The 52,693-nt window shown below is 35.7% G+C and overlaps 7 protein-coding genes and 1 non-coding gene across 17 annotated transcripts; 2 read left to right on the top strand and 6 right to left on the bottom strand.

The window, feature by feature from the left end:
* Window positions 1-6,215: 6,215 nt before the first annotated feature.
* Window positions 6,216-10,402, bottom strand: LOC133689770 (pentatricopeptide repeat-containing protein At1g62930, chloroplastic-like). Its single transcript, XM_062109799.1, has 2 exons — window positions 8,378-10,402; window positions 6,216-7,052 (listed from the first exon to the last, which is right to left on the bottom strand). The coding sequence occupies exon 1, from the start codon at window positions 10,243-10,245 to the stop codon at window positions 8,455-8,457; it is 1,791 nt and encodes a 596-aa protein (XP_061965783.1). The 5' UTR covers window positions 10,246-10,402; the 3' UTR covers window positions 6,216-7,052; window positions 8,378-8,454.
* A 631-nt stretch (window positions 10,403-11,033) lies between these two features.
* On the bottom strand, window positions 11,034-18,748 carry LOC133689769 (pentatricopeptide repeat-containing protein At1g62930, chloroplastic-like). 9 transcript variants are annotated; one of them, XM_062109798.1, is made up of 4 exons: window positions 17,551-18,748; window positions 16,677-17,151; window positions 13,383-13,463; window positions 11,034-13,177 (listed from the first exon to the last, which is right to left on the bottom strand). In XM_062109798.1, the coding sequence occupies exons 1-2, from the start codon at window positions 18,548-18,550 to the stop codon at window positions 16,754-16,756; spliced, it is 1,398 nt and encodes a 465-aa protein (XP_061965782.1). In that variant the 5' UTR covers window positions 18,551-18,748; the 3' UTR covers window positions 11,034-13,177; window positions 13,383-13,463; window positions 16,677-16,753. The 9 variants fall into 9 exon arrangements, with proteins under 9 accessions (XP_061965782.1, XP_061965778.1, XP_061965774.1 ...); XM_062109794.1 differs by having other exon boundaries at window positions 16,677-17,692; window positions 17,777-18,739; XM_062109790.1 differs by adding an exon at window positions 14,427-15,333 and having other exon boundaries at window positions 16,677-18,735.
* Window positions 18,749-22,986: 4,238 nt separating this feature from the next.
* LOC133690118 (proline-rich receptor-like protein kinase PERK1) lies at window positions 22,987-27,327 on the bottom strand. Of its 2 annotated transcripts, none has more exons than XM_062110311.1 (8): window positions 26,274-27,327; window positions 25,593-26,096; window positions 25,410-25,496; window positions 25,040-25,110; window positions 24,624-24,709; window positions 24,135-24,255; window positions 23,827-23,988; window positions 22,987-23,598 (listed from the first exon to the last, which is right to left on the bottom strand). In XM_062110311.1, exons 1-8 carry the CDS (start codon window positions 27,175-27,177, stop codon window positions 23,350-23,352), a joined length of 2,184 nt encoding a protein of 727 aa, XP_061966295.1. In that variant the 5' UTR covers window positions 27,178-27,327; the 3' UTR covers window positions 22,987-23,349. The 2 variants fall into 2 exon arrangements, with proteins under 2 accessions (XP_061966295.1, XP_061966294.1); XM_062110310.1 differs by having other exon boundaries at window positions 24,108-24,255; window positions 26,274-27,324.
* A 345-nt stretch (window positions 27,328-27,672) lies between these two features.
* Window positions 27,673-30,037, bottom strand: LOC133690119 (pentatricopeptide repeat-containing protein At2g30780-like). Its single transcript, XM_062110313.1, has 2 exons — window positions 29,737-30,037; window positions 27,673-29,233 (listed from the first exon to the last, which is right to left on the bottom strand). Exons 1-2 carry the CDS (start codon window positions 30,013-30,015, stop codon window positions 28,238-28,240), a joined length of 1,275 nt encoding a protein of 424 aa, XP_061966297.1. The 5' UTR covers window positions 30,016-30,037; the 3' UTR covers window positions 27,673-28,237.
* A 1,889-nt stretch (window positions 30,038-31,926) lies between these two features.
* On the bottom strand, window positions 31,927-37,333 carry LOC133689335 (beta-adaptin-like protein A). Its single transcript, XM_062109158.1, has 11 exons — window positions 37,141-37,333; window positions 36,549-37,065; window positions 36,327-36,451; window positions 36,013-36,211; window positions 34,978-35,206; window positions 34,697-34,863; window positions 34,317-34,526; window positions 33,934-34,044; window positions 33,628-33,804; window positions 32,679-33,128; window positions 31,927-32,467 (listed from the first exon to the last, which is right to left on the bottom strand). The coding sequence occupies exons 1-11, from the start codon at window positions 37,191-37,193 to the stop codon at window positions 32,177-32,179; spliced, it is 2,529 nt and encodes an 842-aa protein (XP_061965142.1). The 5' UTR covers window positions 37,194-37,333; the 3' UTR covers window positions 31,927-32,176.
* Window positions 37,334-40,930: 3,597 nt separating this feature from the next.
* Window positions 40,931-44,137, top strand: LOC133689778 (GTP-binding protein At2g22870-like). Its single transcript, XM_062109816.1, has 5 exons — window positions 40,931-41,517; window positions 41,737-41,806; window positions 42,714-42,876; window positions 43,282-43,541; window positions 43,793-44,137. The coding sequence occupies exons 1-4, from the start codon at window positions 41,034-41,036 to the stop codon at window positions 43,498-43,500; spliced, it is 936 nt and encodes a 311-aa protein (XP_061965800.1). The 5' UTR covers window positions 40,931-41,033; the 3' UTR covers window positions 43,501-43,541; window positions 43,793-44,137.
* A 796-nt stretch (window positions 44,138-44,933) lies between these two features.
* LOC133689779 (large ribosomal subunit protein eL37z) lies at window positions 44,934-46,110 on the bottom strand. The gene is made up of 4 exons (XM_062109817.1): window positions 45,959-46,110; window positions 45,737-45,872; window positions 45,243-45,344; window positions 44,934-45,161 (listed from the first exon to the last, which is right to left on the bottom strand). The coding sequence occupies exons 1-4, from the start codon at window positions 45,959-45,961 to the stop codon at window positions 45,118-45,120; spliced, it is 285 nt and encodes a 94-aa protein (XP_061965801.1). The 5' UTR covers window positions 45,962-46,110; the 3' UTR covers window positions 44,934-45,117.
* Window positions 46,111-47,684: 1,574 nt separating this feature from the next.
* TRNAF-GAA (transfer RNA phenylalanine (anticodon GAA)) lies at window positions 47,685-47,757 on the top strand. The gene has a single exon. It is a non-coding gene; the product is annotated as a tRNA-Phe (tRNA).
* The last annotated feature ends 4,936 nt before the right edge of the window (window positions 47,758-52,693 follow it).

The following is a 52,693-nucleotide window of genomic DNA, read 5'->3' as shown; positions in this document are numbered from 1 at the left end:
TGATCTGTGTTAAATTCGTGGTGTTTTTTCCAGGCAACCCAAGGGATATTATCCCGCGTCTTCTGTCAGAGTGGGAAACGAGGGCAGATCACGAGGTTTTCATGGTCCCCATGTTCATGTCGCCAAGCTTGTATTGCCACTCTACAGTTTGCACTCGACAGGTATGGCCACCATGATGGGAGGCCAGGACATTCATAATCAATGCCAGCACGTATAAACACGCATGATTTTCTCTTTGTGGCCAAGCTTGTATTGCCACTTCAAAATCATTGCATCGTATGGAAGCATTACATAATTAGGAGTTAATTACTGAGAATCATGCTAATTTTACCAAAAGGGTTTTCTTATAAATTTTAATTATTGAATTACCGATCGAGTCCATTCTTTCTTAGAAGTCATTTGGAGAGAATAATATCCAGGTAGTGAAGAGAAATTCTAAGAATCACTTCATGCCATGAGGCAATGAAAGACTTTTTTTTAATAATTATCTATTAATTATTCATTAAAATAGAATTAATATTGTATTAATTAGTATAGGCCTAGTGCTACGGTCCGGGTTGGTGGAGTAATGTACAGTCCACTCCAACATGAGTTCTCGATATTTTACTCTTTTGGCTGAGATAATTATGCTCCTCCTCCTCCTTCTTCCCTTTTTTTCTTCTTGTTCTTGAGCAGTTAACCATTTTTTGAACTATTTTCTTTGCCCTCGTTCCTCTGGCAATCGAGGAAATATTACTTTATTTTGCTAGCTTTAATCACCTGCAAGCACATGGTGCTCATAGCTCTAAATTTACCAAAATATTTAACACTGGCCACCCCCACTTGATTATTTTACTTATTTCTTCAGAATCCCACATGCAATTCTTGAATTCCCAGCAACAATAATGTATACAATTTAACAAAAAAATCTCGTGATCAACCAAGGAAATAACAAGGGAAGTGCAAAATCAACCCTGTATGCCCTGTGAGAAGATATTGGACTCCGATGCTAGTTCGACACGATGGTTAATTAATCAAAACAACTCCTAAGATCGTTCTCTTAGGAAAAAGCATCTCACAATTTTTTAATTATTACACTCCTTGAGAAGAGTATATTATGCAGATAAAAAGCATTAATTGACTGCTTGCTTGCTGGTATTTTTATTTAGCTGAGAACGTGCGAGAAGATGCATGAAGGAAACTATTATACAAACTCTCAGCAGAAATTTGTCCAGATAAATCTATACAAAAAGGAATGTGATAATTCTTGTTCACGAACGTGCTCGTACGTTTATCGTAGATGATGGCATGGGTGAATGAAATTCATGTGAGGGTGCGAAGGACGGACTTTAAAATGTAAAAGGACAGAGAAATATTTCAGAAATTCTGTCTCACATGCATAGCGCACTATCAAAAGTCGGCTTGACATAACCTTTGTCAAGATTTTATGTGCCCTTCAAGCATCGGCAAAAGACACCCTTGTTAGATATGGGTTCGTTCAAATAGTTCTTCATCATCAATGGTGCTGAAATTTATAACATAACCATAGGTATTAAATATGATCTGACCTGATTGGTTGTTTTTAGACCCGATTAATTTAATGGCTGGACCGATCCGAGTAAAATAAAAGATCAATATGAGCAAAAACTTGATAAAATCTGGTTTACTCGTCGGGTTGACTTGTGACCCAGCAAAACCCCGATGAGACTTGTGTTTTTTTTTGTTCAAATGTGTTTTTTCTTCTAGTTAGAGACTTTTTTTATATATAATTTTTAGTTGGTTATTAATCCTTTTTAAAGTTTAGTGTATAAATACTAGAAGAATGTTCTATTTTTTCAATGTGAGATTTGAAACCTTTTAGTATTTTTTTAATGTGAGATAAAAAACCTTTTGAAATAAATTTTTAAATTTCATTATTTATAATATATGTAGCCTATATTCATATGGATTGTTTCTTAATTTTTCCATATGAAATATTAAAACTTCAAATATATATATATTTTTTAATTTTTCCGAGTTGACTCGTGTATCTCGAGATCCGATTCCTTAACCAGATCAACTCCCGAGTCAGGTCTAATAACTATGAACATAACATTGCCATTATGGCTATTGATGTATCAATCATTAATGTTTGTGTCAAGAAAGCTCTTATGTTATCAATTATTTCACAAGTAAAAGCTCCTCTGTTGCCAATAATCATTTTATGTTACCTGATGATCCAAAATTAAATCGAGAAAAAGAAACTCTTTAAATAAAACCCAAAAAATTCTTGTAAAAATATACAAAAGCACGAGCATACACCTGTGCATTGGGCATACACACAACATCTTGGACGTGTTGTCGGGGCAAACCCCCAACTGGTAGGTGCATGCGCAACACGTGGTTGGGAGGGCTGCCTAGCAGGGATGCTGAACATGCATCTCAGAATTTTTTGGGCTTAGGTGTGCCCTAAGCCCAATACATCATCTGGTGTTTATTCCAAACCTAATATGTTTGGATCCGTACAATATATTTGGATTTTTTTTATCTTTAATGAACTCGAGCACCATACTCGAATCTAACGCTTGTTTAGAAATGTTTTCGAGACTCTATGCGGTTTTCTTAATATTTTTTACTAATTTTATACGTATTGTTTTGAGTATAATACAACTCAAAATATCATAAGTATAAAGTTATACTTTAGCCTCTAATTTTTTTTTTAAAAAAACTCATGAGCTATAAACGTCCTATGAATCTTTCAAAGTTAATAATCTCTTTATTCTTAATATTTTTTTATATATATTTTTTAAGTCTATATCTCTAAAATATTATTGTTTTTTTATTTATAAAATTACTGATTTTATCATTGAAGAGTTTTTATATCTATCAAATAAAAGTTTTTATAGGTTTTAACCATGCTTATTAAATATTACTTATTACTATCAATCATTGAGTTTTTTATATGGAGTGATCAACCACCTAGTTAATTAGATAGAACAAATTATATTGCTTAAAGTATGAGATTATCTAATTATTCAATGCATCACCCACCATTTATGTATCAACTTGATCGATGTGTCAGACCATGAACAGGTAGATAAATTTGGCAAATCTTGAGTCGGTGAACAATTTGGCTGGTCAAATATTTATTTTGGTAGGTTTGCAACTTGGGTATTTCCTTCCTTCTGCAGAAATTACTTTCATTCAACATTCCAGCTGCAGCTAAATGTATATGGCGTGGTGTGTTACAACCACCTATTTAAAAATGTTGATTAATCAACACGTTACCGTATAGATTTTATAGGGAGATTAAAAAGAATTATAATTTATAAATTTATATCTTGTAATTGGAAAAGCTAGCTGAAACTCGTACTTCTACTTTCTATATTTGTATTTATCCCTGGGAGACCAGGCAGATAGCTCAGCATAACGTGTTTGCCATTTAAGAACATGCATGCATGCCTGACATTTGCAGAGCGCAGAGGGGGGAAATTAATCTTGAGAAGCAAAAACTGGAAACCAGGCTTTTATGAAGACAGAGTGGGGAAATCTACATGAACACAAGTGGCAATTCTCAGGCCACTAGGCCCGCTACTGATTGATTTTCTATCCATCCATTTGGAGGACACAAACATGGATAAATCTTCCTTTTTCTTCGACGATCTCCCCCCCCCCCCCCCCCCCCCCCCCCAGTTTTTGCTCTAGTGGGGTTATCTTGGAACCATGTTTCCCCTTGAAGACTGCAGGCATTAATGGAATACCTTGAATCTGGGCTCCTTGGTCAACAGCAATCAGCAAGTCATAGCAACCAGCCCACTTAACCTAGCCATTCCTTCATTATTGCTAGCAAAATTTCTTTAAACCGTGGTTCAATTAAATACCTTTCAAGTACTATGCCTGATGCACAAATACAAGATGACCTCCTTAAAGTAACCATGATAATCTGCATAAAAAAAAGAACTTTTGCTAATAAAAATATATTATAAAGTTGAATTTTTAAATAATTTAATATTAAAAGATAAAAAACAACTCGAGTTAGTACGTCAAACACCCGACTTAAATTATTAGGTCAAGATAATCTCTTTGAAAAAAAAAACAAAAAAAACTTTATAATAGCCAATCCCCAACAACTCATAAATAAAAGAATATTGAAACTAAAAACAAAATCAATTTTAAAAAAAAAACCACCAACAAACCTGAGCAATATGAGCCAGATTATGCGAATGAGATAATCTAGCAGAAAACAAAAAAAGATAAATTATGAAGTCTAATGTTGAAGGCCAAAACAAATAAATATTCAATCTTACAAAAACCGACCAATTAATAAATTCAAGTTAACCTATCAAATCTATGATTTAAGTTATAAGATTGTAATAATTTCATAGAATAGAAAGCAAAGAAAATCATGGAATTTAATTTTCAACAAATCCAATTTTGAATAATAAAATTAAAAAAATATTGTAAAGAAGATCTAAAAAATTAATATTAATCCGTTCTAATCTTTCAAACTTGTAACCTGGATCATGTAAACAAGATCATCCAATTAAAAAAATTACAAAATCTAATTTCTAATCAGCCCATAATTTTGGCTAGGATAATACAAATTTCAAGGAAAAAAAAGGATCCCCGCTCCTCCACCGATAAACATCCCCTATCTTTTTTTAGTTTAACTTGGGTGTCCGAGTCAGCTTGCGTGCATCTCGACAAATCCCACGAGCCCTGAAGTTAACGATCATGTAAACTTTCAGTAGCTATCATATGAGCAACTATAAGATTCAAACCTAAAACCACAAAGAAAACAAATCTTTTAATCCTAAATTTTTATCACTAGACTACCACCTGGATGATCGATAAACGTCTCCTATCTTGAAAGCTCTCATCTCTCCTCTTCCAATACCCACTAAGGAAGCCACACGCACGGCTTCTAATGCCACCAAGACACCTTTCAATTTAGATTAGGTGAACATAATCCCGAGGACAGGAGAAGAGAAAACACATAGAGATTGTAGGATAATAAATATTGTAAATAATTGAAAGGATGCATTTGATGCTTTTCCTCCGCGAATGATTTTTTCTTTTTGTTTTTCAGCGAAAATGAAAACCAAAAGACATGTCGTCTGAAGGATTCTTCCTTGCAAAATAAAACGATATGTCGTTCACTCACCCCATCAACTACTATATAAAGAACAAGAAATGGAAATTCCCTCCAAAACACCAAGCAACAGGGCAGTTTCAGTTCCATTTCCAGCAAAAACTCTCAACTCTGAAACCTTGTTACCCATTCACATTAATGATCAACCGCCATCACTTCACATTACACTTTCTCAAGGTCCCTCCCTCGTCTTTTTTTTTCCGTCCAAAACTCACCGAGCCCGGGGATTCTCCCCTTTCCCTCCCTGCCACACCGTCTTTTTTTTTAACTAAAGGTTCGCAGCATTAAATCTCTTTACTTGTACCGTAATCCGCTCGCTTGGTACCAGTTTGTGACAGCAACATTCTGCCATGCTAGCTGGTGAGATCTTCATGTTGTTTAAGCTAGCATTGAATGTTGTTTAAACTTCAAGTACTTGATAGTGTTTATCTGAAGCACACAATATCATTGTGGAAAAACCCTGTATTTGATCGTGAGGGGAGTCGTCGTATTGCACATTTCTCTGGTGTGGCATTGGTATGGCTTGTCTGCAGAATTCCTTCTCCTCCAGATCATGAGGGATCAACTTTGCAAGGAAAATCAGGCAAAATTCGATAGACGAATTCATGCTTTGTATATCCAACGAGTGTATATACATGAAAGGAATCCATGATGTAATCTGTATCTCAATCCTTACGCTAATTTTACATGTTGGAGATTTGTGAATTGTTTAGCACAGTATAAAACTTACACTGATCAAATAACGTAGCAAAATTTTCTCTTCTTGTTTAATAATTGTTATTTAATGGTTTAATGAAAATCATCATGAAGAAAAGATGGCCATGATAAACAAAAAGATGTTCTGGGTTCGACAACGGACTCCTCTTGGACTGAGCTTGAACGGCTGCTATTTTCTAATGTCTTGTCTGATACATCCCCAGGATCGTTCTGCATATCGTGAAGCCTTGCTCCTAGTTGGGTAAAAGTCTAGCCATGTCCTACGATAGTCTGGTTTTGCTATCATTTGAACAATCTTAGTTTTTTTTTCTTCTCTCATTTACAAGTCATTGATAATGGCCAACGAACTTAAATTTAACGGCGATAGGGAAAGGTAAACATCATGAGGTGTTAAAAAGCAATGAAGAGCTCGCCTTTCCTTCTGCTTCATGGTTATCAACGAATTATAAGTAGATACAAGGCAGCAAGCCCCAAAGCAAAATATATTCCTATAACTATATACAACAGTATGATGGCAAATTCTTTTAGGAGATATGGACATAAATACACCAAAAGAAAACAGTATTTGGCTTTCCTTCAGTTCAAGAACACCGCTGTACATGACTGTGCAAGCTGGCCAGACAGACCAGGCTGTGCTTGAGAATGCTTGCGCCAAATAATTGGTAACCTCACCCAAAATCTACAACTATGAGGAAGCGACATGTTTCTTGTGGCAAGCCAAGAGCACTCCACTGAAAAATCATCATCTCTCAACACCATCCTGCCTTTTTCTATGAGTTGCAGGAGACCCTTTATGGTCACTTGTAACTGTACTTGGGTTCTGCAAGATATTGGAATACGGGACACCTGCTGTTTGCTTTTGATGCAGTTTCTCTAGGTTTCCTACTGGTATTTGATTTTCCATTCTCTTTTTGGCTGGTCATTTCTTTTTTGTTTATTGTACCAAGCATTCTACTTGCCTCTTCTGTCATTCCAGCAGCACGCCATGCTTCAGTAACAAGCAACATGGTCTTTTTCTCAGGCTGAACCTCAAATTCTGTCGTAACCTGGAGAATTTCTTCTGCCTTTCATGGCTGCTTGGCTTCAGCAAATCCCAAATCAGGGTCTCCGAAGTCTTCAAATTAGGAGTGATTCCATGTTCACATATCTTGTCAAAAATTCTAATTGCATATTCTGCCAGCATTGCACCTGCCGCTGATAACAGTCTGCATGAGTCGAAGCACTTCTGCATGGTCAACGCAGCCAGGAGAGTTCTGTATGATATTAGTCGAGGCACTATTCTTTACAATAAAAAAAAATCATTCTAATTTTTGTTCAAATAGACTTCTATAAAGCCATTTCAAGTTTCTTATTGAATTCATCCTTGCAAAAAGCCCAGATAAAAAGGTCTATGTAATTGAAATCAGAGAGAGTTTTCACTCACTATCGAACTCACCTTCTGTTATTTTTTCCTCTTCTATGAATGAGACATGAAAGATACACCCCCCCAGCCATCTCAATCAATAAGTTTCTACAGCCCTATAAAATGTCTGATTTCTCGTGAACCTCTTTTCTCATTCTTTGCACACCCTTTTTCTTTTATTTGAGGTTTTGCTGAGTAAACTACCCTAACTTTTTTAGATTCTTTTTGGATTTTTGGGTGTTAACTTAAAAATATTTCATTTTTGGTTATAAATTATAATAATCTTCCTATATATTATGAAATTAGAGAAACCATCCAAAAAATTAAACATTTACCATCCTCACTCAAAAAATCAGACTTTTCTTACAAACTACAGCACAACAACATAGACCTCTCAATTCCCAGCTCAAAATCTTTCTTGTAATGTAGATATGAGCATAACAGTTCCCTGAACTGCATGCTGTCCTTAAGTACTTTCCACACAAGTTTGTACATCCAACTCTATGATTAAAAAAAATCAGCTACTTAGATCTACTGGAATTTCCTTTCCTAAGCATGTGAAAATTCCCATAATTGATCATTCACACACACAGAGAGACTCAAGAAAAAAAAAATGCCCAAGAGGACAATATAGATCTTCAGAGACTCAAACAATCAGTGAAGCTCAGCAGCACAAAAGATTGAAAGGCAATGATCTTTTTAGTAAACATAGTGTTGGAACAACAGCAACATTTTGCTGGCTACTGAAAACATAATATAGAAATCTGACCACAACCACTCATCAAGACGGGGGTGCTTGAGAGTGTGATAGTAGTTGTTTTTCAAAATACTTTTCGTTCAAAAATACATCAAAATAATATATTTTTTTATTTTTTAAAATTTAATTTTGACATTAGCATATCAAACAATTCGAAAACATAAAAAAATAATTTTAAACAAAAAAAAAATGAATTTTAACCAACCTCTGTTTGGGCCGCAATCCCAAAGAGGCACGACACAAACTATTAGTTTAGCAATTGCAATGATTTGGTGGCAAGTAACTAGTTTCATTGTTAAGATATTGACAAGGTTGAACTAAAAATTAACTTACATGTTGACGAAAAATTACTTAATATTTGTCAGCATGGAGAAATAAAAATTTACATCACCTTTTCACCATGACGAACTTCACATAATCCTGGATACTCCTTCAGAACAAGATTGTCTTCATTAGAAAACAGATCTTCTACCAAGTTGTGGTCCCCGCTTCTGCAACAAAACCTCTGTCTCTCATTTCTCCAATAAGTTGTGCTGCCCTTGATTCATCCTTGTGCTGGAGAAATCCTCGAATAATAACATTATAAGAAAATTCATCCGGAGGGCAGCCATCCCCTTCCATATTTCGGAAAGCTTCCAATGCTTCATCTAACAACCCTTCTTTACAAAGATTATTTATTATTGTAGTGTATATCTGAACATTAGGCAGCAATCCTTGGACAAAGAGTTCTGAAAACAGTTTCCTTGCATCTTTAAGATTCCCAAATTTGCACATGGCATCAATCAGGATGTTATACATTGCTATATCAGGCTTCAAGTAAGTAGTTTGCATTACTCGAAACAGTCTGAATGCCTTACCAAGATACCCTTCTTTGCAAAACCCATCAAGCAACATCGAGTAAGTAAATAAATCTGGGAGATTGCCATTAGAGTGCATATTCTTGAAAAGATCTTGTGCTTCCCGAAGTCTGCCTAACTGGCACAAGCCATGAATAAGAGTGTTGTAGTTAACATTGTCCGGAGTTAAACCTTGATGAATCATTTCATTAAAAAGCTGCTTGGCCTCATCTATCCTTTTGGCCTTACAGTATCCTTTAATTAGGATGTTATAACTAAAAACATCAGGTTTACAACCCTTGGTTATCATGGCTTCAAACAGCTTTCTAGCTTCAACAATTTCCATCCGCAAGGAATATCCATACATCAAAGAACTATAAGTAACAACGTCAGGCTCCACACCCATTTCAGTCATTGTTTTAAACACTCCTTGAGCCTCTGAAACCTTGCCTTCTTTACAAATTGCATCAACTAGCACGTTGAAGGTGAAAATATTTGGCATGATATTCAAACTCGTCATTTCATTTAGCAATGCCGAAGCCTCCTTCCATCGCCTGAAATTGCATAAGCCCTGGATTAAAGAGTTGTAAGTGAAAATATCAGGGGAAATGCGTTTAGCCTTCATATAAGAGAAAATATCTAAAGCCTCATTCACCAGCTTATCTTTGCAAAGACTGTCAATGAGTATATTGTATGTCACCACATTCGGCTGGCAGCCTGCCTCTTCCATTTTCTTAAACAATCCAGCAGCCGCAGTAGTTTCCCCGATCTTACATAGGCCATTGATAATCGTAGTATAAGTGTAGACAGTAGGTTGACACCCGCTTGCCTCAAAATCATCAAAGAATTCCACGGCTTGGGCAAATTTACCAACTTTACAGAGCCCATTGATTAAGGTGTTAAATGTGACAGCATCGGGTTGAAGACCGAGTTTAATCATTTTGGAGAAGACAGAGAAGGCAAGATCGACACGTTGCAAGTGGGAGAAGCAATCAATCAAGATAGAAAGAGTATAAATATCAGGAGAAAGCCCAGCTAATTCCATTTGTTTGGAAAGAGAAATCACAGCACCGTAATACTGTCCCATTTTGACAATTGCAGACAATAATTTAGTGAATTGGATGATACAGGGCAGGGGTTCCCTATGAAGCATGTGATTGAAAGAAGCAAGGGCATCATCAATGTTTCTAAAAGAAGAAGCATCATCATGTTTGTGTTTATCTCTACTGCTACTGCTAGTGCTAGTGCTAGAAGAAGAAATGGAGCTGGAGTGGTTGCTAGACAGCAGTGATGAAGTGGTTGGAGATAGAAGAAGAAGCATACCCATCATTTTCATTTGACATCGCTGAGTTTGGGGGCCAATAAAAAAGGTTTCTGAACCTCCTAGCCTCACTGCCGCAGCCGCCGCCGCCGCCGCCATCATCGACCTTCCTCCGTGTTTTTTCTTCTCCTCGTGGTCTGTTTTTTTTGGTGAAAACTTTATCAAAACGACAGAGGTTGAAGAAAGGGATTTGGGAAAGCAGGAGAATGAAGAAATTTCGGGAAGAAAATTGGGTGGGAATGAACGGTTGGAATGGGCACCTCTAAAACGCTGGCGTTTTGAAGAAGAGGAAACTCAAAATTTACATCTAATACAATCCAGTCCACATTTGCTTTCAAATTTTAAATTGCGTCCATTTTCAATATTGGCTTTTTTTTTCTTCAGGGAACATCTTCCGAGGAATCTTTTTTTCGTGTACATTTTCGGCGAGGTTTTCCTCACTCTACTCGCTTTGAGTGTGTCAGTTAACCAAGGATTCTGCCTGAACATTTTTCTATGAACAGGGAAGCTTGTTGATGATGAGGAAGGACAATTTTCACGGTTAGCTTTTCCCAGAAATGCAGTTTCTGTTGAGCTTCTGGTACCGCTTATGGACTATTTGCCATTAGTGTCCTTGTAAAGGTATCAAGCATCTTGCACGTCTCTCTGGAAGCAGCTCGAGCTTCCGCAGCTATGACAGGCCCCTTAAGTGGAGGCAGAGTGTCAATCATATTGCACATCTCTCTGGTGCCCTTATTGGTGTGGTTTTGGTATGGTTTGTCAGCAGAATTCCTTCTCCTCGAGATCTCAAGGGATCAACTTTGCAGGGAAAATCAGGCAAAACTCGATTGAAGAATTCATGCTTTGTATATCCAACAAGTGTGTGTACATGCAAGGAATCCATGGCGTGATTTGTATCTCAATTCTTATGCTAATTTTATTAAACTGATCAAATTGCATAGCAGATTTTCCTTTCCTTGTTTAATAATTGTTATTTAATGATTGAGTGAAAATCATCATGAAGAAAAGATGGCCACAATAAACAAAAAAATGTTCTGGGTTCGAGAACGGGTCTCCTCTTTGACTGAGCTCAAACTGCTGTTATTTTCCAATGTCTTGTCTGATACATCCTCAGGATCGTTATCGTGAAAAGCTTCATGAAGAAAACAGTACTTGGCTTTCTTTCAGTTCAAGAACAACGCTGTACACGGCTGTGCAAGCTGACCATAGATACCAAGGCTGTGACTGAGACTGCCTGCGGCATATAATTGGTAACCTTACCCCAAATTTACAGCTACGAGAAAGAGACATGCTTCTTGTGGCTTGCCATGAGCTATCCATTGGAAAATCATCATCTCTCAACACCATCCTGCCTTTTCTAAGAGTTGCAGGAGATCCTTTATGGTCACCTGTAACTGTTCTTGGTATCTGCAAGATATTGGAATACAAGACATGAAAGAATCATCCAGAACCAAATACAAAGCTTGCATCACATTATACATTACAACAACATGAACTCTCAAAGGAATCGTTACTCATAATTTTCATCACGGCATGGCTAGTAACAGTAGATCATTATCATCTTTTAGGTAAGCCAATTTTCAATATCAATGGTTTCACCTTTTCTATTAGAATTACACTATAGGCTATAATATATATTTAGTTAGCTTTTTTTTTTCTTTTTTGATAAATGGGATCATTAAGGATAAAATAAGTTAATTGCAACAAGCCAAAAAGAGAATGGCTAAGCAAAAGGACCACGTGGTATCTAATACCCACTGCACTAGAAACACAAATTTCTTTCATATTTCATCTTGTCACAGCAAGTGGACAACCCAAAAAATATTTCCATGATAGCATAGTATATACTAGTCTAATGCCTGCACTCCACTACGGGCTAAGGAAAAATAGTCAATGATTGATAGGGAAAAAAAAGACATGCAGAAGAAAAAGGGAAAACAATCCACACGAGAGAGGGAAAAAAGGAATGGAAAAAGAGAAGCTATTTAGGCATTTTAAGCAAACCAGCTGGCCAACACTGCCACCTCCTTTGTCTGGAATGAGGCATCATCTCCCGATGAGCTATCAGCATTGAACGTTGCATTGTCTTCTTCCCTATCTTACCTGTATTGAAGCTCCATTTAGAAGAGAGAGAAAAATGTAAGGAATATATTCCATGGCATCAAATTCTTCAACAAATCATTAAGAAAAGAAGGATCAGCAATCAATAGAACATTTATTAGAGGAACTATCGCATAGGAATTAAGGTCAAATAGCTGAGATTTTCTAACAAAACTTAAAAAGCCTGCATAACATAAAAAACCCGGAGGGATTAAGAAAGTATGCAGATAAAGAAGATGGTTAATTTAGCACATCCAATGTAGCAAGCTGAAATTTTCATATCCATGCTGTGCATGCTTCTTCTAGGAATTCGATATGACTCTGTCATCCTCATAAATTTATGGACAGATCACAGAAATAGTGTTGTTCCAATTTACTTGAACATGCTAACAATCTTTTTTGGAAAGAAAACAAAAAGAATGGTGCAAGTAAAAAAGATGACTTGACCATTCTTAAAATATAAAGCAATCTTATTTTCACATCAATGTTTAGCATTCGTGGACTGTCTTGCCATTTTGGTGGAAATCGTAAAAGAATTACAAAAATGATTGGTTGCTTGCATTTTATTCCCTATGAGTAGCATGATGACCCAACCAAGCAACCCTAGTGTACTTTTACTTAACTCATTTAGATAAGTATCGCAAGTAGAACAAAAACTATCCAAATTTTGGTACATGGCCATGAATTCAGAAATCTTTCCCTTCATTTCACTAACAAAAAAATCATAAATCACAACTATTGAATGGACAGGTCATAAAACGATTTGATAAACCAACTCAAGCTGCATTTTAAGCAGAAAAGTGTGGGATTTGGAAGCTTGTAATAAATGCCTAGAAAGCTGTGTGTTTAACAAATTACCTCGTTCCGAATCTAAAAACACACCAGGCCCGAACAAAAGAACTTCAAAAACATGAAGGAGATTACAAATATTAACCTGTATAGAGAAAAGTTAAAGAAAAGCAGCGAACAATGTTGGAGGGAAAGTAAGGAACATGTATAAGCAGCAAAGAGAAAGCAAGAGCAAAGAGAAATTGAGGGGGGGGAAAGGAAAACACAAAGGACAAATATACAAGGGGAAAAAAAAACAAAATAGAACCGACTCAATATGACAGAGAAACTGCTAGAGGTAAACAAATCACCTTGTTCATCAACAGAAAAAGAACCAGGCCCCCACAAAAGGGTATCTAAAACCCCAAGGAGAATACACAACAAATGACAACCTGCAAAGACACCAGATAATTTATGGTTGTGTGGGTAAGCATAAGGACACATAACTTAGTACCAATCAAAGTTGACTCCCATATATTTTCATGGGATTTATATTTTTTATCAACAAAAAATGCAGACGAAAGGTTTGTTGATGATGTCAACCTAACCAATTTTTCAATTAAAATTTTATAAACTGAAGAAGAGTTTGAATATAAATATGAACAGAAATTGACATGCAAGGATATGGGGTAGCAATACTTGCATGAATGCAACATTACTCAACTGAATTAGAACCCGATAGAAAAATCCATAGGTATTTGAAAGTAGGAATAGAGAAGGAGCTTGTTTAGATGGATAGTGGTGTCATTTGTTTGATACTGTTACGCTGCAGAGATAATAGGTGGGAGAAATTAACTAAATGCCAATAGTTTGAAACTATATTCTAAAAGTTGTAACAGATTTACTTCCTGTTTTTTTCTTCACTAAAGTCCAGTTTGTCATGTTCTCTTGCTGCAAATGCTAGTTTTCTGTCTTTTTTATTTGCCACATTGCCACTATTGATTTAATCTGTCGCCACTCAACTTTAATAACTCTCATCCTACGTTTCTACTGATATTTTATTCTACATACCTTATAATTTTGTTTAGATTTTACTTCAATGAGATACACAAAGCACCGGAACCAGATAGTATCAAATTTAAAATTCACTATTGTTGGATGAGTTATAACCAATGTATGACACCCCTCCTAATCCATAGCTTGTCACACTAACTATCCAACTTTCTTTTCATGATCCACTAAGAAACTTTTTTCCTGAAGAGTACATGCATGAAGGATTCCTTTCCATAACTTTCACCATGATAATTGTTTTCAAAATTTTTCATATTTGTTAGCTAATTCGATCGCACTAAAATTGCAGATTTTGCTAGGGGTGGTTCTAGCTAATAAAAAAGAAACCAAAGAAAACAGAGCACCTGTATAAACACTGAAAAGAAACGGCACGGAGGTGTGTTCCAAAAGTCAGGGGATGAAATCCACAGTCAAGAACTTCTCTGTCTCCAAATCATTAATGGCCTGATCAAGAAAATCTGTGATGGCTACCACTGCTTGCTGTGTTGTTCCAAATCAGGGAAACCCCAATTCCCAATTTTAAAACAAATCACAAACCCTAAACCATTGGCCCCTTCTGATTAACGGCTCTCCCTGGTTGTTGAGGCATTCCTGAATCCAACCACCCTCTCTACTCTTCTCTTAACCAAACTATATACATAGACTCCTTGTTGCTGTGGATTCACACAATATAATGAGTTTTTTCCCCTCGATTCACTTCTCTTCTTTGGGTGACTTGGGAGCATGCTTGCAATGTTTTTTTTCCTCCCTTTTCTTCATTGTCCCAATGGCAAGACCCTACTGTGCTGAAAAAAAGGACAAAACACAGAACAACCTAACTATCACAGGGCAGTGTAGAACCCCCAGTCCCACGTCAAATCAAAGAAAACTAAGCAGCCGCAGGAATCAAGGAGCTGCACACAATCCCAAAAAACCCAATTAAATAAGCAGCCCTAGGAATCGAGGAGCTGCACACAATCCCCAAAAAACCCAGTCCTCGAAAAGCACAAGTTGCAAGCAGGCTCCGCTTCAAGAAGAAGACACCCATGAAAGAGAAGAAAAATTGAGGAAGCCAGCCACTATTTGAATCCACAGTGATTCTGTCTCTGGGTGTATAGTGAAACCATGAGCCCATTTAGTTTTTTGTGTAATGTAGATAAATTAGCCCAGGCAGTATCCAATAAGCACTATACTTGCTTTCCAAATTGTTGAGAAAAATTGAGCCTCCACAGGTTGTCCAGTACCCACCAATATATTCGCAAATTTCAAATACTGTAAAGAACATTTCTTCAAGAAGTTTCAAAAACAGTAAGTATGACACATGGAACTTAAGCTACAACATAAGGGACTACTTGTTTTAAATAAGTTTCTTTTCACAATCTAGATACAATGCAAGTATCAGCAGCAAATTCCAGTTCTATAAATAAAGCATTCAACCGATCCAACAATTAGCCTTTCACTGAACTGCCACTTTCAAAGCATGGTTCTTTTCACTGACTATGGGGTCACACTTGTTTCATAAGTTGGGCTGTTCAATAGGTTGGGCCGTTACCTTCCACATTCAAGGACTATGATTTTCATTGAAACCAGCTTGGAATATTTGGAACCATGACAATATAACAGCAACAAGCACATCAACCAAACCATTTAGTGTCACAGGACAAATACAAAAAGGATAGGCAAGTGTTTGGTTGGAAGGACAGAGATATAAAATAAATCCATCTTTGGGATAGTTTTGGAGTAATTTCCTGTCCTTCCAAATCAAGAGGTACATGGGACATGTCCCCTCTATCTCCACTATCTTTGTCTCTTCACCAAACGCTACTTACAAGAACCTCCAAAAGCACCAATAATTGACATACAAGACCATACTTAAAAATTCAAATTCCAATATGTCAATGATTTCTGATCAATTCCATCAAACCTCGCTGTATAAATCAGCATAGAAGAAGATGAAATATGCAGTACAATTTTTTCAGACTTTTCTTACAAACTATAGCATAACAACATAGACCTCTCATATCCCAGCTCAAAAGCTTTCTTGTAAAGTAGATATGAGCATAACAGTTCCCTGAACTGCATGCTATCATAAAATACTTTCCGCAGCACAAGTTTGTACATCTAGCTCTATGAATGATTCATAAAAATTTCCTTTAAGAAAAAAATCAGCTACCTAGATCTGCTAGAATCTCCTTTCCTAAGTATCTGAAAATTCCCATAATTGATCATTCACACACAAACAGACTCAAGAAAAAAAAGAAGCTCAAGAGGACAATATAGATCTTCACAGACTCAAAATATCAGTGAAGCTCAGCAACACAAAAGATCAAAAGGCAATGATCTTTTTAGTAAACATCTTGTAGGCGGATTGCATAACAACAACATTTTGCTGGCTACTGAAAATATTATATAGAAATCTGATTCAATGTATGACCACAACCATTCATCAAGATGAACATTTAGTTTAGCAATTCCAATTATGTGGTAGCAAGTAACTAATGTCATTGTTCAAATGTTGACATGATTGAACTAAAAACTAACTTACACGTTGAGGAAAAATTACTTCCTATTTTCCACATGAATTTGCAGCATAGAGAAATAAAAATTTACATCACCTTTTAACCTTGACGAACTTCATGTTAGCCTCGATACTTCTTCAGAACAAGATTGTCTTCATTAGAAGACAGATCTTCTACCAAGCTGTGGTCCCCACATCTGCAATGAAACCTTTGTCTCTCATTTCTCCAATAAGTTGCACTGCCCTTGATTCATCCTTGTGATGGAGAAAACCTCGAATAATAACGTTATAAGAAATTTCATCTGGAGGGCAGCCATCCTCTTCCATATTTCGGAAAGCTTCCAATGCTTCATCTAACAATCCTTCTTTACAAAGTCCATTTATTATTGTAGTGTATATCTGAGCATTAGGCTGCAACCCTTTGACAAAGAGTTCTGAAAACAGTTTCCTTGCATCTCTAAGGTTCCCGGATTTGCACATGGCATCAATCAGGATGTTATACATCACCAGATTAGGCTTCGAGTAAGTACTTTGCATTGCTTGAAACAGTCTGAATGCCTTAGCAAAATACCCTTGTTTGCAAAAACCATCAAGCAATATTGAGTAAGTAAATAGATTTGGGAGGTTGCCACTAGTGTGCATATTCTTGAAAAGATTGTGTGCTTCCCTAAGACTGCCTAACTGGCACAAGCCATGAATAAGAGTGTTGTAACTAACATTGTTTGGAGTTAAGCCTTGATGAATCATTTCGTTAAAAAGCTGTTTGGCCTCATCTATCCTTTTCACCTTACAATATCCATTAATTAAGATGTTATAACTAAACACATCAGGTTTACAACCCTTGGTTATCATGGCATCAAACAACTTTCTAGCTTCAACAACTTCCGACCGCAAGGAATATCCATACATCAATGAACTGTACGTAACAACATCAGGCTCCACACCCATTTCAGTCATTGTTTTTAACACACCTTGAGCCTCTGAAACCTTGCCTTCTTTGCAAATTGTATCAACTAGCACGTTGAAGGTGACAATATCTGGCATGATATTCAAACTCCTCATTTCATTTAGCAATGCCGAAGCCTCCTTCCATTGGCTGAAATTGCATAAGCCCTGGATCAAAGAGTTGTAAGTGAAAATATCAGGGGAAATGCCTTTAACCTTCATATAAGAGAAGATATCTAAAGCCTCATTCACCCGCCTATCTTTGCGATGACTGTCAATGATTGTACTGTATGTCACCACATTCGGCTGGCAGCTTGCCTCTTCCATTTTCTTAAGCAATCCAGCAGCCGCAGCAGTTTCCCCGATCTTACATAAGCCATTGATAATCGTAGTATAAGTGTAGACATCAGGTCGACACCCTCTTGCCACCATGTCATCAAATAATTCCATGGCCTGGGCAAATTTACCCACTTTACAGAGCCAATTGATTAAGGTGGTAAATGTGACGATAGTGGGTTGAAGACCAAGTTTAATGATTTTGGCTAAGACAGAGAAGGCAAGATCAACACGTTGCAAGTGGGAGAAGCAATTGATCAAGATAGAAAGAGTATAAATATTAGGAGAGAGCCCAGCTAATTCCATTTGTTTGGTAAGAGAAATCACAGTATCGTAATACTGTCCCATTTTGACAATTGCAGACAATAATTTAGTGAATTGGATAATACAAGGCAGGGGTTTCCTATGAAGCATGTGATTGAAAGAAGCAAGGGCATCATCAATGTTTCTAAAAGAGCAAGCATCACCGTGTTTGCGTTTATCTCTACGGTTACGACTGCTGCTGCTGCTGCTGCTGCTACAGGTAGAAGAAGAAATGGAGTTGGAGTGGTTGCTAGACAACAGTGATGGAGTGGTTGGAGATAGAAGAAGAATCATACCCATTATTTTCATTTGGCATTGCTGAATCTGGGACCCAATAAAAAAGGCTTCTGAACCTCGTCTCACTGCCGCCGCCATCATCATCACCATCGACCTTCCTCTGTTTTTTTCCTTCTCCTTGCGGTCCTTTTTTTGGTGAAAAATTGCCCAAAACGACGGAGATTGAAGAAAGGGATTCGTGGAAGCAGGAGCGTCTCTCTCTCAAGGAGTGAAAAGAAAAATAGATGGGAATGAACGGTTGGGATGGGCACTTCTAAAACGCTGGCGTTTTGAAAAATAAGAAACAGAAAATTTACTGCTAATACAATCCAGTCCACATTTGCATTTTAAATCACATCCATTTTCTAATATGAATCATCTTTTTTTCTCTTAGGAATAAAGGCATGTTGAGAGTCATGAAACTATTAATTTAGCAACTGAATGCCCTGAGATACCTCCAATCTTTTCAGAAATTGTTTCTTTTTTCAATGAAGTCCCTGTTAGTTTTTCATTCAATAAAAAAAATATATATTTTTGTTATCCGCAGCATTACAGGTTGTAATAATAATTATTTTTTAAAGTATTTTGTATAAAAATAAAATATTAAAAAAATTATTTTTCATATGATTTAAAAATATATAAAATAATAATTTTAAATAAAAATAATAATTATTTTTTTTTCTGACAAAACCAAAGCTAAACTCCCTCAAAATCTCTTAACTTGTGTAGTAACTACCAAAAGGGATGCTATTGCTAGCTAGTAGCTTAACTTGTCTAAAAGTTTGACAGTAAACGAAATCTTCTGGGTTGTGGTTGGGTTTGGCCTGGATTCATTGACTGGTTGAGGCTTGATGGCTGTAATTGTGATGATAGAAAATAGTCTAAATGTTTGCATACACAGCCTCACAATTTTCTATGAACAGGGAAGCTTGTTGAAGAAGAGGAAGGAAACTTTGCATTGTGTATCTCTTGTATTGTTACAGGTGTTGGAGGAAATCTTGTTTCATGGTTAGTTTTGCCCAGAAATGCAGTTTATGTTGGAGCATCTGGAGCTGTTTTTGGACTATTTGCCTTGTAAAGGTATCTGCAAGTAGTTTTTCAATTACTATCTTCAGAAACTTTTGACCTTCTTTTTGTTAAATTGTAGATAACCTGGGATTGGAGGAAGATTCTTGAATCCATGATGTAATTTGTAAATGAATTCTTTATATGTTGGAGATTTGTGAATTGTATAGAATTTAAACTGATCAAATAACATAGCAGCTTTCCCTTTTCCTGTTTAATAATTGTTATTTGATGATTTAATGAAAATCATCATGAAGAAAGGACGGCCATGATAAACAAAAACAGTATCTGGCTTTCCTCCAGTTCAAGAACACCGCTGTACATGACTGCAAGCTGCCACACAGACCAGGCTGTGCTTGAGGCAAATAACTGGTAACCTTGACCCAAATTTACAACTATGAGAAAGAGACATGTTTCTTGTGGCAAGACATGAGCACTCCACTGGAAAATCATCATCTCTCAACACCATCCTGCCTTTTCTAAGAGTTGCAGGAGACCTTTTATGGGCACTTGTAACTGTACTTGGTATCTGCAAGATATTGGAATACAGGACACCTGCTGTTTGATTTCGGTGCGGTTTCTCTAGGTTTCCTACTGGTATTTGTTTTTCCACTGTCTCTTTTTGACTGGTCATTTCCTTTCTGTTTATCGTAACAAGAATTCTACTTGCCTCTTGTGCCATTCCAGTAGCATGCCATGCTTCAGCAACAAGCAAGATGGTCGATTTCTCAGGCTGAACTTCAAATAGCATGATCGGTTCTTGATAGTGGCTGTTCCTGTTTGATTTTTGTTGGAGGTTCTAGCACAAATTCTCTTTATCAAATTCTCCCGTGCAGGCAACACCTACTTGCACTGGAAACCGAACCCATTTGCCTATCACTGGAAACTGTAGACTCGAAGCTACTTTGGCTTTTTGATTTTCCAAACCAATGTCACCCTCATCCCTCTGTTGAAAACAAATACAAGCAACCCTCTCTCCTCCAGTGTCCATCTCGATCGGCTAGAAACAGGCTGCCCAGGCAGCAGACCCATTACCAAAAAATAGCATACCAACTCCCACTCATATCTCTCATCTCCCTCTCGGTGCAAAGCACAACCTCCCAAACCAGCCTCCTTCATTTCAACTGTCACCACCACCGATAGCCTCCCATCAAAACCCACGGTAGCAGCTCCTCACAGCAATATCCATGTGTTTATTCTCGGCTCATAAGATGTCGAAAGAGAAGAAACTAGAAAATGTACCCGGTTTGGGTTTTTGGGCATTGCTTTATCCTGGGAGGGAGATTTTGTTGGGTATACAACCAAAGTCCCACATTGGCTAGAAATGGGGAGGATCATGGGTATATAAGGATGGACAAATATCTCCATTGGTATGAGGCCTTTTGGGTATAGCTCAAGAGCAAATTCATGAGGGTTTAGGCCCAAAGTGGACAATATCATACCAATGTGGAGATAAATGGTGTCCATAGTCCGTACAGATTTCACCAAGTCCCAGTGGATGAGCAGCCCCACCAGTGGATCCGCCAAGTTTCCTTCTCAGGAGAAGCTGGATCGCCTTTTGCCGGGAACTCCTGGTGGATGAGCAGCCCCACCAGTGGACCCCAAGGTTGTTAAGTGATTTACTTGCCAAATTGATTAGGATTGCTTTCGAGAAGAACTGGAAACGGGGGTATTTCAAGGAGTTTGGACGTGCGCTTGAAACAGAAAATTTTGGCAAGTGGAAAAAAAGACTAAGAAGAACAATACTAAGAAATAAGAATACGAGAGCAAAGAAAGGAAAATAAAAGAAAATTTTATTTAACTTTCTTGACAGCATTAACATTCCCTAACACCTAAGCAAAGGCAGTCAACTAGAACAATAGCACAATCACATAATGCAAGAACGACGTCATTATCTTCCTTCCCCGGAATATAGCCAACCTCATCTCATTTCCCCGGAAACCATGGGAAAGAAAAATAAGAGAATGAGAAAAGCTTCCAACTTTATAACTAAAAATTAGATTCAAAAGAAACCCTTTTGAATATTCACTAATCCATGTAGAAAGAATCTGTCTTTTTCTTTAGAATCTCTCTCTTTCTCTCTTAAAGAAAATATATAGGGAGAAATGTTGGAGTTGTCGAAATGGTATCAAAAAATTTTAGCTGTGCATCCCGTTAAGAAACAAGTGATTAGCTCAGGATTTATTTGGGGATTTGGTGATATAGCTGCAAAATCCATCACTCACTATACAGCCAAGAAATATCATCAAATAAAGGTATTTATTAGCATAATAACCTGTCATTCAAGAAAGTTCTTTTTTTTTATTTGATGGTGTTTTTTTTCACATCTGTTTTTGGATATTTTGCCTTGTCTTGGAAATGGGCATGTCTCAAGTTTTTGTCCTGTTGGCCACTTCTAGTAAGTGTTCTGTCATTTTCATGTATACAAGTCATTTCAAAATTGAATGGAAGTTATTTTCAGAAAATTTTATCTTGAAAATCGTGGATCCTGGAGTTAGCACTTCACTGCTACTGTCAAAAGATTTTTAATTGATGGGACTGCATATAGTACTCTTCCGCAGAGGTGTGTAAGTCACATGCCATGTGCTTCTTGTTAAACCGTTGCAGGTATGAAGGGTTACCGATTTATTAGATCACGACATCTAATGCGTCCAAATTCCTTGCGGTTTGTTGGTGCTAAAGTAGCAATTGATGGGTTCCTCTTTGGACCACTGGATCTGCTTGTATTTTTCAGTTACATAGGTTTTGCCACTGGAAAGAGCGTTCCCCAAATCAGGAAAGATTTGAAGAGGGACTTCATACCAGCTTTTGTTTTGGAAGGAGGTATATGGCCAATTGTTCAAGTTGCGATTTCCGATTTGTACCTGTGAGGTATCAACTCTTGTATGCCAACTTCTTCTGCTTGTTGGATAGTTGTTTTCTGTCGTGGCTTGAGCAGCAAGAGGATGCTCCCTGGAAGCAATGGTTGATATCTCTTCTCCCTTCCAAGGAGCAAAAAGATCTAAGTGGATGATTTCTTGTCTTCAAGCTCTTAATATTTAATTCCGAGGCATAGTAATCATAGTGGGTGTACAGGTAAGAGAAAAGGGTTTCAAAAAAAGTAAACAAGGCTGAATCGGCAACTTAAAATTTTCATGTGAGCAATTCAGACAAGTCATAGGATTACTCTTTCGCTGTGCAGTTTTTGCTTCGAATACAAGGACGCTTATATTGATTGTTTTCCCAACCCTGTCTTTTCTATTTTTTAAAAATCAAAGACATCATTGACACTGTTTTTGTTAGTGGTTTGGAGATTTTACTAGGTATGAAATCTTTAGAAACAGATGCTGATGGGATTCTATTAGCATTGCTGGAGTCTTCCCTACTTCTGGGGTCTTCTGTAAATTAACATTTGTAACTTGTGAAAAACACGACCAACCGATTCGAGTGTTTGATGGAATGGATTCTCATTTCTAACCCCAACATGTTTCTGGAGACCGAACTTTTGTAGAAAAGTCACAAGTACCTCATGAAGCATTGCATGAAAGTGTATTTGATACACTTAATTATATCTTGCTTTCCAGGTTCCGTCTTACCTGTAACAATACTTGGTGGCGTTCGAGAGTGACCGAACCGTACATGACTTGAACGACAACCTCATTCTTCTAATTGTTCATGCCCAGACTCGTAAAGAACATGTGTATCAGTAATCTGTATGTACATTCCACTAGTAAGCTGTGTGTTTAGCAATGAAGCTAACACGATTTTCCTCTAAAAGCATGACTGGCAGAGAATCAAGAAAGAAAAAGGGCATTACATTAGTCATCAAAACTCTCTCTAATAATTTGGCTATACGCATATCTTGGTTATCTGCTGCTAGCCTCGCTACTTGAATTAGATGGGTTAAGACCATACTCGCTGGTGGTTCCAGTGTTCCCACTGATGCCATCCTGCGTACTGCCCTTTGCCATGTTGAAACTCTTCATGTTCTCCTTGTATTGGTAGGTAATGGAACTTGAACTTATTGAAGAACCATACAGAGTGTTATTTCTTGGCCTGAATATCCCTGCATTGAGATCCTGTGCAGACATTCCGCCTTCCAAAGCATGAACAATCTGTTTGATATGAAACAACATTTTTTACCTTTGGAAAAGGCATCACAGCTCAATAAAGTTTGGCATAGCAAGTATCGAACAATCGTTAAATGATAAGTCATCTGTGACTAAAAATTTTTTGTTCGATTTCATGTGGGTTATGGACTCACAGGGAAGGCATTTTATGCACAAACTTACATTTATGACTGGCCAGAGGTAATTCTTAACATGATAAGGCAAAGAAGTTACCTGGCTCATTCGTGGTCGGATCCAGGATGAAGGGTGCACACAAGCAGCAGCACAAGCAACCATGCTAGCCATCTCACTGTTATTACACCGAGTCCCTAGCCGTGGATCGAGAAGAGCTTCAAAATTGCCATCTTCCAGAGCTTGAGTGAGTAAAGGCCTAGCCTGGAACACCAGTATAGAGGGAGGGAGTTTCCACAATGTCAGAGTCAAGCTTACATAGACTAACGGGCATGTCCAGAAATTGAAAAGAAGATTCAAAAGCCATGTAGAAGGGAACTCACCCAGGCAACCAAGCTTTCATTCCTTACCGATTCTGCGGGACTGATAGGTGGATGCCCAGTTATTAGCTCCAAAAGCACAACTCCATAGGAATAGACGTCTGATTTATCTGTTAGCTTGCCACTTAATGCATACTCTGGGGCCATGTAGCTGAAACCATAGCAGGCATTAGTGTTGAGGTTGAGGAAGAAAATGCAAGGTTTAGTAATGCACACTAAAAAATTTCAAAGAGAGCAGAGACAATTTAGTATGACCTGCAAACCAGCAGTGCTTTCAAAGCAAAATTATTATTTTTTTAAAGAGAATGGTTTGCCTACTAGCAAATGGAGTTCTAGGCTTTGGACAAACTAGTGTAGAACCGAACCAATATAGTTGAACACTCAGACAAAAGCAAGCGGAAGCCAGCTTAACTGATAACAATAGAAATTAAATACAAAAATCACATAGAAAATGCAAAGAAAATGGCCAAAACTCATCCCAAACAAACAAAAATATCTGAAGAGAAGACATGGCCATACCCAAAAGTCCCCACCACTCTGGTGGAAATGTGAGTGCTGCTAGCACTGGCATCAGAAAAACTTTTGGCAAGTCCAAAGTCAGAAACCTGAACAAAATATGAAAACATTAATCTATTAGTATGTGCAAGAAGACTCTTATTCTTTACCTCAAATATCATTAGACAAGATGATGAAAGGATCTCATTTCTTACCCTATGAAACCATGACTATAATAGGACCAGGTCTAAACTATTTATCTAGAAATATGAAACAGGTGGGATCACTTAATCAAAGGTGGCCTAGAACTCAAGTGCCCATGAGATGTTCAATGAAGTACTTAGAATAATATAGTAGTAACCTAGAATAGTTCATAGGTGAGCTTGAAAGCTACGTATCATGAACCGAAAGAATGATGAAATAAGAATTAGAAGTCCTACCTTTGCCTCAAAATTATGATCAAGGAGAATATTGGATGCCTTGATATCGCGATGAATGATTTTCGGATGACCTGCATGAAGGAATATTTCATTGGAAAATGTACTATATTCACAAGCATAAGGATGTTCAAATTATTGATTTTTTTATAAAAAAAGGCAGCATTTCACAGACATAAAAATTCCTTGTGAACTCAAAATATTTTTACTCTAAGATAACTCCCCCCTGTTAATTCGGAAGAATGGGCAGCATTCATAAACACCTACAAAATCTGATAAAGGTATTCAATATAGAAAAAAAAAATTGCTGAGGCGAAGTGAGGGTGGCTGGGTTGGGGAAGATCAGGAGAAGAGAGCATCCAAGAAAACTCACAATCTTCATGCAGATATGCTAGTCCTTTTGCAGACCCTATAGCAATTTTCAATCTGGTTTCCCACTCCAGAACAGGCTGCCCAGTTCCTGCAATGTGCAATTCTCAATGAACATCTAACAATGAAATAACTCTCATATCAGATCCATTTTTGTAATAAAGTGTTGATTAGATCGAAATCTTACCGTGCAAGTGAAACTCCAAAGTGTTGTTTGGAACAAACTCGTAAACAAGCAGTCTAGCAGAACCATTAATGCAATATCCTACCAATGAAACAAGATGTTTATGATGCACCCGACTAATGATCTCAACTTCTGCCTGAAACTCGCGCTCGCCCTGATTACTTCCCTCCTTCAGCTGCTTAACTGCAATTTCCTTCCCACAAGGAAAGAACCCCTTGTGAACATAGCCAAAACCACCTTGTCCAAGAAGGTTGGCATCTGAGAATCCATTAGTAGCAACCACTAGTTCATCATATGTGCAAGTTCCATTCGAAAAACTAAAGGCAACATCAGGAGGACCTTGATGTGGCAATGCATTCGCAGTCCATGGTGAATTTATGGAACGAGAACGTGTGTTGCTGGTTGAAGGAGGTGGCAGAAAGGTCTTTGTTTGCACAGTGATAACACAATCCCCTGACTGAAAACACTTCATTTCAGAATGGTGGACGTGAGCATTTTTATTGTTATCTAGGAATGCAAACAAAAGGACTGATTAGTAAACCAGATCATATACCCTTTAAAGGACTCATGCAATAAATTGGGAATATCGTGAATTCTTAGCATTTCTATTGATTCTAAAAATTAATTTCAAGGAAGAGAAAGGGCTAATTGCGAAGTATTGGTGAGCCAGTTTTAAATCTTTACCTGTTGGGACCAAGATTTTTGATGTATTGGAATGCTCTTGGGTGCTGTGGTTTCTCCTTCTCTTATCTTTGCAACAGAAAAATAAAAGGCCAAGCACAAGTAGCAAAAACACCCCACCAAAGGCACATGCAACAAAGAGCCCTGTTGATATATGAAACTGTTTTGAGCTCATGGGCAGACTTCCTTTTGCTAATGGGAGTGATGGTGGTGAAGATACCATAGATTTGGGTGGTGGTGGAGGTGGAGGTGGCGTCAATGCGAGTGATGGAGGTGAAGATACCATAGATGTGGGTAGTGGTGGAGGTGGCGTCAATGCGAGTGATGGTGGTGCTGGTGGGTAACTAGGCCTTGTCAAAGGAGGCATAATGGGTGTCGGTGTTGCTGGAGCTGGAGGAGCAGGTTTTGGTGGAGATGGAGGTGGCCAAGAAGTTGATGGTTGCTGAGATGGTGGACTTGTTGGCAGAGGAGGAGAAGGTAGTGGTGGTTGGGGTAGTGATGGTCTCGTTGGCAATGGTGGTGGAGAAGTAACTGATGGTATTTGAGGCTCAGGAAGCAATGTTGGAGGAGGTACTGGAATTATAGGATTGGTAGAAGCCTCAGGTGGTGGAGCTAGCTCCACAGGTGGTGGTGTTGAGGCAACTGGGGGTGATAAAACTGGAATTGTCATTGGTGGTGGCGATAGGACTGGAGTCACCGGAGGAGGTGTTGGATTGGAAACAGGAGGGATTGCAGGTGGCAACACCACCACCGCAGGAGATGGTGGGGAAGCAAATGGTGCTATTTGCGGGATTGTTGGTGGACTAGTATTATCCATCCCTGCTGGTGGTTGTGATGGTGGCAGAGGCTGTGAAGTGGCCACCGGAGAATCCACCGGTGCCGGTGACTCTAATGGTGTTGATGACATTATAAAATTTTATCCCTTGGAATATTAGTGGACGTCTCTTTTAGTACATAGCATGCAATATAGTAGATCAATCAATCCACAATTTAGTTAGTGGGATTCATAGCTGTATTCCTTTATGTGGTGAATTTCTCTAATCAAATGGTTAAGCGCAAGTGTTGTTCAGTTTTATTATTATACTGACAGTTGCAGTTAGAATCCTGCTCGTGAACAACTAATTTATGAGGAGCAATCAGGGCAGCAGTTAGTTTTAGTCACAAACTCCAACACCTATCAAACAAAACAAGAGTTAACACTCGAGAAGGTCTGATCTGTATAATGGTCCTAGCCACCGTGGGGCTAGTAGTTTTTGTGTAAAATACAAAAACTTTTGTGCTTTCGTAGACTATTAGCTCTAGGCAGCTAGCCACCATATGACTCGATGTCTTTTGCGTTTGGTCGTGGTCATGCCCCATTAGAACACTTGTTCACATGAATAAGATGCTAGACAATGGGAACTGGGAATTACAATCCTATTGTAATTTGATTGGTATAATATCAAACTGTGAACATAAACAAAGTCGAGCAACCATGCTTAAATTCCTCTCAGATAACAACATATGGCAGAGATTTGCCGATTAAAATGGCAGCGCAAGCAGGGGACACATCCATTAATCTGTAAAGAAAAACCTCGTCTTCCAAGAAAAAGGTTTTAGAGAGTGTTATCTGATTATATATCTCACTCCATGGCTTGAGTTAAAAAAAAAAATAGTGCAGGCATGGTCCACTGAATGCAAGAGCATAAATGGAATCCACCGAACTACTCGGGTTTCTCCAGGAGGCTACTCGGCATCAATCTTCAGAAAATGGAGGAACTAATTAATGTCAACCTATTAGAGGATCTCATATGCCAACAGCATATCCTTAAATCACATCTTGCGAACCTGTTTTGGCAAATTCAACCCTTGAAACTTCAGTGCTAAATAGACTTCATCATTCAATTGAGCCAGTAATATCCTACCAAGTTAACAACTTAACAGAGCCCATCTGAATTTGTTAGAGCTTAGCATCAAAAGCCAGGACACTATACTCCTGCCAATTTCATATCCTCCATCACTAAATTCAATTTCTCCATCAATCCAACTCTTCTGTAACCAGCAACTAACAAATCATAAGTTGATCTAGTGAGCTTATAGTAGCTCTTAATATGTTCCAGAAACAAGTCTAGCCTCTCATAAGCCTCTTGCCTAAAGTAGGAAGAGATAACCTTCTCAACATCACTTGGACCTTTAAATGACATCCCCTGACTCATCATCCTCCCAACAGAGAATTCAACATCATCCAACTTATCCAGCATGGCGTAGAATCTTATAATCCCACAGTGCAGCTGCAATAATGCCTCACCAATCTGATTGAACTCCATTAACATTTCGAGTAGCATCTCCATTTCATCCACTTTCCCAAGCTCAGAATACAGCCTGACAACATTTTCAATCATATTCCCATTGATCTCAAACTTACATTCCAGCAAAAAATTTAAAAACTCTTTAACTTTATCACAGCTTCCCCGTTTGCAATGCCCTTCCAGCACCCATTCCATTATGTGTAAACTAGGCATAATTCCCAAGGACATCATCTCTTCATATAGTCTATCAGCAGTATCAAAATCTCTAGCCTTAACACAACCAGAAATAAGACACTCATAGTTTTGTAAATTAGCAGAGAAACCAGCAGCCCTTTTCCCCACAAACCATGCTTGCATTTTATTAACATCTCTTAAATTCGAAAACCCTGCTACAAACTTGTCATAAGTTTCAGAATTAGGTTTATAGCTCTCGGAATTCTCCATTATCTCGAACAAGCTAAGAGCTGTTATCACATTGCTTGATAACAAGCAAGCATATAAAAGAGAATTGAAAACTGAAGTTGTGGGTTTAATTCCACGAGCCTCCATCGAAGCAAACACGTGCATTGCAAGCGACACATTTTGAATCTTTCCACAAAGAGATATTAAACTGGAGTATTCATCATGATCTATCTCATTATCATCAAGCATTCTCCCCAATCTCCATTCTAAAACCTGATTAATCAAACAAAAAAGAAAAAAATAAGCAACCTCTCCTTTATCTACTAAAGAAATTGAGCAAAAATCATAACTTTATAACTCTTAACAACTCAATTCAACCAAACTTTCAGTTCTGTAATAAGCAGAACTTTACGAAAAATAATTCTAAAAGAAATTCCAAACTCTTCCAAAAATGAATTTCTTTAAAACCACCAGTCAAAATTTCAACGACAAATTGAATATTATGATACTTAACCATTTAATCAAGCTCAAATTCTTTGACTTTATATAAAAGAAATAACCAAACTTTTTTGTATTTCTCTACTCTTTAGTCTTTAATTCTTCTTGAGCTTGCTATACGACCCAAGAACAGAACCAATCACTCATTTTTCTCTCCGAAAAAAACAACAACAAAAACCCATATTCCCATTTCCACTGTTTTTCTTTCTCACCTGTCATTTCTTACATTTTACAAGAAGACAAGAAAAATAATGAAAAGAGAAAGTGAGAGTAATCACCAAGTGTGCTTTCTCAGGAGAGGAAGATCTGAGATTGGTAATGAGAGGATCCCATGAAAGTTGAGAACTTTTGAGATTAAACCTGTGCTCAGAATCAAGTGTACTTATGATTTTGGAGGTTGGTGTTTGAAGCAACTTTGAAAGAAGAGGATCAGAAGAAGAAGCGGTGGAAAAGGAGTGCTGGGCTTGGAATGGAATTGGAAATAATAATTGAATAATTTGAGGGATTCTTGAACCACGTTTAGCGAATGATGGAACTCCCCTGAGTACCAATGCCATGGTTTCTACATTATTTCTCAGGTTCAAGTTTCCAATGTACTTGTATTTTGCAGTCCCAGTAGTTAACAGTAGACGACATGTCGTTGATGCGTGACGTGTGGCTTATTTACACCTACGGGTATTCAAGTACTCCCAAATTTTTTATACTGTTACGCTAAATTGTAAAATATCCCTGAAATAAATATTTTGTTTAACAAAATTAAATTCTGATTTTGCACGCTAAACTTTAAGATTTCTTGAATTTATTCCTGTATAATAGAAATTGACAGGAAATCTTAAAAATCTTCTTGATTTCTCTTTCTTTCGATTTAGGTGGTTGATGTAATTTAATTTTTTTTAATTAATATAAATATTTAGATTAGCTTGTGCGTATCTTAATTAATTCTACCAATTCTAAAATTAACGATTATAAAATTTGTAAGATTCAAATAGATAATTTTTAAAAAATAAATCTAGAAACTGATTGATGAACTATACCACGCGTGAGTTTGAATACTTTAATATATTTTATTAGCATAGAAAAAGAAACCAGTCAGAAGAATGTTATGGGTTTTTTCATTATTTTATTAATAGAATCCTAATAAAAATGGAAAATTAAAAAAAATTAAAACTTTAGGATGTAAAATCAAGGATTTTTTTTTTTAGAGATATTATTTTATTTAAGTTCAGGAAAATATATTACAATTAAACGTACTGCCGTAGTACTCACTAGATAATCTTGTGTGTATGTATTAACAAATTTATTCAATAAGGAATTAATAAAAATAACTTTTATATTAATTTTTTATAAGGTTTGATTTTTTATTCGTTTTTTTTTCTGTACTTATTAAGTACCAAGTACTTAATTTATCTCACAGGCTGGCCTGAGTGGAAGAGCCTCTAATCAATTTATAAATGCAGCAAAAAAAAATTGGAAGAGGTAGTTAGCGTTTGAAATTGTACTTCTACCCTTGTTTTTTAAAAAATTAATTTTTTATTATATACTGATTTTAATAATAATTTTTAAAAATTAAAAAATATATTATTTTAATTTATTTTAATACAAAAAACATTTTAAAAAACAACTCAGAAATGTCCACCATCATCGGAACCTTGAAGAATTAGTTCTAAATAATTGTCGGGAATACCTTACAGAACCAAAAACAAATCTATCGCCACCATCATCGTTTGGTAGCATTTACAGCATATATGTGTAATGCGTGAGCTAAAATTAAGTATTTTAGCATTTTCATGATGTTTAGAATATCTATGAAAATATAAAATCATTTATTTGAGCTGGATTTTATTCCATAGCTTGTGCATGATATGATCTGAAAGGAATGTGTAGAGGTGGCAGCTCTTGTCGCTGGTCTTTGATATTTGGCTTAGAAGATTATTTGTGTTCTTATGTTATAAAGAGCGAAAATTAAGACCTCACATTATTGTTAAATTAGTTTGAATAAACTCCCATTAATATCATGCAGCAAAATAAACATATGATAAATTCATGTTTGACCTGCCCTGCTCAGTAGTCACCGGTCAGAACTCAGAATACGGTGGTTGCCAACAAAAACCATACCAGACTGGTTTTTTCTTTCTAACTGTATCTTAACAAACAGCTATTGCCGCACAAGGAATGCTAGGTCCAAAGCTGGCTCCATTCCATGGTTCCGTTCCCACCCCACATTCTTGTCTACCCTCGTTCCAGGGGGCACCAGTTTGGGATTGCTCAGGGGAGGGGGAGGGGCAGACTACAGTGGCAACTAAGATTACAGACACATCTTGATCACAAAGAATAGCTTCACGATGTTAACAGGTACCCAGAAATTACAATGATTTTTGTCCCTAATTTGCTTCTTACACAAAAAAAACCTATGGAAGCTCAATCACATCGGAGTGAAAAAGAAAAGGGCAACCAAGTAACACAATCAATACAACAATTACCATGGTTCTATAAAATGTTGAGCAACTGAGATGGAGTTTAAGCAAACAAAAATATGTGACAAGAAAAATCAAAAAGGAAGAACTCTTTGTTTTCGATCTCATTGTACACTCATCTACAGCAGTCCAATAATTTTTTTTTTCTCCTCTTTATTTCATTTTTCACTTTTCAATCTTCCTTGCAGAAACAAGAAAAATAAAGCCCTACCTACAGGGAGCTCGAGTGAACAACTGTGGACTTTCATGATGTGCCAAACCTGGACAATGCTGACTGGAACAAAGTAGAGAATGCTTGAGACATGCTCTGATCATCAGCTTTGATAGTTATTTGTGTTTTAGCTGATGATGTGTTGATTTTACACTCTATAAGAAAGATCGATGACTCTTCTGCTTTTTGAGCAAAGAAGAAAAACTTCAAGTTAGGTGATTGACCGCCAGATGCAATACAGTGGATGGAATGGCCTTGCATGTGCCGGAGAAGGGCCTGAGGTGTTGCTAAGGCCGCAGCTCCTTGAGGACTTACAGAGCGTTCCTGTAACAATGATCAATCCATCACAAAGATGAGTACAAAAGTCCAGTGGGGCTAGCTGTAAATAAGTAAGCCTACACATAATGAATCAGATAGCTATCTCATTCTATCCATAAGTTTCAATACCACAACTTTTACCCCACAAGTCTTGACTTATACTAGGAGCTGGAAACAAAAAAATGAATTCAAGCATTTTCATAAACATAAAGCAAACCTCCGATAAACATATTGGTAGTTGACGCCATTTTTGCTGAAAAGTGCCAGGATCAAGGACAGCTCCAGCATTAAGCTTCAAAGAAGGAGGTGAAGGAGCAGGTGAAGGAGCAGGAGGTGCAGGTAGACCTAAACCAAGTAGATCATCAATGGCCAAGCTAGATTGTGGACTCAGGCCAGCTGCTGCAGGGTTTGAAATTGGCAACTCTGGTTGTACTTGTGTAGCAGTAGATAGCAATGAAGTGTCATATAAAGGAGCTGTGTATGCAGAACCATTGGTGCCAGAACCTCTGCTTTCTTCCTTCTCGGAAGTACCTAGAAGCAGATCCTTGTCATTTGCCTCGACTATATGAACTGGAACATCAGATTCTGTCCTGATAGCTAAATTGCCCAGCTCATCTGAAAACTCAAATGGTCCGCGGTGTTCCTTATCGGTGAACATGTATGAGGGCTGCAAGATTTTTTTAATGTCAGTTAATTCAGAACATATCTTGAAACAATTTCAGCTGTTCTACAGAGATACCGGCCAAAAGCAGAAATATGAGGATGGTAATAATGCACGTGGGTTGTAACTAGTGGAACAAAATTTTGTTGAAGTGATTTCAATCGAGCACAATTCAATATCTTTTTGACAATAAAAAAAGCTAGAATATACTAGTAGGAAGGTTTGTTACGTTGTTGAGGTGCTGTTAGATTGTTACAAGAACTGCTTTCTTGATTCTTAATGACTCTGGCACAATCTGAACGTGTGTTTTGAGTATCAATCTGACACCAGGCTACTCCTCTAAACCTATTTCTTCTTTCTGATCTCTAAACGTTCTTTCAGGTGCCCCCCCCCCCCCCCCCCCCAAACAAAAACTTCAAAACAATTCTAAAGGATAATGGCAATGGGTAACCAAGAAGTAAGGATGAGTTAATTTCAAGTACAAAGGGTAGCAAACAGCAGTTACCTTCTGGTACACAACAGAGAGGCTATTAAATTCATCAAAAATGCGGTCTTTGACTTCACTGCTCTGAGTATCAGCAAAGACAGAAACAGCTTGCTTTGGAGGATTCACAACACGTTCTGCAACTGTTACATTGTGTTGCAATAACCTGTAGTAGAACAAGGCCCTGTCATGAACATCCTGCAGCCAAATGTGAATTAAATTGAATACTTGAATAAAAACTAACTATGATTAAAACTAAGATAAACAAAACATGTTGATCCATAAAAAGAAAAAAATTGGGAGAGTGAAATACTGATCAACCCACACCTGGTGAAAATCAGCAAGACCTGAAGCCAATGCAGCTCCTAATGCTTTCTGAGTCTCAGGTGGCCTCTTGAAAAAACACTTCATTACTGCTGTAAGAAGATGTAAACGGACCTGCACAATTTGACAACTCATTACTTACATGGTGAACAGTATTTTGTTATTCTAATGAAAATGTTTTGCTATGAGCAAAAGCCAGAAAACTCAATCACAGCCATGGATGTAGAAGATTAGGCAAATCATGCCCCTTGTTCTGCATAATGAAAAATCTCATGTCCAATGAGAAAAACAAATGCCAGATGCTAAGATCACTTAGCCAAAGACGTGTGTGAAGACAAGGGGAAAAAACACAGCAAGCCAAGGATAACTTTAGCAAATTTAATTACCTCTGCAGAATGCTCTTCATCCCAATTCTCAGTTAAACTCTCTAGGATATAAGGAGCATCACTCATGTCTTGAGAATACTCCCCTAGCATCCATATAAGAGCAGCTTTGGCCTTCGGTTCTTGAACATTCTGACTGCTGATATTCCCAACAACTGCAATGCAATCATGACTCCACTGAGGGTATTTCCTTAGAAGATCTTTAACAAGAACCTGAATATCAAAACCAAGCATGTAAATCTGATGCTCATAGTTAAAGTCAAACAAGGGATAGCTGTTTATTTGACTGCATTATGTATTTTCTCAAGGAATCTATAAAGCAGTATGCAGGTGTTTATAGTCTTAACATTGGATAATTGAACCTCCAAAGATTAGTTTCTTACCAGAGCTTCAGCAGTCACATAGTCCTTTTCCATTTCCAGAAACTGAAGAAGCCTATCAACAATAGCATTCACATCATACTGCTGCAGTGCTATTTTTCCAACGGCCCGGATTGACTCTCTTGCAATAGGAATATCAACATTGGCAGCATATTCACACAGCTCGGTCACTGAAATTGATTCAACGAGGACATGCATCAGTCAAACATGTGGAAAGAATATAGAATTGCCCATTCAAATCTTGCCACATAGGCTGCAAAATGACACTGAAAATTTACACTCACCAATTTCATAAGTACTGCTCTCATTTGCAACTGCGGTCAACATTTCAAGCTTCAGCTTTTTGACATAAGATGGCTCATTGTACTGGCAATAGAAGTGTTTGTAGTCTGAGGAAAATACATATGGTGCACGCATCACCAAGAGATGGAGGTGGCTTAAAACTGCATATGATTGCTCTGGACTTCCAGAACTCACTAGGGTAAGCAGCGGGGCTTTAATACGTTCATATACCTGATCAACAAAATCTTTCATTAGTAAAACATTGGTCTGGTAAAGGTTACCAAAGTAATATATTATAAGGCATGATCATTCCAAGACGATAAAAGTTGGAGTGACATTACAGCCACAATGATTCTTTTAAAATAATCAGATTTGCTGCCCCATAAAAAGTCTGACTTTTGATAATAGGCTGGACCTAAAGTACCTGACTGCTTCGGAAAATAGCTATCAAGTAGTAGAAATGCTATTAGGATAAAGATGGGAACTCAAAGAAGAACCGTGCAACGGATACCCAATGTGAATTGTTAATATTTCACAGCTATGAATCAAAACAGTTTCACAGTTATTCATCAAGGCAATCTGGGGTGATTTAACATGGTCGATCATGTTCTACATAACTAGCTAGATGATGTTTTTATTTCTGATTCCTGAACTAAGGCCGGGACGATCATGTTCTACATAACTAGCTAGATGATGTTTTTATTTCTGATTCCTGAACTAAAGCTGGGACGACACACAATAAATTAAATTCTTGAATTCTGCGTATCTACACCATGACAAAACCATATGCATTCTATTTATTATGGGGATTAGGGCCTTCATAGATATTGCATTACAGATGAATTCAAAAAGAGATTCACATAAAAATATTCTCTGTGTTAATAAAGTAATAACATTTACCAAGTTTCCTAACAATGAAACCTCACTCCTGTGATTACATACATGCAAGGTATTTACTGTTAAAAAACTCATAACTGTACAGTTTCCCTGCTCTTTAAAATAAATAATTTGGGAGTAAAAGGATTTTTCAGTAGCACCTGCTGGTGAACATCAGTCATAGATAATGTCATATGTAGAAACACTTTAGCGGTTGCCAAAACAACAGCACCATTCGCATGCTGAAGCCTATCTTCAAGAAGATTCATGATATCAAATATCTCATTACTATCTGCGGGCACATATTTCACAGCCAAATCAAGCACAAGACATTGCGCCCATTCACTGAACTCCTTAATCCTGCCATCAAAAAACACATCAAGAATTTACCAAAATTGTTATAATGAAAACACAACCTCTCAAGCAACGAACACAATATAATCAGGCATTTAAATGAATTCTCAATAAAACATACCGATTCAAAAAGTAATATATGACCGGCTTGCTAAGCAAAGCCTCCCTCTCCTTTAACGCTTCCTCTGACGTACTAGCTTCCCCATTCCAAATTTCTTGCAATGCAAATAAACAATTTGCAACAACCTAACAACAAACCCCCAAAAAATCAACACAACACAACACGGCAATCACATTAAACCTGATCGCTTCTAGTTTATCAAAGCGAAAACAACAATTTCACCTGAGCATCTTGATCATTGAGCAACAAATGCTTCAAAACCGCGGGAAAATCAGCATCAATGCAAGTAGTCACGGAAATATGATACAATTTAAGAACACCAATAACCGCGACAATTCTAACATAACTATTGTTATCTTTCAACCCCGCATTCAACGGTCCAACTAAATACTCAACTAAATTCGCAACGTTAAGAGAACCCAAGCTCCGTAATGCAAGTCCTCTAATCATTGGATCTTCATCTTTACAGTCTCTTTGCAAGAAATTAATCGTTAATAAAGCTAAATCAGGATTAACTTTCGCGTAATTACCAACATATAAATAACACATCTTTTTCAACACTATATCTGATGTTGCTGAGCACATAACCATTTCACCGAATACAGACGACACGTCGATTCCGATGGTCATGTATGATATTACTTTTTTGAATAGTTCGCGTTTCGAATCGTCGACGCCGGGGAGTCGGCTTCCGGCGAGTTGTCGGAGTTGCGATTTTAAATCGGTGACTTCGCTTTTTCTGTATCGAAAAAAAAATGAAATGTTAGGAGTGGTGGCGATTTTGTAATTTTAAGAGGTGAGTTTTTACACTTACCCGGACGGTTGTGATGGCGACGGAGATCGGTTAGTTTGGGCCGGAGGAGCCATGCCGAAGCTCTGTGCGGTTTGTACAGTGAGATCGAGTAGGGAAGTAGAGATCTGACGAAGAGAAAAAAGCAGAGGGAGACACCGAGACAGTGAGATGAATTAATTAGAGGAATTCGTGTCCGGGCTGAGGTGGCTGTGGCTTATTGGTCTGTTGTCTGGATATTTACGGAGAACTTTTGGTTGATTAGTGATGAGTACAGTTGCTAAAACGATGACGTTACAGCTTAATTTCCTTTTCTTTCTGTATAATTGGGAAAGATATAAAGGAATTAAATTAAGGGTGCTGATAGATATTTTTTAAATTTTATTTTTATATTAGCATATAGAATAATATGAATATATTAAAAAAATAATTAAAAATTAAAAATAATATTTTTAAAATACAAAAATAAAGAAGCTATTGGAACATAAACAGTTAGCTTTATCTCAAAAATCTTGATTCTAAGTTTTGATAATATTTTGATATATTTGTTGGAGGCTTGGAGCTGTGTAAAATAAATTTGTTGTAAAATATAATATTAATGATTTATTTTAAATTTGTTTGAATAAAATTTAGTGTGCTATTTTATCTTTTTTTCCTTATAAATTTTATTTAATAGTAAATTTAATATATTTTTTTGTTTGAGAATTCATGTCCAATCTTTTTTAAAAAACAATTACAAGTAGTTTTCTCCAACAAATAAAATGAAGGCCAAGCCGATAGCTGGCTTGTTCTCTTCTTTCTATATAAAAAAATTAAAAATTATATAAAAAAAAATTCTTTCATACTCGGAATGTCTTTACCGTTAAAGGAGGCACGTTAAAAATCACAAGGATTTTGTAATAGTTTATTGAACATTGTGGGAGTGTTTCTTAAGAACTTGCAAGATAAAATATTTATTTATATTTTTTATTCTTTCACAAGAGAAAATAAATATTAAAAGAAATATTTTTATCATTCCAATATAAAAGCCATTGGAAGACGTGTTTCTACATTAAATACATCGTTTCCTTTGAATAAAAAAATATTATTTTAATATATTTTTAATTAAAAAATATATTACATTATAATATTAAACACAAATTTAAATACATACAAGGATATTTCCATTCTTAAACAAGATGAAAATATTCAAATTGTTCTATACTTTATACGAGATCTTAGAAGTTATTGCATTATATCATCATCGAACAACATCCATTAGCCGTGAGACTTGCATGAACTGTAAAAAAAAAAAAAATGTGAGTAAAAAATTAAAAATAAAAACAAAAACAGATGTTAAAGCACAGAAAAATACTGGATTATAATTGTAACTTCGTAATTAAAAAGGAATTTTATTTTAAATGAATTATAAGCTTCTTTTATTTTGTTGAAGTATGAGAGTTAATTAGGGAATTGAATTCAAAAATTCTTATTGGAACTCTCACTCTATTTAATATAAAAATATTTAGTAATTCATTTCATGCTCCGGGACTGTTTATTTTTAAAAATTTACCATGATATCGAGACTTGTTTCATTGTTATATCGTGGATGGATTGTCAATATTGAGCATGTTTTAAAAATATTTTTACATGATAAAACTTATTATAGTTGTTTTTTTTTAATTGTTATATTTCTATACTGGTGATGTTCTTATTGATATGCAACCATGGTTATTGAAACTTGGTGGAAAGCTTGGGTTTTACTATGATAAATAGTTTCTACTGGATGGCGAGTGCTCGATGTTAGTTAGATTAATTGTTTTTTAAATATAAAAAAAATATTAAAAATATAAAGAATTTTTTAATAGTATTATTAAACATGACCATGTAGGTTAGTTCTAAAACCTTTCAACTCAGTTCTTTACTTAACTCAAGTTTTCAATTGAATCGTATAAGAGTTACCCCGATTTAAATCAATTGATTTCAGAAGTCCAAATATAATTTTGATGATCTATAAAAACATGTTTTAGCTTTTTAAAAAAAAACTTTAAGATGTTAATTTTTAAAAAAATTATTGAGACAATAATATTGGATTGACTTTGGTCCCTCCGCGACTCATGTCATGAACTCTATTGAGTTTAATAATTTTTTATAATTTTTTTATTTAATTATATAATAAAAATAGTTGTTCACAAAATTGAACACCAACCTAAAATTATATACTTATTTAAGACAATTATTCTTGTAAAAAGCAAACAAAAATCAATAACTCAGTCTATTTCCCAATCAATCCAATATTAAATAATAAAATTAAAAAAAATTAAAAAAAAAAAAAAGCATATCCTATCGGTAGGTAAACTCGACAAACCTGTGAATTGGATAACCCGGGCTAGTGCGTCAAACTCATGAACCGGGTTATGAATTCCACCGGGATTATAATTTTTTTTCAAAATTATTTTTATTTAACTATATGATAACAAATATAGATAATTGCGAAATCAAACACCAACTCAGCACAAAATTTTTTTTTTAGATCATGATAACCTCATAAAAGAAGAAATGAAATCAATTATGAAATTGAATTTCCAATTAACATAACATCTAGGGATAAAAAAAAAAAAATTAAAAAAAATAAATTTACCAGACCAACGAACCAAGTCATTCATCTAAACCTATGAATAGGTCCACAAACTTTACAAAGTTTAATAACATAACCTTTCTCTAAATATTTATTTTTAACTCTATGAGAAAAAAATAAATGATAAAAAAATCAAGTTTAATTAAAAAAATATACCAAACTCGTAAATAAAGACAAACTCACAAATCATGCTAACCTTATAGAAAAGTAAATTAAAATAAATAAATTATGAAGTTAAATTATTAACCATTCAAATATTAAAAGATGAAATCGATAAAAATAAATTTGAAAAAAATCATTAAAGAAGCAAAGCAAAAAGAAAAGGCAAAACAATGTGGATTACCATTGTCATTCACAATGTAATCTGTGTGAGCCCATACTCTTTATTTTTTGTTATTTTATAAAGTTTGATAACAACTTTTATTTAAAATTATTTTTTAAAAATATACGTGAAAAAATAGACTATAAAAAAATTAAGTTCAATTAAAAAAAAGAGACAATTCATCAAACTCGTAAACCGAGATAATTTGAGTTACCTTGACAATCCAGTAAACCATGCTAAGCTCATATAAATATAAAATAAAAAGAAACAAATTACGAAATTAAATTCTCAACAATCCCAATTTTAAAAGATAAAATCATAAATTTAAAAAAATCATAACAAATTTTTAAAAAGAAAGAAAGAAAAAAGCAAAACATCGTGGAATACTATTGTAATCCAAAGTGCAATGGGTTCGGTGAACAATGATTTCTTCACATCCTTTAATTTTTGTTATTTTATAAAGTTCAATATCATAGTTTTTCTCTAAAACTATTTTTTAAGTATATAAGAAAAAAATAGATTATAAAAAAGTAGAGTTCAATTAAAAAAGAAAAAAAAACCCACCAAACCCATAAACTAGGATAACTTAAGTTACATTAACAAACCCGCAAACTATGCTAACCTCGCAGAAAGAAAAAAATTTACAAAGTTAAATTCTCAATCATTTCAATATTAAAAAATAAAATCAACAAAAATAATTTTAAAATAAATCATAATAAAAAAAGTTTTTCAAATTATTTTTCATTTGAAAATACATTTAAATAATATTTTTTTTATTTTTTTAAATTAATATATTAAAATAAGCTAAAAATTAAATAATTTTTTTAAAAATACTTTTAAAATATAAAAAGAACAGGTTTAATTAGTCAGATTTATCTCTTTGCTGCCTCCTCTCTCCCTCATCAAGACCACACCACAGCAGGCATAGCCGTAGCTGATGCTTCCATCCGCATAAAAACTGCGAAGAAACACATAGAAATGGCTCTTTCTCAGCTACCAAAATTCACTCACTGCCCACCTTCTCTCTACAACACCCATATCAACCTCCCTCTCCTCACCAAGCTCAAACTACCAACCCTTACAAGACTCAAATCCACACTAACCACAACAGAACCTATACCCATCACCGAAGCCCACAATTTCTTGACACCTCAAGAAGAAACCCAAACCCAATTTTCACTTGACAAACTATTTATCCCACCAGACACTGAGGTTTCAATCAATGAGAATAGTGGTCTAAGTGCTAGAATTTTGAAAGGGTCTAATATTGTGTTGAGTAAGTATGCAAGGAACGCACAGGTTGTTCAAGCTGAGTTTATTAAAAGTAGTGTCAGAACTGAAGATTGTCCTTCTGATGGTTTGCCTGAGTTTGCTCTTGTTGGAAGGTCTAATGTTGGAAAATCTTCTCTTCTTAATTCTCTTGTTAGAAGAAAGAAACTTGCACTTACCTCCAAAAAACCTGGTCTGTTCATAATAAACTTATATTTTTTTTCTTTACTGATTCATGTCTATTGTTGTGTTAGGTGATAAATTTTGCAGCAAGAAATGATGGGATTTTTTTTTTTAATGTGGCATTTGTGTTGTGACTAGTGAAATGACATGTATTGAATTTGGGGTACTCTAAAGGAGGAGACTTTGTTGCTTAGAACTCAATATTATTTGTGTTTTGTTCTTGGTGAAGGGAAGACGCAGTGCATCAATCATTTTAAGGTCAATGATAGCTGGTACTTGGTGGATTTGCCTGGATATGGGTATGGTTTCAATGCCCTGGTTCGTTTTGATCATGTGCGAATTTTGTATAGGTGCAATATGGAATAGTGTTCTCGGGTTTAGAATCTATTTTCTGGAGAATAAACTAAGTTTAGTTGATAACTATCTGTTGGTTGATGCTTATAAGTACCTATTTCGCTTTCTCATGCCTTGCCGCTAATTTTACCACTCTGTTCTCTCTCTCTTTTTTTTTTATTATTGAATTTTAACTTTTGTTGTTGATTTATCTAGGTAGTCCAATTTATTGAATTTGCAATGTTTTCTCAAAATATGTTAGTCTTCTATTCTATCGAGACAGAAAAGAGCTTTGAACGTGTATGAATTGCAGAGTGCAATGATGGATACTGTCATCAAGTTATTCTTGCTATTTCTGCTGGCAGTATTTAATGGTTTTGAATCTCTGTGGTGGCAAGTGAACTCATTTTTTTTTTAAATAATAAAGTTGTTATGGAAAGTAAATCTTTGTTTTTGATGCCTAAGCATCTATTTATATTGTATTGAGCTCTTAATTTTTTCGAGTTTGTCCAGTTGTTTTGGATTGTGAACTGCTTCTTCATGATTGTGTCGCGTTTCTATTCTATTGAGACAGTAAAGATGGATTTTCTTTGTGCATAGGATATATTTGTTCTATTGTGCTTACAATGCTCTACCCTGTATCCCTCATGCTTGCGTATATCTTACTTGACAACAATTTTGTGACAATCGTTGAGTTGATCTTAGGATTCGACAGCTGCCAAATCAAAGTTTCGTGTTTTCCTTTTTCTTATTATATTAATCATTTAGTTATTGCTTATGATGTTGATTTTTATTCAACCAAAACTTATAGGTCCATGTTCATTCATGTCAGAGAGTTTTAACTGGTATTGCATTTGTTTCTGCTCTGAACAGGTATGCATCTGCACCTCAGGAACTTCGGACAGATTGGAATAAGTTTACTAAAGATTATTTTCTCAATCGCTCAACCTTGGTCTCAGTTTTCCTTCTTATTGATGCTAGTATTCCTGCAAAGAAAATTGATCTTGAATATGCCAGCTGGCTGGGTCAGAATCAGGTAAACTCATCTTTCTTGCTAGAATGAGATTAAAGGAATATATCAACTGATGACCTGCTGCACTGTTTGCTTTTGAGTATGTTTTTAGCTGATGATGCATGTGCAATTACAGTTTATATCTTCTCCTTTCCCTAGCTGTTCTGGAGACTTTTGATTTTGGTTAGGATGTTCCGGGCTTAAATTTGCACAACACTTGCCAGTGGCCTCAGTTGCATCTTCTTTTTCATGTATTGATATGAATCGGCATTAGGGTTTCAAGTCTGATTTAATTCTCCTCAGCTAACTTGCTAATAGTTACATTAGATTAGAAACTCTCCCTATTAAAGATAGCACTTGCTATTATATCCAAGTCAAGGTTGGAGGGAAGGGGAGGATGTCTATAAAGGTGATTTTCTTGTCTCTCAGGTTCCCATGACATTAATTTTCACCAAATGCGACAAGCGGAAGAAGAAAAGGAATGGTGGGAAAAGGCCTGAAGAAAATGTGAATGAATTTCAGGAGCTCATACGCGGCTTCTTTGAGACAGCACCTCCTTGGATTATGACCAGTGGTGTTACCAATCAAGGTCGTGATGAGATGCTACTGCACATGGCTCAATTGCGGAACTACTGGCTCAAACACTGAGATAAAAGAATGTGGAATCAAATATGTTCCCACATTCCCTGGTGAGTATTCCTATATAAATATAGCCATGTTTCCATTTACATCATGGACAGACCATTCCGGTAACATTACCACTCCTAATCCTGGCAAGAATTGCAACTAAATTCCCAAATTTGTCAAGTGGATTACAAGATGATTATAATCATTAAGAAAGCTTTATACTTCCTGTTGAACTCCATGCATTTGATGCCCCATAGAAGATAGATGGGACGGAGACCTTAATTGACATTAAGTGGTTGTTGTGTTTTAACAGATTGCCGCCACTCTCTAGCAAGTCCCACAGTGCTAACTAATGCAAACGTGGTGTAAAAGAAAAACACATTGGAGGGTAGAGCAGGACAGGTTGAGCGGTTCACCATACAGTATGTAGTGTATCCTTGCTCCAGTGATGAGAGGGCAGTGCTGGAGTGGCTGTAAGTTTCACTGGCTACAAAAATGGAGGAGCTATTACTTGACTTCAGTGATTATAAAGTTTGAGTTTCACTCTGGCACTGGTTTAACCAAATAACTCAAGGATTTTGCTGTTAAAGTTTGATTAAGTAGTAAACTCCGGGGATTAAATGTTTTGAAATGCACGAGTACATGTAATTTATCTTAAGCTTATTTTGGCTTGTAAAATGAACTGAATAAACGTGATGTGACTCTAGGCTTGTGCGGCGAACTTGGGAGGAGGTTGGATTTCTGGCTGCTTGCAAAAATATTAACAAAACATCAACAAGGTCAAATCATACTGTAATATTTGAAACGAGTATGAAAAAGACAACCTTCTCAAGTTAAATCCTAGTTAAAGTGATCACAACAGGGTGTGTGTTGCGGACGTTTAACCATCAGTAGGTCCAACATTTCTTCCAATGAAGATCATGCTTTCCAGTAAATGGCCCTGAGCCATCCATGGATACTGTTTACAACCACGTTGCGTCCATGGATAAATTGAACATCATACGGGGATCATCGAGAATCTCACTAGTACACCAGACGCTTCCTATGCCAGTGATGAATACGATCGGGATCGGCAACCTTTGATCAAACGCGATGGCAGGCAGATGCATCCGGAGCCTGAAATTTTTGTTTTCCTGAACATGGTGGTCTAACTTGGAATAATAACAAATAAATAAGGCTCAGACATTTAATCAAAATGATGCTTTGTAACAGAGCACAATATGGACCGAGACTACAAAATCCTGCACTCAAGCCTCTCACAACATACACAATCAGGTTTGAAGCAAGTAGCTCAGTCCTCAATATGGACCGAGGCTGGAATTGGCAAAGATTTTGTTTGTAAAAAACCACTCAACCAATCCATGCTCTTGAAGCACCATAGATGCATTTCATTGCTGTCAAACTATCAATATCATACGACTGTAGACATTAAAGTGATGGGCAGACCTATAGAATACGTGAAAAGGTGATAACCATCCATAACCACACTAGAATGGTAAACATTTGTAGGTCTCCATTGTTGAAAACATCTTTCAATGACTAATAAGTAAAAGCAATTAAACAACAATTCAAAACTTCTTGTTTGCAAATTTAGAAGCATTGAAACAAAACAGACTTTCATTGCCCTTCTAAGCCTTACTATGCTGCTGCAGCTCCCTTGTTCCTTGGAGTAGCTTGAGTACCTAAATAAACCAAAGAATAACATATCAAAACTGAAACAACAAATAAATTTTGCATCAACAAAGAAGTGAATTTAATTTTACCTTCTCTGAAGTTAGTCTTGAACCTGCGTGGTAGGTGACGGAGGTACTTCATGCGGCCAGTTCCAGTGGTCTTTCTGCGGATAGCCTTCACACTCCAGTTATCTAGAAAACCAAAGACAAAACATTCATACAAATTCTTCACGGTTTGCCAAAAACAAACCTCAATTCCAAATTCGCTCAAACAGAAGAATTCCTTAAAAACAAACCCTATGATGCGAATACAACATGCTTTCTGTGGTTGAAACAGCTCTATATCTCTCATTCTTATAATCAGAGTAAATCGAAAAAAGGGTCTTAAAAGCTGGCCAAAGTAAATCAAAATACAAATCCAAAAAATCCCAAAAATGTTAAAAAGATTCAAAGAACATAAAGGCAAGCAACAAGATCATAACAATAAACACCGAGAAGCAATCGAGAAACCAAATCTTGCTTTAAATAAAAAAAAAATAACATCTATATATCAATTCTTGATCTACTAAAAGGGAGCAACTTACATTTTCTGACACGGGCAGCAGGAAAGGCACAAGCACTACAGCGGCTTTTCTGGAGATGAAAGCTGCGGCGACCGCATCGCACACAGAGAGTGTGTGTCTTGTTCCTTCTCTTACCAAAACTCCCTGTTCCTTTCCCCTGCAAAACAAACACGTCGGAATCATATCATCAAGCAACAAACGCTGTTGTTTACTATTGCTCAGAAGAAGTGAAAGGAAGAGTACCATTTCTTCTTCTTGAGCTGCAAAAACCCTATCACCGGGGACAAAATTTAGGCCGTATAGAGAGTAAGGAATTTATATCGTGAAGATTTAGGGTTTTCTTAAAAGGACTGTTTTGGGCTGGTCATTATGCCAACTTTAAAGTGACATGGGCCTTTTGGTTCTGTCTCATCTATTCCATATTGGGCTTATTCCTTTGATTGGAATCATAGCTGTCAGAACTGCCCCGAAGGTGCCTGAGGCATTGAATAATTAGGTTACAAGTTGAATAATTAGGTTAACTTCTAAGAGTATATGATTGGGAATATGGTAATGGTTTTTTTTTAAATAATTTTTTATGTTGAAATACATGTCAATGATTTTTTTTATTTTTTAAAAATTATTTTTGATATCAGCATATTAAAATGATCCAAAACGTACAAATCATATTAAATTTTAGCAAAAAAATATTAAATTTAAATTTTTTAGGAACGCGGTTTACACAGCATTTCTAAACACTTCCTAAAGCATTAATTAAAATATAAATTTATTTATTTTATAAAAGAAAATCTTGGTGTTACCCAATTGATTTGGCTAGATCCGATCAATCAAGTTATGCTAAATTAATATTTAGAGAGTATTTAGTAAAATAGTACGTATTATTTTTTAAAATGTTTTTTTTAAGAAAAATATCAAAATAATATAAATAATTTTTTTAAAAAATTAATTTTAATATCAACACATCAAAACGATCTAAACAAATTAAAAAAATCTTCAAAACATGATTGTATCGTGCTCCCAGACACCTCTAGTCCTATTCAACTAAAAACCTAAATTGAATCAAACTCAAAGTTTCCAACGTCAATTTACAGAGACAATCGGATTTCAATGTCATAAATAGTTTACATCGTTGCGTTAGCTTTACTTGACTAGCTAATATTTATCACCTTCTAATTAGTTCTTTATTGGCTGTTTTAAATCTGCAGTTAAAAATATGCTTTACAGGCAGGTTAAAAAAAAAACACTAAGAGCATGTTTGGTAATGTGATAATGGTTGCTTTTCAAATAGCTTTTCGTACCGAAATACATGCCAATGATTTTTTTTATTTTTTAAAAATTATTTTTGACATCAGCACATCAAAAAAATCTAAAAAATACAAATCACACTCAATTTTAACAAAAAAAAATTTTAAATTTAATTAAATACAGATTCAACCGCATAGTCATGTAAAAATAAAACAAAATTTCATCACCCATACTGTGCTTCCATTTCAAATAAATCAGCCCAATAAAGCCACCAGCACAAGTTGAGCTGCTGCATTCAGGCCCAGCTCCAAATCGCCTGTCCTCCTCCTCCTCCTCTGCGAAGCTCAGGCGAGTGGACTCTGGCAAAGATGACCTTTAAGTGTTAGCTAGAGTCCTTGACCACTTGTGTCAAATCATATACCAATACCTCATTGGGCCCATATCGATGCCCCAATCAATTTTTCTATGTGGAAGCCTAGGAGTGATCATCTCAAAATGTCATTGATGCCAATGATTCAAGCTCATTGCCTTGCCAAAAAGGAAATCTCTAGAAGTATTCCTCCACCATCTATATTTTTATTTTTTTCAAATAAGTGTTGTTACACGAACCTAAAAAGCGACAATGATATCATTTATGACTGCACGGACCACATAATAAAGTTCTCGAATTATTTATTTTAAACATATGAACTTATATTGAAAACGAGAGAAGGAGTCATCAACAGCGGGGATAGCTCAGTTGGGAGAGCGTCAGACTGAAGATCTGAAGGTCGCGTGTTCGATCCACGCTCACCGCACTTGACTTTTTTTTTTTTAAAAGAATCTTATTTGAAACAAAATGGGCTTTCCTAATTTTGGTTTCTGGGCCAAAGCCGGAAACCCTTTCGATATTTCCCTTGGAAGAGGTTGGAATTGCGCTACAAAATGCAATTATACGCGACAAAATCTCACCCTTGTTGGTTTAACATCGCAAAAGGATTGATATCCTTTGTCTATTTCATTTGTGATAATGGGAATGTGCTTGTCTATTTCTTGAGTGGGAGTTTTGATTGCATTCTAGAGTAAATTGACAAGGCAACAAAGGGAGATCGTGAATGGGAAATGGTTTGCTAGAACTAGAAGGAGCATGCATGTACTGGCTAGTAGAGATCAAAAATAGTTGACTTCGATCCCACTAGAAATAGAAAAGGCTAAACCATGCAAAACCATATGCTACTTTTTATGATTCAAGGTTAGAAAAAGCAAAAATAAGTATCTTCTTCTTCTTCTACTGCTTCTTTTGAAGATGATAGCATCAATCACTCAAAAAACTATAAAGTATCCCTACCCAACACTCACAAAGATTCTAAAAGGAAGGGAAAAAGAGAAAAAAAGTGAGCAAGTGGCTTGGATCTTCTCCTTTCATAGCAGCTGTCGCACATAGCTAGCTAGAGAAATCAAAACCTATCCCATTAACTCGGGCAAACTCAAAACCTACGTATAATAATCCTTGTGTTTTCATCTAGAGAGAAAGTGTACATGATCACGGACCTGCAAAAACACACTTCCACTTTGGAATCTATGTACGCGTGTGAGGATGAGAGACAGAATGCGATCATCAAGTGTGCAACTAAAGAAGAATGGTCGTGGTCTTGTTGCGGTCCCAAGGTTTAGAAAGAAAGGAAGAGATGAGGATTATGGATTATAATGTGGACATTTTCACGTTTACATGAAGGGCAGTGCACTAGTGAGTTAGTGACATGATCTTCGAGCTCATGATCAGCACTGTGTCATTCTCATGTATATGCACGCCTTTGCTTGTCTTGCACCTTTCATACACACATGTCCTAATAAAGATCTAGCTAGCTAGCTCCCATCGACTCAGGAGTTTTGTGAGCCTTGGAAACTTCAAGCTTGCTGCTCGCTAATCCCTGTAGCATGGGGCCACTCTGAAAAAGTGAGCTTCATGCAGTAGTTGAATCGATTGGGATCGATCCTCTCGGTTGGATCTTTGTAATATATATTAGGTTGAATCTTTTCCTACCCAACAACCATGTCTTTGGTTTAAACCATAGCCATCATACATAGACCAACGGCTGTAGATAACACACGGATATATATATATATATATATATATATATATAGATATATATATATATATATATATATATATAGAACAATAAGAACCAGTCATAAATTGTAGATAAGAATTTAAAATCAAAAGAACAAATAAGGATATAAATCATTTTTCTTCTATTGAAGTTAATATGAAAAGAAAACATGTAAAATTAATTAAGAAAAATTAAAAAAAAAGTCATATTTTTTCATAGGCTAATTGTGGAAATAGTTCCCATTTTTTAAAGAAGTAGGTAATTCTATATTTTTCAAAATTGAAAAATTTTAAAGGATCATTGTTTTAAACTTTTCTTGATATTCATATTAAATTTATTATTTATTGGGTAAAATAATTAATATCCATAAATTACCTATCAAGTTTCGGGTATCCATTCACATGAGTATTTTTAACATCAACACATCAAAAAGATTTAAAATTATAAAAAAATAATTTCTTTTAAAAAAATTAAAACACTTTTTAAATACAAAAACAGACACATTATAATATTTTCCATTTAAAATATAAAAATAGATCAATTTCAACTATCACCTGAAGTTAATTGGTACTAAAGTTGAAGGAGTCGTTCTAGCTATCATCAATCACATCTTGATATATACATCTCCAAATATTACAATAGGACAGGCATATCCAATGCAATTAATTTATCTTTAATTTCTATATTTTTAGCAGATTCTTTTTTTGTTTTTAATTTTTTTCCCAAGTGCCTATGCTCTACCATTAAAGGAAAAGATAATATGGGATTAATATAGGCATACATGGAGGGCTACAAATGTGTAGATATGGCTCGATCTGATCTTGCCCTAGTGTCGTGGCAGACATTCCAAGGAATAATGGTGTTCATCAATAAATTGAAACCAATCATGGATTTATACTGTCTGATGGATGACTTTTCCATGGACTAAACAACTCCCCACCATCTGATTGTGATACTGACCTCTGCAAGTCAATCATAAAAGCCTGGAAAATGGTCCCTGTCAAACCGTTAGGACATCATCAATTTTTCGTTGTTGGACCACAAGGGCTGGCTAGCTAGCCGCCCAATCAAATTGGATGGTCAAGATCAGTGACCATGTGCGCCATGTGTAACGTACTCTGGGCCAGGAGAGGAAATTTTGTGAAAATTTATATGCCTATCGTCTGCTTGTGGCTGTGGATGATATTAATACACACACCATGGCTGGACCGCTGCCGCTTTAGGGCTTTTCATGATATGCAATGCAAAGTGTTATGTCATAGACAGAGAATACTTCATTCCATCTGCCTGTTTGTTACTGTGATGCGTATGATCAATTTATTTTTGTATTTTAAAAATATTTTTTTAAAAAATTATTAAAGGATTTTTTTTGGATGCTTTTATAAGGTTTTGAGAGCTTGATGTCAAAAATTTTTAAAAAATATTATTTTAATATATTTTCAAATAAAAAACATTTTAAAAAAACAACTGATACCACAGTATCAAATGGGCTCATATAATTTTTTTTTAAAGTATTTTTTATTTAAAAATATATTAAAATAATTTTTTTCTAGATTTTTTTTATTTTTAATATTAGTACATTAAAATTATAAAAAATATAAAAAGAAAAATATTAATTTAATATTTTTTTCAAGGCTAACGTAAAAATAAAAGCTACCACAATTAGTAATTAGTTGGCAAAGAAATTGTCATTAGTATTGAATATTAACAAATGACTTGTGATTGAGTGTTTGATAATCCCCCACCCCCCCTCGAAGATAGAGGTTAGGGGTTAGCATTGTCATATTGATTATAGCCTGCCAATTGTGGCACCTTTTAGTAATTTGTTAATTATGCAACAATTAATGGCGATAGTGATGCTATTATTGTTGCTGTGATGCTATTATTGTTAATAATTATTTTAATAATTTAATCATGATAATTAGATGTAAGAGAGTTATTCATGTTTGAGCAATTAAGTTTCAATAATAATATTATGATTCTTATTAATGGAACAAGATTTATAAGTATTTTTTCAAACAATTTTTTATTATCATAAGCTCCTTTTAACAATGGATTTGCCCCTTGAGGTGTTTGGACACAAGCTTGCAATCTAGGTATCTACCAAGTCTACACTTTGATGTTTTTTTGGGGCTCGGACCATGTGCCCGAGCTTTAAGTCAAATATATACCCTAGTGTCATTAGACCTGACGCACGACCTGAGCCTAGTCTTGGGCATTATTTGAGCCTAGACTTATGACTTGGACCTAACACCTGTTTTCTTGAGATTTTTGATTGACCCAGACTTTTTAACTTGGATTCAAATTATCAAGGGATTGTGTGTATCCTATTATTGGGGAGTTGGACATTGTTTTACTTATTGCATACAATACTATAGACTTACTCAATAAGCATATACTCCACTTACACTCCTATGTGTATAAGAGTTCATAATTTTTTCATTCTCAACATATACACATGACAATATTTTCTTTTACATAACATTTATTACATACCAAAACAAGAACAAATAACCTTGTTCTTGAGATTTAATGCTTTATCATCTATTTATTGCATTATCTTTATAAAGATACCAACTTTAGTATATAAGAGTTCTAAAATCCATAAAAATAGACTATTTCGCAGGTATTAGGGTTCTTACATCAAGCTACCACTTTCTTTAGCTATGAAGAATGAATCAAATAACAATAACACCTGATTAAACCCATTACCCAACCACTAAAAAAACTTTATTTCTAAGTATCTTAAATTTTAGAACATTATCAATTATAGATGTAGGAGAAGATAAATGATCACTTTATTCTACGTGGATACTTGTAGATTCAAGGACACAAGAAAAGAGACTTTATTTATTGTTCTAACCACGACAGTAAACATTATTCATATATATTGTATTAGATGAAGATATATAACAAGTAAAAATCATGAAAAATATTCTAATTGAAAAGAGATGAAACATTAAGATCTATGTTTATTGTTGCACACTAATAAATGTTATAATTTGATTTTGACCGCACATTTCAATTAAATTTAAATAATAAAAAAAAAATTATTAAAAATGTTTTTTTTTCAACACAATTTGGCTAATTTTGACCGCCCATTCCGATGGTTTTAGTATGAAATTTTAATTTTCTTTTTCTTTTATTTTATTAGCTCAACTGTAGCGATGGAATGGATCGATGGGCAATCCATTAGTGAATAATTTAGTAAATACAGTATCATTTCTCTGTTTTTTTATTTTTTTAAATGTCTTCTCAACTTTTTAAGAATTCCTTTAGAAATCTGTAAGTTTTTTTTTTTTGGCAACAAATAATTAACTACCGGCATGTTTTTTTCATCCATATATAGTTCGTCCTTAAACGCAATTACCAATGGATGTTGATGATTTTATAAAAGTTCAAGGCTCATCTAGTAAAAACGGTGCTTGAATTCGTGGTAATTTGTCCATCGATAGGGGCTCGAAATCATGCTAATAAATGGTATTTCCGAGTTCCCAAACAAGCCTTAGACCTTTTTTTTTTCCTTTTCTTCAGAAGCTTAAACAATCATTTTCATTCCAAGGTAATTGGAGGAGAAAAGGGTGCATTGAATCTACAAAAGGACATTCTAAAACTCACAATATTGGCTAAAAGACTAACAAAA

This window comes from Populus nigra, chromosome 3 (assembly GCF_951802175.1).
Source record: "Populus nigra chromosome 3, ddPopNigr1.1, whole genome shotgun sequence".
Classification (NCBI taxonomy): Eukaryota; Viridiplantae; Streptophyta; class Magnoliopsida; order Malpighiales; family Salicaceae; genus Populus; species Populus nigra.
Note: the sequence above shows the minus strand (reverse complement) of the source record. Positions and strands in the feature narration are given on the sequence as shown.

What these genes read in the sequence shown, in the direction of transcription:
- LOC133689770 (XM_062109799.1), bottom strand. Translation starts at nt 10,245, where the DNA reads ATGATGGCGGCGGCGGCGGCGGCTGCGGCAGTGAGGCTAGGAGGTTCA.
- LOC133689769 (XM_062109793.1), bottom strand. Translation starts at nt 18,550, where the DNA reads ATGGTGATGATGATGGCGGCGGCAGTGAGACGAGGTTCAGAAGCCTTT.
- LOC133690118 (XM_062110310.1), bottom strand. Translation starts at nt 27,177, where the DNA reads ATGTCATCAACACCATTAGAGTCACCGGCACCGGTGGATTCTCCGGTG. An exon ending in TTTGGAGTTTCACTTGCACG is followed by an intron (nt 25,497 to 25,592) that starts GTAAGATTTCGA and finishes TGCACATTGCAG; the next exon opens with GAACTGGGCAGCCTGTTCTG. An exon ending in ATCATAATTTTGAGGCAAAG is followed by an intron (nt 24,710 to 25,039) that starts GTAGGACTTCTA and finishes TATTTTGTTCAG; the next exon opens with GTTTCTGACTTTGGACTTGC.
- LOC133690119 (XM_062110313.1), bottom strand. Translation starts at nt 30,015, where the DNA reads ATGGCATTGGTACTCAGGGGAGTTCCATCATTCGCTAAACGTGGTTCA. An exon ending in CTCCTGAGAAAGCACACTTG is followed by an intron (nt 29,234 to 29,736) that starts GTGATTACTCTC and finishes TTGATTAATCAG; the next exon opens with GTTTTAGAATGGAGATTGGG.
- LOC133689335 (XM_062109158.1), bottom strand. Translation starts at nt 37,193, where the DNA reads ATGGCTCCTCCGGCCCAAACTAACCGATCTCCGTCGCCATCACAACCG. An exon ending in ATATATTACTTTTTGAATCG is followed by an intron (nt 36,212 to 36,326) that starts GTATGTTTTATT and finishes TTTTGATGGCAG; the next exon opens with GATTAAGGAGTTCAGTGAAT. An exon ending in TGACTGATGTTCACCAGCAG is followed by an intron (nt 35,207 to 36,012) that starts GTGCTACTGAAA and finishes TTTGTTGATCAG; the next exon opens with GTATATGAACGTATTAAAGC.
- LOC133689778 (XM_062109816.1), top strand. Translation starts at nt 41,034, where the DNA reads ATGGCTCTTTCTCAGCTACCAAAATTCACTCACTGCCCACCTTCTCTC. An exon ending in ACTTACCTCCAAAAAACCTG is followed by an intron (nt 41,518 to 41,736) that starts GTCTGTTCATAA and finishes TTCTTGGTGAAG; the next exon opens with GGAAGACGCAGTGCATCAAT. An exon ending in GCTGGCTGGGTCAGAATCAG is followed by an intron (nt 42,877 to 43,281) that starts GTAAACTCATCT and finishes CTTGTCTCTCAG; the next exon opens with GTTCCCATGACATTAATTTT.
- LOC133689779 (XM_062109817.1), bottom strand. An exon ending in TGCTGCCCGTGTCAGAAAAT is followed by an intron (nt 45,345 to 45,736) that starts GTAAGTTGCTCC and finishes TTGGTTTTCTAG; the next exon opens with ATAACTGGAGTGTGAAGGCT. An exon ending in CAAGACTAACTTCAGAGAAG is followed by an intron (nt 45,162 to 45,242) that starts GTAAAATTAAAT and finishes TGGTTTATTTAG; the next exon opens with GTACTCAAGCTACTCCAAGG.